The 72,089-nt window shown below is 36.2% G+C and overlaps 1 protein-coding gene and 2 pseudogenes across 3 annotated transcripts in view; all 3 read right to left on the bottom strand.

The window, feature by feature from the left end:
• Nucleotides 1-9,987: 9,987 nt before the first annotated feature.
• On the bottom strand, nucleotides 9,988-26,791 carry LOC110302674 (uncharacterized; annotated as a pseudogene).
• Nucleotides 26,792-49,003: 22,212 nt separating this feature from the next.
• Nucleotides 49,004-49,724, bottom strand: LOC110302675 (proteasome subunit alpha type-6 pseudogene; annotated as a pseudogene).
• Nucleotides 49,725-54,630: 4,906 nt separating this feature from the next.
• Nucleotides 54,631-72,089, bottom strand: part of Grik2 (glutamate ionotropic receptor kainate type subunit 2) — a 700,738-nt gene continuing 683,279 nt past the window's right edge. For 2 of the 3 annotated variants that reach the window (XM_021173658.3, XM_029482440.2), the window contains exons 16-17: nucleotides 68,249-68,499; nucleotides 54,631-56,402 (exon numbers count right to left, since the gene is read on the bottom strand). In XM_021173658.3, the coding sequence (XP_021029317.1) occupies nucleotides 56,238-56,402; nucleotides 68,249-68,499 (416 nt within the window). In that variant the 3' untranslated portion in view covers nucleotides 54,631-56,237. Of the gene's footprint in view, nucleotides 56,403-60,110; nucleotides 60,198-68,248; nucleotides 68,500-72,089 lie in introns of all 3 variants that reach the window. The other variant, XM_021173659.3, reaches the window with a different exon arrangement.

Raw genomic sequence — 72,089 nt, forward strand, 5'->3', positions numbered from 1 at the left:
GAATATGATGTCTTTAATGGTAACTAGACTTTTGTAGACTAATATTTTACTTCACATTTATTGCATTTTACATATTTATGCAATCTCTACTATGTAGTATTGCATTAACTTTGATCAGGATTCTGAGAAGGCTCATTAGGGAAAGCTATTTCTATGGCCCAAATGAAGAGCTAATAGTCCAAGCTACCAAAGACATAAAAAGAATTAGTCTTGGTAGGCCAGCTGGGCTGGTCATTAACCCAGCTAAGCAAGCAATCACACTTCAAAAAAGTTGACTCACCCCAGATGCTAAAGAATTGAGAAAATAATTATTTCTCTAATAAGATAAATATTTTTCTTTTGCCATAACTCCTCCCAACCACCATCACACATATATAATACCCTTTACAGTTGCTACAAGGTTTGTGGGGGTTCTATTGGGTCTTTCTTTTTTTAATGGTTATTTTATTTTATATTTTTTACATTTCAAATGCTATCCCCCTTTCCAGTTTCTCCTCTACATCCCCCCCAAAAGACAAATTTTTCTGTTTTCCCCCTTTTTTCTCTTCCCTTTGAATGCTTGCCAGAGCTTAAGTACAAATTTTTGCTATTTCAAGCTTTCTTATTTTTTTTTTTAATTACCTGAAGCCCCTTTTCAGTCATGTATTTGCTTGTCCACCTTGTTGGATCTCCATGATAACTCAAGTGGCATGGTTCCATATCACTATCTTAAACTCGCTCCTACAAATATATACTGAAACTATCTTAAAAAGTCCTTCTGGGGTCCATAGATTTTATTTGACTCGTGAGGAAAAGAGTTCAAGCTTTTGGCTTAGGATAGCCTTGATGGCTTTCATGTTTTCTCAGACTCCAACTTATCAAGTGAAGAAAGACATTGCAATATTATTCTCTCAGTTTAAGACCAGGTTTTAAGTATTAAACAGAGCTTTGATCCTTCATTTGGTCTTCATGTAGTCTACATTTTCTCTTTCCTAAACTAGTTAATTTTACATCTTATAGAAAATCATCTCAGCTCTCCATTTTGTGTTTGTTAAGGCTACTTCTCAGTAATAAAAGTATTTTCTATGGTCTCAGCATACTTCTGTGTGCTCACTTTAGAACCAACGTAAGATGAGAGCCTTCCAGAGACCAATGACCAATCAAGTATTGATGGAAATTGTGAAGCTATGGCCACTGTTATAGTTAGAGCTTGTTCCTCAGGTGATTATGTTAGCCTCTTTCAGCAGACCTAGGAGACTAGCTCTCTCCTTAGTTTCAGTGGTCAGAGTACTCTCTGCAGGCAAGCTCTCCTCTTGCAGGGAAGGTGCCCAGATATCCGGTGTTCGAACCTGCCTCCTGGCAGAAGTTTTGTTCCACTCACCAGAGGTCTAAAGATCCCGTGGAGGCTCCTGTGGGGACCTGGCAGGTGTCCGGAGACGTTGCGCCCAAGGTACCCCAGTGCTGATGTGGACTGGAAGGGGCTTTGATGTGGTTTTTGTCTTATCATCTTATATTCTATTTTGTTATGCTTTGCTGTTAACTCTCAACTATTCTTTTCTAATGAGATACAAAAGTGTATGGATCTGGAAGTGAGGGCAGGTGGCAAGGAACTGGGAATAGTAGAGGGAGGGGAAACCCTAGTAAGGATACAATGTGTGATAAAATAAGTTATATTCCATAATGTGGTGGGAGCAGATAATGCACTAAAGTGTTTATACATATATATATTATATATACATATATATATAATATATATATATATATATATATATATATATATATATATATATATATATAATGTGCAACAAAGAAGCTAATGAAAAATACAATGTCAAACATGGTTATGTAAAATCAAAGTAATTATATCTCTTTAATTTAAAAAATATGGAAATACCTTATGCTAGGACAAATATATAATTATTTTAAATTGGAAAAGAATAAAGAAATCATTTCATTACTGCGTTGAGGTATATTTTTTCCCTACTCACCAATCAGAGGGTTGAAATATACATTCTTTTTAGTTTTCTTTCTATTTTCTAATGTTTAACCTCAAAACATAAATTGTCCCTACAGAAAACATCAAAAGATAAATTCCCTCAAGGGCATTTTAAAATTAATTTCAAAATCTGTGAACTAAACACATAAATTTTTCTACTTATAATATATGCAAATGAATTTTTGTATATCTTTGAAGTTGCTGTTATTAAATTTAAATGCAGATAAGATTTCTGCTTGGAGCTGAGCTTTAAAACTCTTTTTGCAAAATAACAAAAGATGCTATATGTTATTTTCTGGTTGGTTTGTTTTATTTATTAAGCTTCCTCAGACAGGAAATGCAAAAAGCACTATAACAAATGTCATAAATTATATCCACAAAATGTAAGTCTCTGTATGAACAAAGGTAAAGTCAATATCTTTAAACTACAAAGAAAAAAGGAATATAATTAATCCTGGACATAATCCATCTTTAATCAAAAGATCTACTCAGGAAGTTTGAATTAGTCATATGATAAAATAAATTACCCCAAATGATGAAATGTATGCAATTTTTGTTCAACAGGGTAGTATTTTTAGTCATGTTCCTAAGACATGAAAAAATGAACATTCTTATCTACATAATATCCAATGGAAAATTATAAATTATTCTCTCATAATAAAATGTGCTTCCAAATAAAATGAAATGGTTAAACATTGAGCTTACCCTTTCTATTAAATAAGCAATCAATAAAAGTCACCTAGTCTATCTTGAAAGCAAAATCTCAATTAAAACTGAAAATGTCTTACCAAATTTAATATATAGCTCAAACTATGTGATATTTAGTCTAAATCATTCTTTTTAAAATGAAAAATGGATGCCAATTTGTATATGTTTTGAGGTTACAGATATTCATGATATTGAATCCTGGAGAATTAAGTTGAATAAGTTGAATGCATGCTTGTGTGTGTATGCGTAGCAATGAACATTAAAAAGATAAGTATTTTTATAAGAAAATATATAAAATTCTTGAGGATGAAAGTATTCAAAAATTACAAAACATGATTGTGCATCAACACTTTCAAAATTCTAGAGATATTCAGACTAAGTCAGACATGCTGAAAGCATTTATCCTTTGGGTTCTTCCTGTTAAGAAGAATTAATGTATTGGAGCATCAAACAAATTACACTGCTAAATAAACTTTTCCCAAGGACATGAGGCCAACATCTGAGGCAATTGCTAGTCTAGCAGAACATTATAATTATTAATTATTTGTTATTTTTTTTGAAAACTTTAGGCCTTTTCTACTTCTGTTCACTTTAATTATATTCTGCTGAAAAAAAAAAAAAAAAAAAACTAGATATAGGCCGGGCAGTGGCAGTGCATGCCTTTAATTCCAGCACTTGGGAGGCAGAGACAGGTGAGTCTCTGAGTTTGAAGCCAGCCTGATCTACAGAGTGAGTTCCAGGACAACCAGGGCTGCACAGAAAAACCCTGTCTAAAAAAACCAAAAAAAAAAAGAAAAGAAAAAAATATATAGAAGAAATATTTCACACAGAGCTTAGTTCAAAACAGAAAGATCATTTAATGAGTTCCCATATTGTTTTTTCAATAAAAGCACTAACCATTGATTTTTAAACTTCACTAATGAATTTTAATTATGAAGCAGTAAACTTATTTTTCAAAAGTTCAGCATGATGGAAAATAAAAATATTATTGACCTAAGGCTGAGATAAAAATCTACACATATTTGGACTATATTTTTTTAAGATTATTTAAGATTTTTTTAATCTGTGTGATAAAAATTCCACCACCATCAAGAAAATGAGTAAATTTATCTTCTAAAGTATTTTTTTTTTAGCATCTTCTCTTGAATTTCCTTCCCATACTCTCTTCGGTAGTCAAGAACGGCCTTATTCTTCCATTACCATTTACATTTTTTAAAATTTTGTGCACATGAAACACACAATCTATATTTTTGTGTGTGATATTTTCACTAAGCATAATTATATTGACATACAAAATATCAAATTGTATTTCAGTACTTCATTTTTATATTGATAAGTAATATGCTTTTATAAGCATTTCTTTCAATTCATAATTAATTCAAAAGTTGACCAGGTAATAAACATTTCATTTATTACTAGAGTGTGGTCATTACAATTAAAAGTGCAACAAACATTTATGGAAGAATTTTTGCTTGAATGTGTACTTTGCTATTTCTTAATGTGTGTTTAGGAACAGAAATGCTGTGTTATGTGCCAAGAGTGTATTGGTCGTCAGGAAAATGCTGGTTGTTTTCTAGAGTGGCTATGAAATTTCACATTCCAATTGCAGGGAATCAAACTTAGCTCTTCTACAATCTTGCCAATACTTTCGTAGCTATTCCTTTTGATTTTAGCTATTTTGATACTTGTATACTGGTATTTCATTTTGATTTTAATGATATGTTTTCTAATCACTAATGATATTGAGCATCTTTGCATTTACATATTTGCCATATGTATATCATTTTTTATGAAAGTTATGTCTCAGAAAATTGTTAAATCTAATATGAAGGTCACTTTTCTTGGGTTGCTACATATTCTATACTAACTTTTAGAGATTTACTACACACACACACACACACACAGAGGATGTATATAATTTTATATACAATTATATATATACATATATATGTATATATAATGTGTACATTTTTATTTGCATAAGATGTGACCTATGTGAAGAGAAAAAAATAATTAACAGGATATATTAAAAATGACAGTTTAAATGAGTGACTTTTCTTTCTATCTTCTTTCTTCTTTTTTTTTCTGATTTTTATGCAATCGGTAAATTTTGATTTGAGGTAAACATTGTGACTTTAATTTTATGGTATGGATATTTCTGCACATTTCAATAGTATTTCATTCATTCTCATGATTCACTTAAGTTACTTGGAATCATATTATCGTCTCAAATATTGCTTTTCAAATTTCTAAGTGGTGCTATGTCTGACAACATTTATTCACCAGCATGGAAAATACAGAAATAATCCTGACTCAGTGACTCAGTGCAGGGGAATAATTTTCAAACTGAGCACTTCTTAGAAAAATTTTGAAGGCTAGAATACTACTTTCATTTATTATGTACTAAAGGGACTTACAATTTCTAAAATTTAAAACAGGTTTTTTTTTATTTCAAATATATGCATGTTTATATATATGAGAGAAGAATTTCATTTTCATTAGCAAATATTAATTCCAGAGACTTAAATTTTAATTGTGACAATTCCGTATGAACACATAATACATTTTAATTTTGTTATTACATTTTATACCCCCAATGGCATGCAGGAAAAAAGTATATTATTTATAATTAAAAAGTGTTAAAATGTGTTCTACAATACATTCTAAATAAAAGTGATTTTCCACCTAATAAAACTAAGCAAAACAAGAAAAGACTTTAATGTGAATTAGAATTTGAGTTGACGATTTAAACATAGTGCTTAAAACATTTCAAAATAATGAAGAAACTATATTTATAACTATGAAGACAAAAATACCTTATTTTAATGTACAAAGAACACAAATTATTCTAAAATAAATTTTATATTAAATGATATTCAACATAAAATTTATTTATTTATTTATTTACTTTAAAACACTTCTAGCAAAGCAAACAGATAGAATCCCAGCATAACAGCAAGGATAAAAGTTTTTATCAGATATACCACTAACCCTTCGACGTAGAGAACATGTACAGCATTTTGTAAAAACATAGACAATGTTAATCTAGTTTAAGAGAATACTGAAAAATTAAAAAATTATATAAAACTGCATTTTTATCAAAATAAGAAATAAATTAATAATAAGTATAAATAATGGTATCGCCACATAAGGAAATGCATGCTGGAGCTAAAAACAGAGATCCTAAATAGCTTAAGAATTTTATAAAATAAACAATATATTGTTAAGTGTTCAGAATTAGAAGAACTAATTGACTTATCTTGTAAGTATGAAAATTGCCTGTGGGAGTGGGCATGGTTGGAACAGCCCCAGTGGGAGTCTTCTTTCTTGTTGGTTCTTCTCGAGGCAGTGCAGACGGGAGAGCACCAACAGATATGATGACTTTGTCCTATGAGATGTTTATGGGTTTTGTATAATAATAAAAATGTTTACTTATCTAAGTATAAGTTATTCTACTATTGTAGCTGATTTACTTATCTAAGTCACTATACTACTGTAGGTGACCTGCCTTCTGGTTCCTCTTATGCCAGAAACTACAGTCTCTGGAACTTAGCACCTCATCCTAAAACAGCAGGAGATTAAGTAAAGGATTAATTGCTACAGCCTTTTCCCTTTTGTCCAGATGCCTCTTGCTTGTCAGGCTAGAGGGAAGTTTGGAGCAATAAACTTCTATTGAACCAGGAGAAGAGAATAACACTCTAGGAAGGAAAAACTTTTACAGAAGCAAATATGCATAAACGCACATAAGTTCATAAACAAATTCAAACATGTGTATTTATACATTTTCATTCAAACCAGTTGTCTCCTACTTGCCTGCATTCTCACAATTACATACTTATGCACACACATTCATACATACTCACAGTTACATACTTACACACACACATCCATACTTACATATGCATATGGAGCAAAAGACAAAGCACCAATGCAGAAAGAACTTGCTCATTCTGAATGAAAAATGAGCTCCAATATTTATTGCATAGAGAAAAAATATTCTACCCTTTTAATGCTAAATGATATTTATAAGAAAAAGGTCTTGTTTCTAAGCCCGCCTTGCTGTTAAGAAAGGACCTGTTCTGTACCATGGTAAGAAGCCTGGCTGCTCCATCTGCTCATCTTCCTTTTTAAATCTTTCCCTTTGTATTGTACACATTGCTCTTAGTTGTTTTTTAATGTTACCTATAGTTTCTATGCTATTCTCCTCTGAATTCTCCTTCTAATCTTGCTCTCTACTCCTGATGTCACAATAAAGAAAATGTTGCCTATAGAGAGCCAATATTTCTAAGGCTGATAAACACATTTATTAAAGCATGGGTATACAAAATCAACTCGCAAAATCAGTATCCCTCCTCAGTCCCATATACAAATGAAAAAAGGAGAAGGAAATCATGGAGATGACACCTTTCATAATTGCCTCAAATAATATAAATTATCTTTCAGTAACTCTAACCAAGCAAGCAAAAGACTAGGATAATAAAAATCTGAAGTGCTTAAAGAAAGAAATTGAAGAACATATGAGAAGATAGATCTTCTAGGCTCATGAATTAGGAGGATTACCATAAGTAAAAAATGGCCAGCCTAACAAAAGCAATCTAAAGATTCAATGCAGTTCCATCAAAATGTCAAGAAAATTGTTTATAGGCCTTGTTTATAGGACAATTTTCAAATTCATATGGAAAAATAACAAAGAAAAAACTATAAGACAGACATTCCAGGATAACTAAAACAACCTTGAACAATGAAAGAAAATGCAGGAGGTTTCACCATATATATAATAGCTTTCAGATTAGTAATTTTATGGGATTCCTGATTGTGAAAACAAGTGGGCCTCTGACTCTTGTGTCAGCTCTTGTGATTTTTCCTCCTGTTGCCTTGCATTGCCTTGTCTAACTTCAATTGATAACTTTGTTTCATCTTGTTACATTTTTGTCATGTTTGGTTGTAATTTCAAACACACACACACACACACATATATATGGAGAGAGAGAGAAGAGGTTAGAGAACAGAATCTATTTTCAATTAAAAATTGAAAGAAAAGAAAACAACACTATAGAGAAAGAAACAGTGAGTTTCCCTGAAGGAAATGTCAGTTTAAAAAGTCTCTGGATACTGCATTTTAGGACATAAATGATCCAAAACAAAGGACTTAAATTAGTTGTGGAGAGGTCAAGGTTGATTTTAGAAATGTTTAGATAGAACTTATGAAAATTGATGAATAAAAGGGGCTCTGTGGCTGGGCATTGGTAGCACAGGCCTTTAATCCCAGCACTTGGGAGGCAAAGGCAGGCAGATTTCTGAGTTCGAGGCAAGCCTGGTCTACAAATTGAGTTCCAGGACTGCCGGGGCTATACAAAGAAACCCTGTTTTGAAAAAAACAAAAATAAGGGTGGGCTCTGTGGTGGAAAAAATCAACAGTGGAAACTTCTACTTCCAAATTTATAGAAGAATAGAAACACTTTTTAACATAAACATGCATGCTTAAACTTTTATTGGAAGTTTCTTTGGAATTCTGGACAGGAAAGACAATAGTTATATAGTAAATGTGAAAGAACCTAGTGGGGAAACCCCCACTCAATTCCCAATTCGCTGTGCACCCAAGAATCACCAACAAACAGACTGTCTTGATGTACAAACATGAGGTAGTTTAATGGCGGAGCTCTGTGTCTAAACGTATCTCACACAGGAGACAGTGGATTCGACCACAAAGCTTGGAAGCTAAGGGTTTTTATAGAAAAGGAGCTGGTGCTGCGGGAGGAATTGGCACAGTTTCACATGATTGGTCCATTTAAACATCAGCAGACTGTACATGAAGATAACATTTAACTTAGGTCAGAAGGGTGGGAGATACGGAGGCACCAGGCCAGTCCGGACATGTCATTATCTTTATCTTTATGGCCAAGCAACCTCAGGAATGTCTTAAAGACAGGCCTGCCCAGGCGTGTCCTGGCCTGTACTTCTATGTTCTCAGCCCCAGGTTTCAAAGCTCACAAACAACTCTTTGGGCTATTTGACATAAATTACATGAATCACAGGTCTCAAGTTTTATTTTCTTTCAAATGGAGCTAGTAAGTTCATGAAACTAAATGATGGGGGGGGAGGGAGAGGGGGAGAGGGAGAGGGAGAGGGAGGGGGAAGAGAGAGAGGAGGAGAGAGAGGAGGAGGGAGAGGGAGAGGGAGAGGGAGAGGGAGAGGGAGAGGGAGAGGGAGGGGGAGGGGGAGGGGGAGGGGAGGGGGAGGGGGAGGGGAGGGGGAGGGGGACGGGGACGGGGACGGGGACGGGGACGGGGACAGGGACAGGGACAGGGACAGGGACAGGGACAGGGACAGGGACAGGGACAGGGAGAGGGAGAGGGAGAGGGACAGGGACAGGGAGAGGGAGAGGGAGAGGGAGAGGGAGAGGGAGGGGGAGGGGGAGGGGGAGGGGGAGGGGGAGGGGGAGAGGGAGAGGGAAACATAGTGTATGTGGGATGTTTATATATACACACAATGAAAGCTCAAAAGCAATCTGCCAGAGTTCAGCCTCAATATGAGTTGGGAATCCTCAAGGACTAGGGATACCTGGTAGGTGAATAAGAAAACGAATAATTTAGATAAAATGCTGGCAGACTGTTCTTGCAGTGAAATCTCCTGAACTCAGGGGTCAGAGTCCTTTACAGACTTGACTCAGCCCCAGTCTGTTATTGAAATCATACTAGGAAGTGAGTTACAGAGTTTATGCTGGGGAGGGGCAGTAAATACTTCTCTATTTTCCTGTGCCAACATTTTCTTGTGATTCAGAGTGGTATAGATTTAGAACAGAAAAGAAAGTAACTGTTGAAAGAACCTAGTGGGGGAACCCCCACTCAATTCCTGATTTGACGTGCACCCAAGAATCAAGAACAGACGACCAACTTGATGTAAGAACACAAGGTAGTTTAATGGTGGAGCTCCAGGTTGAAAAGTATCTCACGGAGGAGACAGTGGATTCGACCATGAGGCTTGGAAGCTAGAGGTTTTTAAAGAAAAGGGGTGGAGCTTGGGGAGGAATTGGTGCAGTTTCACATGATTGGTCCATTTAAACATCAACAGACTGCCAGAAGGGCGGGAGATAGGGAGGCACCAGGCCAGTCAGGACATGTAACGATGGGCCTACCCGGGCATGTCTCTGCCTGTTTTGCTATTTTCTCAGCCTCAGGTTTCAAAGCTCACAAACAACTCTTTGGGCTATTTGACATACATTACATGAATCACAGATCTCAATTTTTTTTTTAATGTTCTTTCATTCCCCTCTTCTTCTACTAAGTAATTCTAATCTTAGAATTTTAAAAGCCTGTATCTCCTAATTCTTTGATCTGAATTATAGGCTGGCACTGTTGTTGTAAAACCATGAGCTTGACTTCATCTACTCTACTCTGGATAAAAGCAATTCCCTTATTTATTAGGCAGGGGCCAAAAATTAAAACTAAGCATATAATAAGAATCGGTCCAGTGAGGGCAGAAAATAGAGTGGTCATCAACAGAGACCGAGAATACCAAGACTCGAACCATCCCTGTTGAGCTTCTCGATCTCGTCTTGTCTGATCCAACCTTTCTCTCAGTTTCTGCATAGAATCTCTGACTATTCCTGTGTGGTCTGCATAAAAACATTCTTTTTTTAAGGCTACACAAAGTCCTCCTTCTTTTAAAAACAGTAAATCTAGACCTCTCCTCTTTTGTAAAACTACTTCTGGCAGAGAGGTTAAAGATTTTTCTAAGGCATCCATAGATTTTTCTAACATCCTTAGGTCTTCATTTACAACATCTCTTAAAGACTGGATTCCTTGTCTTCCCTCAATTAAGGCTGCTGCCCCTGTTCCTACCCCTGCTGTAAGTCCTACCTCCACTAACATAGCTAGGGTAAGGGAGACTGGCTCTCTTTTAAATCTCCCCTGTGTATACTCATCCTCTAGGTGGGAAGCAGGATGATAATACACTCAAGGCAATAACTGAACCATGACACAAAAATCATGAGAGGGGTCAAAAACACTAGTTGATATGCATGGGGTGAGTCCTGTACTACAAGCCCACCATCCAGCTGGAGATGGCACAAAGTAATAATTGGTATCTGTCCTAGACATGGAACTATTTCAGCCACATAGGTGCCAGTGGGAAGGAGGGGGTGTTCCTATACAGAGATCAGGGATCCTTCAGGACACCTCAGTCAAGGTTAATTTTTGTCCTGTTCCCCATGAGCAGGAAGCATGGTTACTGGTTTTGTTAAAGTTTCCATTAAAAGTGATCCCCTCATAGTATGGGGTCCTGTGGATAGGCATAACCAACAGTCAGTAGTTGCATTGGGATCTGTTTCATTGAAGGCAAAGTAAGCCCCTTGGACCAAATCAAACAGTGTCTGTCCCGTTGGGGGATATGTGGGGGCGATGGTCGAGGACTCTTGGGGAGTCTTTTGGGTGGGGTTCTGCTTAGGGAGCACCTTATTAGGGCAGACTGGTAGGGCTGGAGGACTTTCAATATTTAGATGGACATGGAGCAACGATCCAGGTCTGCTACCATAATTGTAGAACACGATTCTACAACTGTATGTCACCAGCAACATAGGTTTCTTTTAATTGTTCCCAGATCTCCTTTCTCACAATTTCAAGAGCCTTGAGTTGGGCTAAAAGGTGAGAGGAGGGGATGAAGGATACATTGGGCAAGTTCTAATCTCTACTGTCCCATAGATGGGCGGAGGCAACCCATACATTAATTTAAAGGGTGTTAGGCCAGAGGTTCCGGGGGTATTCTGGGCCCTGAATAAAGCATAAGGGAGAAGGGCTGTCCAATCGTTCCCACTGGTCTCTAAGGTCAATTTAGTCAAGGTCTCTTTTAGAGTTCTATTCATTCTTTCTACCTGTTCTGAACTCTGGGGTCTGTAAGCACAATGTAACTTACAATTTGTCCCCAGTTGTCTGGCCAAACCCTGACTTACCTGAGAGACAAATGCAGGCCCATTGTCTGACCCGATTACCTTGGGTACCCTGAAATGAGGGAGAATTTCTTCAAGTATCTTCTTGGCTACTACGGTGGCTGTCTCCTTCTTGGTGGGAAATGCTTCAACCCACCCAGAGAAGGTATCTATAAAGACTAACAGATTTTATTTCTGAACTGGGCTGGTTTTACCTCAGTAAAAAAATTTCCCAGTAGGTACCAGGTCTGTCTCCCCGCAGCCGCCTTCCACCAGGGAGCCTGCTGGATCCAGCATTGGTGAGTGCGCAGGTTTGGCAGTTTACTAGGTCTTCTGCCGCCATTTGTAGGACAGGAATGTGATATGGGGACCTACTGACTAACTTTATCATCTTTTTAGATCCTAAATGAGTGAAACGGTGTATGTCAGCTAGGTACTTTAGCCCCTCTTCTTCTGTGAGAACCTTTTTTTCTATCTCCTCTTGAGCTAGTTGGGGCATAGTTTTAACTACCAGAGTCATTGGCCCCTGGGCCACTTCTTTAGGCACTTGGTCTGCCATTTGATTTCCCTTTTCTACTGGTCCGGTTCCTTTTTGATACCCTGGGCAGTGGATGATCGCTACCTCGAGAGGCAGATGAACAGCCTCCAACCGACCAAGGATCTCTTCTTTGTTCTTAATGTCTTTTCCAGCAGAGGTCAATAAGCCACGCTGCCTATAGATCGCTCCATGGACATGAGCTGTAGCGAAAGCATATCCGCTGTCAGTGTAAATATTGATAGCCTTAGCCTCCGCCAGCCTCAAAGCCTGGGTTAGAGCGATGAGCTCTGCTTTTTGAGCTGAGGTTCCCTCAGGTAGACTGCTAGACCATGTGACAGATTTTCCATCTACTACCGCTGCCCCCGCCCTTCGCTTACCTTCTACCACAAAGCTGCTTCCGTTGGTGAACCAAGTTGCTGCTCCTGGCCACGGCTGGTCAGAGAGGTCCGGACGAGTTCCAGTTTCTTCTGCTAATATCTCTCCACAGTTGTTCATGGGGGTTTTGTTAGTTTTGGGTAGTAAGGTAGCGGGATTGAGGACTGCAGGGGAAGCAAAAGTCACTCTCTCAGTCAGCAGCAAACTTTGATAGTGAGTCATTTGAGCGTTGGTCATCCAGCGATCTGGCGGTTGCCTGGTAATGCTCTTGAGAGTGTGGGGCCACCACAGTAACATTCTGGCCCATAGTCAGCTTATCAGCATCTTTTACCAGCACCGTGGAGGCTGCTATTGCTCATAGGCATGAAGGCCATCCGCTAGCCACAGAGTCCAGTTTCTTTGATAGATAAGCTACTGGGCGCTTCCAGGACCCTAGGGTTTGAGTGAGGACTCCACGGGCTATCCCATTTCTCTCATCGATATACAAGGTGAACAGCTTATTTACATCTGGCAGTGCTAGGGCAGGGGCTTATAGCAAGGCCTTTTTCAGAGTCTCAAAAGCCGACTGATGTTCTTGGGTCCAAATGAATTCCCCTCTTTCCTTTGTTAGGGAATACAGTGGGGCTGCCAGGGTGGCAAACCCTGGGATCCATAGTCTACAGAATCCTGCTGTCCCCAGGAACTCTCTTACCCGGCGAGGGGTGGTTGGGGTTGGGATTCACATCACTGTCTGTTTTCTGGCATTGGTGAGCCATCGTTGTCCATTCCTCAGGACGTATCCCAAGTAGGTCACCTCTGTTTGGCATAACTGCACCTTTTTAGCAGAGACTGGATATCCCAACTCACCCAATTCAACCAGGATGTTCTGGGTCCCAAGTTCGCACTCTTCACGCATTCCTGCAGCTATCAGAAGGTCATCAACATACTGTACAAGGGTCACCTGGGGATTGTTGGCTCGAAAAGATGCAAGGTCTCGGTGCAAGGTCTCATCAAAGTGGGTGAATTTTTGAATCCCTGCGTTAGCCTCGTCCATGTGAGCTGTCCAGTCTTTCCACTTTCTGAATCTCACCATTCAAAGGTGAACAGGGGTTGACTATTGGGGTGTAACCTCAGACAGAAGAAGGCATCTTTAAGATCTAGAACCGTGTACCAGGTTCGCTCAGGTGGTAGTGTGCTGAGCAGGTTATAAGGATTGGGCCCTGTGGGGTGGATGTCCTGGACTCTTTTGTTTCCTCTCTGAGGTCCTGTACAGGACGGTAGTCATTCGTCCCCGGTTTCTTTACTGGGAGTAGGGGGATATTCCAAGGAGACTTGCAAGGGACTAGGATCCCTTGTTGGAGCAGTCTGGTGATGTGGGGGTGTATACTCTCCTGAGCTTCTCTTCCCATGGGGTATTGTCGGACCCCAATGGGTGTAGCCCCGGACTTGAGCTCAATCAGCACCGGGGGGACCTGCCTCGCCATTCCCATACCCCCTGTTTCAGCCCATGCTTGAGGAAATCGAGTAAGCCAGTCCTGTAGTCCCTCAGAGGATTTTACTTCATCCTGATATATCCGATATTCCTCTCCTAATTGTAAAGACAGTGCTAAGGTCTGAGGTGTCTCTATTCCCCAAGATACCTTTGGTCTGGGAGAGGTGAAGGTTATTTGTGCTTTCAATTTGGTTAACAAGTCTCTTCCCAATAGGGGCATGGGACACTCCGGAATGACCAGGAATGAATGAATCAGTTGGTTCCGTCCTAGGTCCACTGTCCGGGACGTGGTCCACGGGTATAATTTCTGTCCTGTGGCCCCAATGACTAATGTTTTTTTTCATTTTTTCTTACTCGGCCTAGTGGTGTCTTAAGTACTGAAAATTCTGCACCTGTATCAAACAGGAAATTGACAGGGGTCCCCTCCACTTCTAATGTTACCCTAGGCTCAGGGAGGGGGGCTGAGCCCCATCTCCCCTAGTCTTCATCTTCTCCAAGGGACAGTACCTGTGTTCCCTGTTTCTTCTTAGGGCATTCACGAGCCCAATGACCTGTATTCTTGTAGTATGCACATTAGCCTTTTACTAGGTGTGGTTTATCTCTTCCAGGTCTCCTTGGCCCCTGCCATTTTTCGTCTCTCAGGTACTCTGACTGTCTAGCTCTACTTCTTCCTCTGTCTGCTCTGGTGGCCAGAATCTGAGTCAAAACTTTCTCCTGCCTTTTGTCTCTCCTATCCTCATCTTCTCTCCTCTCTCTCTTTTCCCTTTCTTGCTTTTCAACTTCCGTCTCTCTCTTGTGATACACTTTCTCAGATTCTCTAACTACATCCATCCCGTATAGTGTAATCCTGCAACCCCTCAATCCTTTGTAACTTTTTCCTAATATCAGAAGCTGATTGACTGATGAAGGCCATAATCACTGAGGCCCACTGCCCTTCAGAAGTAGGATCAAATGGGGTATATCTCCTATAAGCTTCCATGAGTCTTTCTAAAAAGACTGAGGGAGGCTCAGTTGCCCCCTGCATAATTTCCCTTACCTTAGCCAAATTGGTGGGCCTGTGAGCAGCGCCCCTGAGACCTGCCACTAGAGCCCGACAATAATTGGACAGCTGTTCCCTACCTTGTGCTGTGTTATAATCCCACTGGGAGCTGGTCAGGGGGAATCCTTCATCTATCTTGACCAGGGTCTGGTCCGGTCTTCTGGTCTCATCTCGGACTTTCTTCCAAGCCTCGAGGAGAATCCTCTCCCTCTCCTCGGTGGTAAACAGTGTCTGCAGGAGCTGCTGGCAATCATCCCAGGTAGGCTGGTAGGAGTACATCAGAGACTCTATCAGCCCTTTGAGTCCTGCAGGATTTTCTGAGAAAAGGGGGGTGATTGACTTTCCAGTTATAGAGCTCAGAGGAGGAAAAGGGTCAATACTGCAGAAGTTGTAGCCCGTTCTGGTCGGCCGGAGGAGCCCCAACAGCCCTGAGGGGAAGCGCCACAGTTGAATAGGCTGGCCCCTCAGGGGTGGCTCCCCACCGGCTCCTTGTTCCTGCTGAGGGAACCTCCTCCCCCGGTCCCTGAGGCTGGGGCCTGGAGTGGGGCTGAGGGAGCTGGCGGTTGGGGAACTCTAAGGTAGGGTGGAGGCTGGGAATCAGGCCACTCAGGGGGTTCTTCTATCTCTGGGTAGATCTTAGGGGTGAGTGCTGGTGGAGTGTACTCGCCGTCTTCTTTAGGCTGTGACTTCTGTGTCCCATTCACAGCACTCTCTCGGACAGCCAGAATCCTAGTGCCCGGGCATAAGGGTGGGAGAAACGGCCGAACCCATGGAGGTGGATACTGTGCCAAATCCTCCCACACCGTGATGTATGGTTGCTGGTCCGAGTGCGATCCTGGTCCTTCTTGAAAGACAATGGCCTTTATGGCCCTAATGGTGGGAAAGTCGAACGTCCCCTCAGCCGGCCAGCCTACTCCAAAGGCAGGCCATTCCGAGGAACAGAAAGTCAACCAAGGTTTCTTTTTAACTATCACTGATAGATTCTGTCCTCTTGCCCTAACGTCAGTCCAATGGTCCTTAGTCAAAGATAAAGGGGTAGACACAGTCTGTCCCATAACGAAAACCACAAACAAAAACAAGACAGCAACACAAAAACAAGACAGCAACAGAGAATAAAAGACACCAGTATCTAAGCACACTCATTCCTCACTCTGCCAGATGTAAACCCAAGGCATGAGGTGGGACTCGAACCCACGATCTCGGAACCCTAAAACCAAGGCACAAGGTGGGACTCTAACCCAATATCTCGGAACCCTAAAACCAAGGCACGAGGTGGGACTCAAACCCACGATCTCAGAACCCTAAAACCAAGGCATGAGGTGGGACTCGAACCCACAATCTCGTAACCCCGAAACCAAGACACAAATTCACAAACTAAGATGCAAATTCACAAACCAAGACACAAATTCACAAACCAAGACACAAATTCAGTGGTAAAACGCACACAAACAAACGTACCTCCAAGGGGTCTTTTGGGGTTCCTGGGTGTCATGCAGATCTTGGTGGGACCTCCAAATGAAAGAACATAGTAGGGGAAACCCCACTCAATTCCCGATTCGACGTGTACCCAAGAACCACGAACAGATGACCAACTTGATGTAAGAACACAATGTAGTTTAATGGCGGAGCTCAGGGTGGAAACGTATCTCATGCAGGAGACAGTGGATTCGACCACGAGGCTTGGAAGCTAGGGGTTTTTAAAGAAAAGGGGTGGAGCTGGGGGAGGAATTGGTGCAGTTTCACATGATTGGTTCATTTAAACATCAGCAGGGAGGAATTGGCGTGGTTTCACATGATTGGTTCATTTAAACATCAACAGACTGTCAGAAGGGTTGGAGATAGGGAGGCACCAGGCCAGTCAGGACATGTAACAATGGGCCTACCTGGGCATGTCTCAGCCTGTTCTGCTATTTTCTCAGCCCCAGGTTTCAAAGTTCACAAACAACTCTTTGGGCTATTTGACATACATTACATGGATCACAGATCTCAATTTTTTTAAATTTCCTTTCACTGTAAAATCTCAAACATAAAAGTTTTGTAGCAAGCACAGGTTTGTTTGTTTGTTTGTTTGTTTGTTTGTTTGTTTGTTTGTTTATCTTCCAGACACCAGTCTCTGGTGAGGTTGAGGGCATTGTGGTTACAAAGTCAATATCATTCAGATATGTGAGAAAGAGTATGGTTTCATAATAGGGCAAACATGAGGTCATACTGCTAACCCTGCACTCTTTGCAATTCTTCCTGGGTCTAACCTGCACACCATGTATTTAATTCTCCTGGCTGTCCTAATTTTCTACATTTCAGTTTTTCTTGTAGACACTTAATTCTCTTTTCTTTGAGAATACAGTCCCATGGCTATGTGCACCAAGGTAATCTTAAAAATATAGTAAAGGGCACATTCTTTCGCCAATATCCCTTTCTAGTACTGAGTCCTATACCCTAATTCCACAACATCTCCAGTCCATGTAAAACAGGGATCCTATCTGTCTGTTTATAAAAACATGCTCATGTAATCTGTATGGAGAGTTCCTGGGGGGCTGCCATTATTGTTACTGAACCCAATGAACCCATTGCTGACTTTCTGGAAAATATCTGTATGTTATTCCATCCTCAGTTTTGTAATTAAAATACCCTATTTTCATTATACAGAATTGAGACTAAGACTGAGGGGAATAGCTGCAGATTTACTCATCTCTGCCCATGACTCTAGGTTACTTTCATTTTCACCTCGAGAAAGTGATTGTAACATACCAAATTTCCCCAAGATGATGTAACTATCACCATATCTAATTTTATATTGTGTGCAATTTTACAAATTTGTAGAGTTTCCTCTATAGTTACATTTCTCTTGAGCTCATGAATAGCTTTCATTTTAATATTATAGGTAACATCTAGTTCTTGGATATCAAGCAGACTCCTACTAGGTAGTGCCAGATCACCAAATACCACTTTAATCAAGGAAGAAGGAAAGAGAAATATTGTGTAAAATATTAATTGGTACTCCAAGTTCCTGCACTTCACCCAGCTACTCTCAGCCTCTGCAATCTTGCCAGCCAGTTCTTATCTTTTGGAAACTACCTGACTCAGAGCTCCAAAATCTCTCCAACTCCCTCCCTAAGTTCCCACTGATGGGTCATAACCACACAGCCACATATTTCAAAAACCCCATGACCTTTTGTGGTACACATCTGGAAAACCTACACTTTGCCACCTTACCTTTCTCTCTTGAACTCAGACAAGCCGCCTTGTGAAGGAAAAACAACACACAAACTTAGTTCAGAAATGACAGTAACTCAATCGCTGGTTGCAGCAACTAAAATTCTAATCTTGTAAGCATTATTAAATCTGAATAATCTGGTGGTGGATTCTGAAGGATCTGCTACTGAATCCAGGAGACACTAGTAGCTACATCTTGTTCTCACTCTATCCTTGTCCAAAATGCTCCTCATTCTCTCCTGCTTCCTCTTTCCCTTTGTCCAATCTGGAATTCCCACCTACTAGCCCAGTAATTATTTTCTTTATTCATTAGAGGATGGTTCACAAGAAATCCCCTGAGTACATGACTCATTCCTCATTTCAGACAACCTATCCTGGAAATGCAGAATTAACATCAAAATACAACAGCACCAGGATTATCCACAACAGTAAATAGAACAGGAGAATAATAAGTTTTAAGAATAGTTGCAGAAATGACATCATGAGGTGCTTCTGCCAAAGAAGAAAGCCTTGGGGCCTCTCAGTACTCATACTGGGGCCCACAAGAACCCATAGCCTCACTTTCTGAAACACAGTACCCCCAGCAAGTAGTTTTTCCTTGTCACCAGGGGTCCACGCATTGCAAGCTTAATGTGGGTTGTCTCCAATAGCTATCCAAACACAACCCATATAAATAGTGTGAGTGTGTGTGTGTGTGTGTGTGTGTGTGTGTGTGTGTGTGTATTGTGGTAGTTATCATTCTTTTTTTTCTTCCGTGGTATAGAAACATCAATGGAAAAGGTAGAAGTAGAGATTAACTAGATGGTATTAAGAAACTGCTATTTGACTTCATGCAGAATGAAGAGGAAAAATGTCCCTCACAATCACAAATATATTGTATGGATGAGCATACATATCTCTGATTAGACACCAACATTGAACTTTGATAATCACAAATAAAACAGATTGGAGCTCTCACCACTATGAAGATAATTTTTAATTTTATTGAGATATCTAATTAAATTCAAAGGAGAGGTCATATTTTCTGTAGTTATTTATGACAGCAATTGTCCTAGGTGTGTGTGTGTGTGTGTGTGTGTGTGTGTGTGTGTGTGTGTGTATCTTCACTACTTAATAATGTGGTTAAGTATTTAGCTTTATTTGAAAATTAGTATACAGTATACGGTTTTCTGATTTCTAAAATGTTTTAAAGCCAGGTGAATAAGTTCCGTCTATCTATGAGGCAATTTCTACTTAACCACACAACCCAATTTCAACCCCAAGACTAACATGGGGAAAGGAGAGAACTGACTCTGACAATTATACACATGATTTGGCTTCTGAATACCTCCACACATACTCTCATTTAAATTATAAATAAATCTGAAAAGCAATGTAGCAAAAATGAAAGAGTTTTCTGCCACCAGCTTCTATAATTATGTGATCATAATGTTTTGAAAGTTAAACTCCCCTTTTCAACAAGAAAATTATAATATATATGCATATATGCATATATATTCACACACATAACTATATTTATAAATCAATTTAAACTGCCTTTGTGCAGTGTACTAGGCAGAAATAATGTATGTATCTATCTCTGTGAATGCCCTCTAATTCTGGAAATAAATAATGGGACATCTCAGTATTTTCAAGAAGTCTGTAAGCCACAAATAAGCTTATGCCTATTGTTCTGTCATAATTATTAATGGTATAGCACTTGCTCTCAAGCATGTCTGGTATGGATGATAAAACTAAGAGTCCAAAAATAGGTCCCCTGTGATCACTATCAGGAAACTCAAAAGCACAGAATTCATGGACTATTTCAAAGCAGAAACACAAACACTACACACACTCATACACATATGTGGATATCTGTTATATAAGATGTAACTTTATATAAATGCCCTAATCTGGTAATGTTATTAACCTTATCTGGTGACGTTACAGGACACAAAATTAACATGTAACATTTGTGTTTCTATGTATTAACAATTAACTATCAAATATTAAGTAATCAATCCCACAACAATTGCTGGTAATAAATTAGGAATAAACTAAGGACAAGTTTACTTATGCTAAAAACTACAAAACACTGAGAGGAAAAACTCAGACATCTATATTCATGAACTAAATTACTTAATTTTGCTAATATGTCCATATAAAGTACTCTGTATTTCTAATGCATTTCTATAGAAGATTCAATAACATTTTATAAAAAATTACAAAAGCTTACTGCATATAATTAAAAGGGATTACAAAAAATTTGGAGTTGTCAAATCAATATTGAGAAAGAACAGAGATTTAGATACCATACTTCATCATTTAAAACCATGCAACACAGAACACAGTCATAGTATTATACTGACAATGGAAGTACATAGACCAACTGGACAGAAAAACAATCCCAAGAGTATACACACACACACACACACACACACACACATAGTCATAATAATATCTTTCACAGTGATGCCAGTAATGAAGAAGGAAACTCCTCTTCTACAACTACAAACACAATGAAACTGTGGCATTTTCTTTCTCTATACTAATTAATTTTTTGTTGTTATGTTTGTAAGAATATGCGGCACAATCCCGGACAAATCACACCATGTGCAGGTCTCACGTAGGAGATTTTACTGGAAGAGGCAGCATCTGAGAGGGTGTGAGAGGGAAGAAGAGAGGGTCTTTGCAGGCTGGATAATGAGTCTTTTTATTCAAGCGATGACATATGTGATGCATCCATAAAGTGATGTATAGTGGGTCCCATGATAATGTATGCAGGAGTAGTGCTTATGCCTAGAGATGATGAGTCTCATTGCTGGGTCTAAGAGCTGGTTGCAAAGATGTTCCTAGCTGTCCAGGGATGCACCTGATGCTACCAATGTTAATATAACAAGCAAAAACAACTTATGACAGAATGGATTTACTTTGATTTGTGGTTTCAGAAACAGAGCTTGTCAAGGGATGGACATAAAAACATCTTGGCGTCTGACCACCAGAGCAGGTGAGAGAGCCATTGTGCATCCTGGGTCTCTCAGAGACCAGTCTGCTCAGGAGAGCACGTGGACAGCAGAAGCAACAGAGCTTCTGGGACAGGCACAGTTTCAGGCCTTCATTTTTAGACAGGAAGCAGATCTGAGCACCAAGCCTCTGTGTACCTTCCCTGCAAGAGGAGAGCTTACCTGCAGAGAGTACTCTGACTACTGAACTCAGGAGAGAGCTGGACTCCCAGGAGTGCTGACAGAGGATAACAGAATCACAGGAGGAGCAAGATCCAGCCAGAGACAGCTATAACAACTAACACCACAGATTACCAGATGGTGAAAGGCAAACGTAAGAATCTTACTAACATAAACCAAGACTGCTCACCATCATCAGAACCCAGCACTCCCACCTCAGCGAGTCCTTGATAACCCAATACACCCAAAAAGCAGGATTTGGATTTAAAATAATATCTCACAATGCTGGTAGAGGATTTTAAGAAGGAAATTAATAGAAATAAAGGAGAACACGGATTAAACAGGTAGAAGGCCTTAAAGACAAAGCACAAAAATCCCTTAGAGAATTACAGGAAAACACTGCTAAACATGTAGAAGCCCTTAAGGAAGACACACAAAAAATCCCTTAAAGAACTATAGGAAAATACAACCAAACAGGTGATGGAATTGAAAAAAAACTATCCAAGATCTAAAAAGGGATGTAGAAACAATAAAGAAATCCCAAAGGGTGACAACTCTGGAGATAAAAACCCTAGGAAAGAAATCAGGAACCATAGATACGAGCATCAGCAACAGAATACAAGAGATGGAAGAGAGAATCTCAGGTGCAGAAGATTTCATAGAAAACATGGACACAACAATCAAAGAAAATTCAGGACACATTGAGAACACCAAACCTTAGGATAATAGGTATAGATGAGAATGAAGACATTCAAGTTAAAGGGCCAGTAAATATCTTTAACAAAATTATAGAAGAAAACTTCCTTAACCTAAAGAAAGAGATGCCCATGAACATACAAGAAGCCTACAGAATTCTAAATAGACTGAATCAGAAAAGAAATTCCTCCCTATATGTAATAATCAGAACAACAAATGCACTAAACAAAGACAGAATATTAAAAGCAGTAATGGAAAAAGATCAAATAACATACAAAGGCAGAGCTATTAGAATTACACTAGACTTCTCACCAGAGACTATGAAAACCAGAAGATGCAAAATCATCTGGAATAACAAAAAATTTAGGATAGCAAAAACTATTATCAATCATAAAGAACCTCTGGTGGAATCACCATGTCTAATCTCAAGCTGTACTACAGAGCAATTTTGATAAAAATTGCATGGTACAGGTACAGGGACACACAAGTAGATCAATGGAATAGAATTGAAGACCCAGAAATGAACCCTATGGTCACTTGATCTTTTACAAGGGAGCTAAAACCAATCAGTGGAAAAAAGACAGCATTTTCAACAAATGGTTCTGGCACAACTGGCAATTTCATGTAGAGAAAAGTGTGAATTGATCCATTCTTATCTCCTATTAGAAAGCTCAATTCTAAGTGGATCAAAGAACTCCATATAAAATCAGAGACACTGAAATTCATAGAGGAGAAAGTGGGGAAAAGCCTCGAAGATATGGGCACAGGGGAAAAATCCTAAACAGAACAGCAATGGCTTGTGCTGTAAGACCAAGAATCAACAAATGGGACTTCATAAAATTGCAAAGCTTCTGTAAGGCAAAGGAAACTGTCAATAAGAACAAAAGGCCACCAACAGATTGCGAAATGATTTTTACCAATCCTAAATCTGATTGGGGTCTAATATCCAATATATACAAAGAGCTCAAGAAGCTGGCTTCCAGAAATTCAAATAACCCCATAAAATGGGGTTCAGAGCTAAACAAACAATTCTCAACTGAGGAATACCAAAGGGCTGAGACACACCTGTAAAAAATATTCAACAGCCTTAATCATCAGGGAAATACCAATCAAAACAACCCCGAGATTCCACCTCACAGCACTCAGAATGGCTAAGATCAAAAATTCAGATGACAGAACATGCTGGTGAGGATGTGGAGAAAGGAACACTCCTCCATTGCTGGTGGGATTGAAAACTTGTACAACCACTCTTTAAATCAGTCTGTTGGTTCCTCAGAAAATTGGACATAGTACTACTGGAAGATCTAGCAATACCTTTCCTGGTCATATACCCAGAAGATGTTCCAACTGGTAATAAGGACACATGCTCCACTAAGTTCATAGCAGCCTTATTTATAATATCCAGAAGCTGGAAAGAACCCAGATGTCCCTCAACAGAGGAATGGATACAGAAAATGTGGTACATTTACACAATGGAGTATTACTCAGCTATGAAAACCAATGAATTTATGAAATTCTTAGGTAAATGGATGGATCTGGAGGATATCATCCTGAGTGAGGTAACCCAATCACAAAAGAACTAACTTGATATGCATTCACTGATAAGTGGACATTAGCCCAGAATCTTAGAATACCTAAGATACAATTTGCAAAACACAAGAATATCAAGAAGGAAGGCCAACATGTGGATACTTCATTACTCCTTAGAATAGGTAACAAAATACCCACGGAAGGAGTTATAGAGACAAAGTTTGGAGCTTAGATGAAAGGATGGACCATCCAGAGACTGCCCCACCCAGGGATCCATCCCATAATCAGCCACCAAACTCAGACACTATTTCATATGCCAGCATTATTTTGATTAAAGGACCCTGATATAGCTGTCTCATGTCAGGCTTTGCCAGTGCCTGGCAAATACAGAAGTGGATGCTCATTGTCATCTATTGGATGGAACACAGGGCCCCAAATGGAGGAGCTAGAGGGGTCTGCAACCCTATAGGTGGAACTATAATATGAACTACCCAGAATCCCCAATGCTCATGTCTCTAGTTCCATAAGTAGCAGAAGATGGCCTAGTCGGCCATCATTGGGAAGAGAGGCCCCCTTGGTCTTGAAAACTTTATATGCTCCAGTACAGGGGAACACCAGGGCCAAGAAGTTGGAGTGTGCGGGTAGGGCAGCAGGGCGGGGGCAGGGGGGGGGGGCGTATAGGGGACTTTTGGGATAGCATTTGAAATGTAAACGAAGAAAATATCTAATAAAAATTTGAAAAAAAATGTTGGCAAGAGATCATATATCATCTATAAACTGGAATCTAAGTTGGAGAGAAATTGGATTAAAGTGAGGATGGAGTGGACCAGAAACAAAAGGATGCTGTACCCTCCCAAAACCTGCTCCTAGAGATGTACTTACATAAACAATTCACTGTCTCTTAAAAGTTCTATAACATACAAAAAAGCAATGCCTCTACCTGTAGACTAAGTGTTCAACTACAGTAGCCGATTGGAGACATTTCTCATTTAAACCACTTGGCCCCCATTGACTCATGGTAATTTCATAATGCAATATTTATTATAATTTGAAAGGTCCCACAGTCTTTTACCAGTTTCAATATTGTTCAAATGTCAAAAGAGAAAGGCTCCCTGAGAATTAGGGCAATTTTTAAACTCTGACCCAATATTACATTTAAACAACTGCATATTTCCAACATATGATGGCAAAAACATGCATTATTATTCCAATAAGAAAAAAAATAGGACCACAGGGAGGAAAGATTGGACCAAAGCAAGACTAAAACCAGTAGAACAACATTAAACTCTAAAGCACCATGTCCAGTATCTTTGGCTCTACTTTCAAATTGCTTAGATGCCCCTGACTTCACAGATTTGGTTCTTTTAACATATCTCTCTCTCTCTCTCTCCTCTCTCTCTCTCTCTCTCTCTCTCTGGCTGATTTTACCCCAAATATGTAGCTCTCCTTGGCATATGTGTCTTGGCTGTGACATCTCCAATATCTAGGTGTGGTTGCACCTCAACTAAGGCTTCAGAAATTATTCCTTGGCATTATTGAGTTTCCTTGAAAGACCTCCAATTTTCCACATATTGCCTACTATCAACAGCTCTGTAAAACTATGGAGGAAGAATCCACAAACCACCCAGTCATGATTTTTTTTTCTCTTCTCTTCTCTAAAACCAAGACCTCCAAACATAGCTGTCTGTTTGGGATAAACTTTCCCTCCCTTAGACCACAAGTCCATTAGCATGTCCATGCTTTCCAGGGCATAAATCATTTTAGATTCTTTCCTTTTACAAATTGGAGCTAAATCTGGGTGTTGGCCTGAGGTCACTCTTCCTCAGAGTGCAGAGCAAAATGCTTCTTTGTAATGTTACAAATCTACTTAACAATTACTGCCTCATTCTCAGCATATGACTCTGCAGTCTTAAGCTTTCTAGGCCACTTTTCATATACAATCTGTAATTTTTACTTAATTCTTCCATACATGCTGCTCTTTTTCTTTATAAATCTAATATAAACATACTCAATAATAATAAAGCCACAGATCTCATGATATTCTTCCTTGATATTTCTGCCACTGAAATATTCAGTCCTTTACTTTGAAATTTAGCTTCAGGTAAGTTCTCTGGATAAGCGAAGAATGCAGCCAATTTTTTTGCCTACAGAATAGCTAAATAGTAAAAAATCTGATGTAAAATGAAAGAAAAAAAGACAAGAATTGGTGGAATATAGACAGATAAAAATCCTTATGTGCTATTGAAGGAGATGTAAAGAAGTCTATACATTCTGAAAATGATATGGAAGTTCATCAAAAAATGTAAATAGCATCACTATGTGTTCCCACAGTTCCAAATTTATGCATTCATTAAAAGAACTAAAATCCTTCTCAAAGAGACTAGTAGCCCTATGTTTACTGAAAGATATGGTGGCAATGATATAGAAACTGGATAAATGGTTAATAACTGATAAAAGCATGTAAAAATGTGATATGAGAATGTAATGTAACTATAGTCAGTATTAGTACCAGGGCATTCCAAACCCAGGCGCTAACAATGTGACTCATGACCTACGTTGCTAAGCCAACAACCACCATATCCCAGAACCCAGACCCAGAACTCACTTGGCTCACCTCCCACGCTTATTTGTGTGACACCATTTTCCATATAAATAAGGAGAGCACCCCTCCTCTCTATCTCTTTTTCTTCTCTTTCTTCTCTCCCCCTCTGCTCGCCTTGCTGCCCCCTGTCTTTCCCCACAATAAACCTCTCTCACGTGGAACCTCTTTGGCCTGGTGTGCTGTTTGGTATATCTGATATATATATATAAAGTATATATTATCATTATTATTATTATTACTATTATTATTATTATTATTATTATTATTATTATTATTATTATTATTGCATCATTTTGGTGCCAAACCCCGGGGATAGCAGAGACAACCAAGAGCCGCCAACAGCCATTAGTGTCCAGCATGGGGGCGGGGCATCCAGCGGACACAGGAGTGGGCATAGAACACAGCAGCTATGGTAAGAACCCTGCTGCCTTGCGGCTGCACCAACTGATCTTGGTGCAACTGCATTTCCCTTTCCCCTTCCTTTTCCCAAGCCGCAGCTGTAGCCGAGATCTGAGTCAGGACTCGCTGCCCACCATTTTTACCACATGACCTGCTGCCATTGCGGAACATACAAAGTTCAAACCATGTGAGCTGTGCCACTCTGACACAACTTACAGGCTGGGCTTCCACACTCTCATTTACTGGTTCACTAGAATTCCCACACAGACACTGGCATATTATTCGTAGGGCCGATCAGCCATGAGGGCCTCCAGTTCCTGGAACAGAGCCTGACCAGTTATGTCTGGGGACTAAGGGGTTGGTGTTTTACAGCCACACGTCCAGCTGACATAGGAGTTAAGACATTGTCCATCTGAGTACTCCCGTTCTCTGAACGTCGCTCTTTCCCCACAGGCTCTAGCAGCTGGCTGAAATCCCTGGATCCAGGTAGAGCACTTTCCACAGTAAGCCCGGGCTTATTGGGTAGCCCCGGGACTAGAGGTCCTTTTGATGACTTGGGTGTTCTAGCCTGGCTAACTCCTTTTTGGTTTCTGGATTGTTCTTGGGACGCCAGTAAGAACACCAGCAACCTCCAAATGGGCAATAACATGTCTTCAAACGTATCCCTGGATACACCACTGGGATGTCTCCTAAAAAATCTCAAGTCTTTGAAGCTGACGCCTCCTTTGAAGGTATCAAAATTAATACACCTTTGCAATAAGATCTGGACTCAGTACTTGATAGGCAATGGTTCTAAATGGCCACTTAATGGCAATTAGATCCAAATGTTTTAAAGGATCTAAATACATACTGCCAGCAGACCAGTAAGTGGAAAGGTTATCTATGTTAATTACTTCATCTATCTTCTCTCTAATCCTATGTGCTCTCCCTGTTCTCCAACTCTAGTCGTTAGCCATGAGTTCTGCACAATTCCCGCTAGATGATACCACAATGTTAGACCCAGTGAATGTGCCACCCCTTTTCTGCCATAGGCTTGTTTCTGCGCTGTTGAAAACACAAACTGCTGCCCTAGTTTTTCCTCACTGAGATACTCCAGAGCCTGCTACCCCCCAGCTCTCCTTTTTCTGTGCAACCACAGGTCCTTCCAAATGTTCTACCTTGGCACCTACTTTCACACTACCTATCACCCATTCTAAAGCCATGACCAAGCCCCAAGCTCTACTCCCCTAGAAGAATCTGACGCAACAACTGTCCTTCCCCCAAGGGAAGTTGTGGGGGTAGATGATCTTGTCAGGGCACATGTTCCCTTCTCAATGAGTAAACTTTCTCAAACAGAAAAGAGGTTGGGCTCTTATACTTCCAATTCCTCTGCCTTCATTAAAGAATTTCTGTATATTACTCAATCTTAAAGCTTGACTTTCTATGATATACATATGATACTTACTAACAATTTGCTTCCCGAGGAATGTGGGCAAGTTTGGGAACAATCAAGAGCGCTTGCAGATGAGTATCATCAAACAGAGCATATCCAATTGAAATGGAGACAGTACCTGACCTGGATCCTCAATGGAATTACAATTCCGCAAGTGGTATTCTAGCCAGGGACATGTTTGTTATATGTCTTTTGTCGGGCCTAAGAAAGGCAGCTTTAAAGCTGGTAAATTTTGAAAAACTTCAAGAGGTTGTCCAAGATAAATAGGAAAATTCATCTCATTTTTTTAAAATGTCTTAAATGGCTTTATTACAGTATACCAAACTGGACCCTGAAAACCCAAAAGGTAAACAACTTTTAATGACCTACTTTGTTTTCCCCAGAGCTACCCCGACAAAAGAACTAAACTTAAAAAGCTGGAGAGGGGACCCCTGACTCCCCAGGCAGAAGTCTTAGCTCTGGCCTTCAAGGTGTACCATGGGAGAGATGAGAGCGTCTCCAAATAAAAGTACAATATGCTGGCAAAGGTTGTCCGACCAGCTCCAGCTGTGACCCTGATCACATGATCTTCTAAGACCTAGAGACCATCAGGCACCTGCTACATGCGCGGTCAACAAGGTCATTAGGCAAAAGCCTGCCCTAATTCCAGCAAGCCAAGAGGGCCATGCCCTAAGTGCCATCAAGAGGAACTTTGGACTGTCGATTGGCTTCATGTTATGCAAAACACGAGGACATCATTCCCAGATAACCCTCCAATTGATCTCCTAGGCTTGGCTATGGCCAACTGATGAGGCCCGGGCTCCTCTGACCTGACCAATGCCATCACTAACAGGGAGATTAGGGTAGATATTGTGGTATGTGGGCAGCCCATCTCTTCTCTCTTGGACACTGGAGCCACTTACTCAGTCCTAACGGAGCTTTGGAGGGGCACACTTCTTCTAGTTTTCCTATTGTTGAGGTAGGAGGACAGCCCTTACTTCCCTTACCAGACCCTACCAATTAGTTGCATTTTTAGGGGTGTATCTCTCACCTATTCCTTTTTGGTAGTACCAACATGTCCTGTCCCCTTATTGGGAAGGGATCTCCTAGCTAGGCTAGGAGCCTCTATTTCTTTTGCTCCCCACATTCACCTAAACTCAAGCTTGCATCATTTCCTCTCCTTCTCCTCTTAGCAAGCCAACCTACTAACAATACGATGCTATTCCCTTTACCAGCCTCACAGGTAGATCCCCAAGTCTGGGATGTCCAGAACCCCTCTGTTGCTCAATACCATTCTCCTGTTGTCATCCAATTGTTGGACCCTACCAGGTATATCACCCAGGTTCAATACACACTCTCCAGAGTCTCAGTGGACTTAAGCCAATTATTTCTGACCTCTTGAGGAAAAAAATTCTTCACCCTACTATCCCGAGCTTTTGTCCCCGCCGGCAAGAACACACTTAGGACAACCAGAATCTTCTGCGGCAAAGCTTAATTGCTTACTTCTCAGGAAGACCCAGACCGCAGAAAATGGAGTCGCTTATATAGCCCTCAGCCATGACGTTTCAGCACCTGATATGGCGTGACAGCTCCTGATTCATTGCTCGACCATCACCCCACTATTACACCCCGAGAATGGGCAGTGACTAGGAGTGAATTCACTCTCGCACTTGAGCACAAGGATTGTTTACTAGTTAGGCACAGCAGAGGCCAGCGCCATCTTATTTTTGGTTTTTTTTTTTTTTTTTTTGGAGGAGATTTTTTAAGATATTTGTGAAATGAACACATAGGGTAATGTCCTATAGTGTTTTTTTTAATTTTTAATATTTTTTATTACGTATTTTCTTCAATTACATTTCCAATGCTATCCCAAAAGTCCCCCATCGCCCCCCCCCACTTCCCTACCCACCCATTCCCATTCTTTTGGCCCTGGCATTCCCCTGTATTGGGGCATATAAAGTTTGCAAGTCCAATGGGCCTCTCTTTCCAGTGATGGCCGACTAGGCCATCTTTCGATACATATGCAGCTAGAGACAAGAGCTCCGGGGTACTGGTTAGTTCATCATGTTGTTCCCCCTATAGGGTTGCAGATCCCTTTAACTCCAGAAAATCAAATAACCCCACTAAAAAATGGGGCTCAGAACTGAACAAAGAATTGTCACCTGAGGAATACTGAATGGCAGAGAAGCACCTGAAAAAATGATCAACATCCTTAATCATCAGGGAAATGCAAATCAAAACAACCCTGAGATTCCACCTCACACCAGTCAGAATGGCTAAGATCAAAAATTCAGGTGATAGCAGATGCTGGCGAGGGTGTGGAGAAAGAGGAATACTCTTCCATTGTTGGTGGGATTGCAAGCTTGTACAACCACTCTAGAAATCAGTCTGGCCGTTCCTCAGAAAATTGGACATAGTACTACCGGAGGATCCAGCAATACCTCTCCTGGGCATATATCCAGAAGATGTGCCAACTGGTAATAAGGACACATGCTCCACTATGTTCATAGCAGCCTTATTTATAATAGCCAGAAGCTGGAAAGAACCCAGATGCCCCTCAACAGAGGAATGGATACAGAAATTATGGTACATTTACACAATGGAGTACTACTCAGCTATTAAAAAGAATGAATTTATGAAATTCCTAGCCAAATGGATGGACCTGGAGGGCATCATCTTGAGTCAGGTAACACAATCACAAAGGAACTCACACAATATGTATTCACTGATAAGTGGATATTAGCCCAAAACTTAGGATACCCAAGATATAAGATACAATTTGCTAAATGCATGAAACTCAGCGCCATCTTATAATGGTGATTGCTCGCGGCATGCATGGCTCTCCACAGCGATTGCTCCCAGCACGGCTCTCCACACCCTACTTCTTCTTTAACACCCCTTTATTAGGAGTCAAGAAACCTAATGGTACCTATCACTTAGTCCAAGACGTCAGGCCTATTTATTCCACAGTGGTACCTCTCCATCCTATTGGGGCTAACCCTCACACACTTCTTTACACTATCCCCCCAGTAACTTCCCATTTCTCAGTTCTAGATCTCAAGGATGCATTCTTCTCTATCCCTCTAGATGCCCAGTCACAGAACATATTTGCCTTTACTTGGATAGATCCTGATACCCACTTTTCTACCCTACTTACCTGGACTGTTTTACCTCAGGGATTCCGGGATAGTCCACACCTTTTTGGGCAAACCTTGGCTTCTGATTTATTATTTCTATCTCTCCCTAAGTCAAAGATCATACTCTATGTGGATGATGTCCTTCTCTGTAGTACCTATTTAGAAATTAGCCAAACTGACACCTCTGCTCTTCTGAAATTCTTCTCCAATCAAGGCTACAGGGTTTCACCTTCCAAAGTCCACCTGTTCACCCCTCAGGTCGCTTATTTGGGACCTAAAATTATCACAACACATAAGACTATTACATTAGATAGAAAAATCTGATCCAATCTCTGTCCCTTCTGTGAAAGAAGAGATTTTATCATTCCTAAGAATAGCCAGTTTTTTATGTTTGTGGGTTCCTTCCTTTCCCCTTCTTTCTTGTCCTCTATATGAAGCAGCATCAGGCTCCACCCAAGAACCTCTTTTAAAGCCTATTACCAAGCCTTTTCAAAGGCTCCAACAGGCTCTCCTCAAGGCCACAGCCTTACATCTCCCTGACCTACTTTTCCTTTTTCCCTCTATGTAACAGAAAAGGAGGGATTTTCCCTTGGAGTCTTGGGTCACCAGATGGGACCTTCTTTTGCACCTGTGGCATACTTGTCAAAAAAACAAAAAAACTAGATCTAACCATCCAGGGATGGGCACCCTGAATTCATACCCTAGCATCCCCTGAATTCCTTATTCGAGAGTCAAAAAACCTAATATTTGGATTATCTATAACTGTCTTCTCCTCTCATAGCCTGTCACAGCTCCTAATGTATAATGGATTACAGACTCTACCTCCCTCCAAGGTTCTCTCCAGGTAGCTCTAATAGAAGACCCCACACTCCCTTTCTAATCATGTCTGCCTCTTATTATTTCCAATCTTCTTCCTAGACCAAACACTAACCACTCTCTATCTCACTCTTGCACTGAAACTTTAGAAGAAGTATTACCTCATCCATCACACATACAGGAGGGCATATTGCCTCAAGTCATTATACTCAGTACACAGATGGTAGCTCCTTTCTACATTAAGGACCCAGAAGAGCCAGCTATGCCATAGTGTCGGACACTGAGGTGGTAGAGGCACAGGCCCTTCCTGCCCATACTACTTCCTGGAACTGACTGGCAACTTGATTTCACCCACATGCCCAACCTCAGATGTGACAGATACCTCCTGGTTTTGGTGGAAACCTTCTCAGGGTAGGTAGAGGCATTTCCCACAATTAACAAAAGGGCTCAGACAGTCTCTGACCTCCTCCTCCAAAAGATCATCCCTCTATTTGGTGTCCAGGTCTCTCTCTAATCAGACAATAGTCCTGAATTTACCTCTCAAGTTTCTCAAATCCTATCTAAGGCCCTAGACATCCCCTGGCACTTTCACATTCCCTACCACTGTCAATCTTCAGACAAGGTAGACAGAACTAATTGCTCCTTAAAAACCACTCTTGCTAAGCTGTCACAAGAACTTCACCTTGATTGGGTGAAACTCCTACCTCTGGCTCTTTTCAGACTGCAAGCTCTCTGCACGCCTGCACGCGACCTCTCCTCATCTCGCCTTTCAAACTCATGTATGGGTATCCAGTCCTAACTCCAGGCCTTTTACCCAAGTGCTCTCCCCTCCCAGATCATTTGCTTATCCTATTAATTTCTCATCTCCGTTCTCTCCTATGTGACTTTGATGACCACCACCTACCTCGACCACACTCTGTTTCCTGCCCACTACCTGTTAACACTGGGGACCAAGTCCTTTTATCTCCTCCAGATCATTGGCCCTCACCCCTTTCTCCCAAATGGCAGGGCCCTTATAAGGTAATCCTTGTGACCCCTACAGCTGCTAAGCTCGAGGGACTCTCTCATTGTGTCCAACTATCTCACCTGAAACCTTTCATTCCGCCGCCTAAAGATTATACCTCTTCATACACATCGACCCTAACAGGACGGTGCTCCGTTAAGCTCTGATATCAAGACCACCCATCTTTTCTCTACATTCCTTCAACAACAGATACAAAAAATTCCTAACTAAACTATTAATCAGCTCCTTTTACAGGATTACCAGCTGCTGCCCATGGAAGATTTGCTGTCCATAGAAAAACCTGATTCAGATGATTTCCAAACGGATTCTGATGGTAAAGGCCAGATATACCTCCAAATTGATGATGCCCTTAGACAGCAGGAAGTAGTTTGAGAGACACGACACCCCTTTTCTCTCTTCAACATCGGCTTCCCCCTCCCTTTTCCTTCCCTTATTTTTATAATAAAAAGAAGGGGGTTATGTTAGTACAAGGACATTCCAAACCCAGGCACTAACAATGTGACCCATAACCTGTGTTGCCAAGCTAACAACCACCATATCCTAGAACCCACTTGGCTCACCTCCTACCCTCACTTGTGTGACATCATTTTCCACGTAAATAAGGAGAACACCCCTCCTCTCTCTCTCTTTCTTCTCTTTCTTCTCTCCCCCTCTACTCGCCTTGATGCCCCCTTTGTCTCTCCCCACAACAAACCTCTCTCATGTGAAACTGCCTTGGCCTGGTGTACTATTTGATATATCTGCTAAATATATATATTATTAGTCAGCCTTTAAAAAAATTAATTCTGTAGTATATACAAACACGACTGACAGTTGAGAACTTATTATTAGGTAAAATATCCTCAACACAAAAAAGATAGGTGCTGGGGCTGGAGAGATGGCTCACTGGTTAAGGACACTGACTGCTCTTCCAGAAGTCTTGAGTTTAATTCCCAGCAACGACATGGTGGCTCACAACCATCTGTAAAGATATCTGATGCCCTCTTCTGGTGTGTCTGAAGACAGCAACAGTGTACTCATATATCATAAATAAATAAATCTTTTTTTAAAAAGGTGCTTTGTTAATATACTTACATTAAATATTTAAAATAATCACACAAAGATTCATAACCTGGAGTTGCCAGAGACATTTTGATGACAATTTAGTATAATGATGGTAATAATAATAATAATAAATAATAATCAATAATTTTGAATTTAAATTATGCCTAGATTAAATGGCTCTGTATACTATAAGCCATCTTTACCACAGTAAAGTAAAACAAACAAGAATATGATTTTTATAATATCTATAGAAATACTCACATATTTTAAACCTAAAGAAGCATAGTGAATAATAATATCCTAGAAGTTTGAGTTACACATATTTCTGATAGAAAAATGGTAATCCTAGATCTATGTCTTTATCTAACAATGAAGTTTCACGGTGTTTCTTTTGGATTATTTTAAACTACAAATATGTTGATTTTGCTTCATTATGTTGAATGTAGCAATCTGGATTAGCCTAGCTACTGGAATCAACATGCCAGAATGGAGAGCAATAAGAGAATTTCACAAGACAAGGCATAGAGAGCCCCTGAGTCTAAGGCTGAAATAGGCACAGAAATCTATGATAAATTTATTAGTCTAATCTAAAAAACAGCAAGTTAAGAGTCAATAGAAGTCAGGCTAACTGATAATGTGAAACCTCCAAGTGAATCAAGTAATTGTTTACTATAGTCTGTCAAGGTTAAATAGATAAGCAAATAAGGCTGAGATAATTATTCCTTAGTTAAGAGCTGTATTATATAACAAGCAAGGCATTTTTAGACACTCTAGACCATTCACTCCTAAATTTAAAGCAGTTAGAATTAAATAACAATATCTGTTCATCATTTACACCAGTCGTGATCTATTACTTAAAGGTATGTGTGTCTAGTGGCTTCTTTATGGCATAACCCAGGCTGAGCTTTTGTATCAGCATGAAGCTGAAACAATCACTCTGCAAGTAGTGCTGTCTCAGCAGGATAATATCAAAACATGAAGAGAAAAGTTAATGGTGTTTGCATGAAAATAGTACCAAGTTAAAAGGCACAGCTTCCAAAGTCTTAGTTCTAAGGATACCACTGACAAGGATTCATAACACAGGTGAAGTGAAATTTCTGTGACTTCAGAACTTGTGAAAAATTTTCATTTTGATAACAACATCCAGGTCTTTTGGTAACAGGAAATTCAATAAGCATTCATTGTGGAATATGGTAGGAGTTGAATATACAAAAATAACTGTGATGCGTATCACTGATGCAAGAACCCCATAGCCTATTTGTATAAAACAAAACTCCTGGTGTGTCTCTCCATTATTATTATACATCATATGGGTAATTATTTTGTTTGTTTGCAGTATTTTTTGAGACAGGCTGTAATCTATCACAGGCTGGCTTAGAACATGTAATCCTTCAACAACTTCCTGAGTGCTAACATTACAGAGAAAAGAACTAGGTTTATCATTCCTAAACTAGAGCAGTGTGTAGTTAATGGAAAAAAAGATTGTGTGTATGCTTTCTGTATGTGTGTGTCCACAAATGTGTGTCCATATATGTCATATATGTGTTTTTGCATGTGTACATGAGTGTACCTTGAAGGAAAATGAGCACAATTTAATGAGAATAAGGCCAAGTAGAAAGAGTATAAATTAAAAACCTCATAAATCTGTTACAGTTTTTCTTTTCCATTGTAAAACATAAACCCTTACACTGTCAAATACCTGAAGCTGTCTTTAATGCTTCCTTATGTTCATGTCACAATCATATTTTCTTCTCTAACCCTGTTAATTAGAAGTGTTCATTTTTCAATTTTGCCAAATTTCTTCATAATCATTTCCTTTGATTTAACATTTTATTTTGTCTTGATGTTACTTGCAGGCATCTTGTTTCTCTTTTAGATATTTTGTTTCTTGATATCAATGTTCCCAAACCTTTCTTAGCCCACATACTGACTTGATATTTTTCTAAATTGCAAGTATAGTCAAATGATTACCACTGACTGTTTCAATGATCTGTTACATTATCCAAGGTTAAATGAATCTCCTGCAGGATCTTGCCTTCCTTGTTACACTGAGATGTGCAACCTTGCTCTAACTTTTGGGCCATATTTCAGCTTTCAGTGTTCTATGACTAGGCTTATCCTTGTTCTTCATATTATCTTTGAAGGGATGCTTACGTGGACATGTTACTACAACAGTCACCACTTGTCTGGATATTTACTTGGTCTCATCGGGCATTGTATGACTCCTCAAGAGGCTTCCACACTCCTGCTTTCAAGCTTTTCTTCTGAGAGACACCTTCTCTATAAAAACACAGACTACTGCCCAAGCCGACAAGAGCACTTTCCAGAATGCATGATCATCTGCTTGGTGTATTGCAATTTATTTCTGTTCCTTTGCAAACTGGATTTCTTACTGGTTACTTTACCCAGTATGTGGACAGTTAATGCAAGTATGTGGAAATCAGAAGTATTGTGATTTTCATATATAAATGTTGAAAAACTACTTAATGATATATTGTATAAAATAATCATGGAAAAGTGTCTTCTTGAGAAAGACAGTGATGAGGCAGAATTGTGGCATGCTTTCTGTCTTGTACCATTATAAAATTTAAGATAAAAGGTAACTTAACCTAGTCTTTCGTTTATCTTTCCACGTGATCATCATACTGGTTTAGTGATATTAATGGCATTTTAATATTATATTTTTTAATATTTTAAATTATTTTTTCTTGAAGTTTATACATGCATCTAACACTTTAGCACTTGTGAATCACCTATAGACTTTTGCACAACTGTGAGCATTCCTTCTATGCTCCACCTCACAGTTACCTGGCGATAGCCAGTAAGGACTGGCTTACTAAAGGGACTATTTGTCCCCTCCTTGCTTTCTTACTCCCCTACTCCCTTACTTTCTTACTCTCTGCTCCATCTCTCCCTGCCCATTCTCCCTTTATCCCCTCCTACTCCTCTCTCTTCACATGTTCCTGGCTGGCCTTCCCTCTTCTCTTTCTCTCATCTTTCTCCCCTCCCCTCCCCTCCCCTCCCCTCCCCTCCCCTCCCCTCCCCTCCCCTCCCCTCCCCTCTCCTCCCCTCCCCTCCCCTCTCTTCTCTCTCTTCTCTTCTCTATTCTCCTCTCTTCACTTCTCTCTGTCTCTTCTCTGTCTCTGTCTCTCCCTCTCCCTCTTCCTCTGTCCCTCCCTCTCTGTCTGTACTCCCTCCTCAACTCCCATTCCCATACCCTAAATACTTTTTTTTTTTTTTTTTTTTTGGTTTTTTGAGACAGGGTTTTTCTGTATAGCCCTGGATGTCCTGGAACTCACTTTGTAGACCAGGCTGGCCTCAAACTCAGAAATCTGCCTGCCTCTGCCTCTGCCTCTGCCTCCTGAGTGCTGGGATTAAAGGCGTGCACCACCACGCCCGGCCAATAAATTTTATTCTATAATATACCCTTTGTGTGGCAGCTAACTCAGAGAAGGGATGCCTTAGCATGGGCCCAACACACTTCTCCTACCTCACCATACCTCTTTCTATCAAACATATTCTTGGCTCTTTTCTCCTTTAAAAGATGCTACAACAACCACACAACATTTTTTTTTACAAATTGAAATGATGAGTTCCTTTTGTTTTTCTGAGATGCCATAGTTTATATACTTTTAAAATATATATACTACTTAAACGTCTAAGTTTATATCCACAGACAAGCACTTCTTTCAGGATTTATCAAAGAATCTTCTATTTATATTGACTGTTATGAATTCAGAGACCTTGGCCTATCCAGTGGTCTTACAAGTAACAACTGAATATCCATACCTAAACAGAATACATAGCACTCATACATTATGAAAGAATAAGGGCAAATGGAATATAAGAGCAAGAAGTACTGAGGAGGGTTCTGATATGCATCTCTCAGCCATGACACAATCATAACACACAATACTTTATATTGCCTGCACCAAACTGGAACTGCCAATAAGTAATTGATAGAAGGTAAAACTTAAGGGGACCTATCAAACTATTGACTGATGGGTTTGGAAGCAGTAATCATTTTCTTCACATATGAATCCACTTTGAACCTTTCAGGATCCATTGAATAGCTAAATACTCATGGATACCCTGACAGTACTGTTTATACTTAGTAGCTAATGAAACAAGGCAAAAATGCATTAACATAGGAAAATGTTGCAGAATATTTAATTACAACATGTTATTTACCAAGAAAATGGTGTATATCAAAATTATTAACAAGTAATCCATCTACTAGTTAACAATTTTTAAATTCTATCACATTTTACTTCATCATTTTGTTCTAGATATATAACCATAGCCTACCAAACTCTCTCAACTCCTACTGCGGGTACTTTCAATTCTTTACCTTTTTCTCTGTAAGTTTTAGTCTAATTATTAAACTTAAACTTAAGTCATGAAACTTAATGTAGGGTCACATAAGTGTTAGCAAAAATAGAATGTTACTGAATGAACAAAGAATAATAATTACTCAAAAGCCATTGCTGAGCCCATGCTATTTCTGGCAAGTTCACTTGTACTGTGTTGTGTGAACTCACTAGACTTCATTCTGAATGTGACCTGGCCACACTGTGCTTTCCACATGCTGTCATAATTACAATGCCAACAAATTGTTCGTGATCACTTTGGCTATGAGATTATTGTAAAGGGAGGTGACTTTTTCATCGATAGATAGATAGATAAATAGATAGATAGATAGATAGATAGATAGATAGATAGATAGATAGATAGATAGATATCTGCTCTTACAGAAAAAGAGGAGTTTGTGCAAAACACATTAAGGTTTTCTAACCATTACTAACTATGGAAATATTGCCTTAGTATAAATTTAGTCTGTTTCATATTGAAATATTTACATTAAATATAACCGTTTACAGTTGTTCAACTTAATTTATGAAACATTATTAAATTAATTTTGGCTTGAGATTAGGGCAGAATTTCTAACAATTTCTGAAATGACCCTAAACATATTTCTGTATTTAGTAGTATATATTTACATGAAATCATATTTTAGTATTGATGATTTGAGGACAAATATAGCAAACAATTCTGAAACTATAGTATTTAGGAAAAACTAATTCAATAAGGAAAATAAATGAACACAAGATAACTAAGTCATTAGTATGCAAAGTTTTTTTTTATTATAAACTGTGCAATGCAATTGTATATATATTAAATTACTGTTTTAATGTATGTTTTCTGTAACTTAATATGAGAAAAATATATATCAAGATGTACAAAAATTTGGGGATAGACAAAAAGTTTTTAAGAAACCCTGTATCAGTTCAATTTCAGCTTTCTTATAGTGAACTAACCCTGAAATTTCATTCATTGCACTAAAATAAAAACTATTTACATTTTTAAAATTATCATTATATTTTGTAAATAGGTCTGTTGTAAGCATGAAGAGCCAATTGAAAAAGACAAGTGACAAGATGGAAGAAACTTAAAAAAAGGAGTTATAATAAAAAAAAACTGTATAGAATTAGGATCATAACATAAGTGGTATTTTAAGGTCTTTACTTATTTTCCTCTTTGCTCCTTTGTAATATTGGTCTTTGGGAAAAGGCCCTGATATATATATATATATATATATATATATATATATATATATATATATATATATATATATTTATAACTTGATAGATACTCATTGAAATGTAGATGAGCCTAGTAAACATTTGCCAAGTACATAAGTACATAATAACAAATAATATAGTAGTCTCTGCAGTTAACTATGGGAGTTACTAGAAGAAGATATAAAAGTCTTCTGGAAGCAAGCTTGGAAAATATGTGGCATTTAATATGAATCTTAACAATGGGCTATAAAACTTATATATGAATGTACATATAGCAGTAATAATTAAGGAAAAGTTTATGAATTTGAGGGGAAATATGGGAAAAGTTGAAGGTAGAGAGGGAGGGTTGGGAGTGACATATTGCTTATCTATAAAGTTCTCAAAGAAAATTGTTAAAAATGAATTTAAATGTTGTATGGCAAGGCTCACAAAATATTGTGGAAAAGACAGCAGAAGCAATTTAGGAGGCAGACCAAGGGGCTGTATAATGCTATTCTCAAGGCATGACAGACAGAACTATCCCCACCATGAATTCATAAAAGTACAAGTTCATGCACTAGGCCTCCACAAAAATATCCCTGTAAACTGTGAGCCATGAATCATGCAAGGGAGAGAACATATGGGCCCTGAAAATTCTGGGTGATCTACTGGGTTCTGAAAGTTTCTAGGCAAGTAGGAATTACTGTACAGTTTCAAAAGCAATGGTGAGCTCTGTAGGCTAAAAGGTAGTTCTGTTCCCATGGTCACACAACCATGCAACCCTGGTTAAATTCAGATTATAAAACAAATACAAAGATATGAACTTCTAGAGGGAATTTTTAGAGTGAGGGGTTGGTAAGGATAGAGGTAGATAAGGGAAAGTGGAAAAATGATAGTAGCTAGAATGCATAGTCTACATAATTTAATTTAATAAAGAGTAACTAACTGAAAAAAGCATTTTAAAATAGCAAAATGATGCTAACAGCAAATCAATGTAATGATAATTTGAACATTAAAATTAGCAAACTTTTGTTCATCAGAATACACTTTAAAGAAAGTAAACTATAAATGACACAAGGTTAAAATGCATTTACATAAAATATAATAAAGTCTTGGGTAATAAAATATCAATCATATTTAAGCTCTTTGGAACCTTTAAAACATTAATTAAAAATTTAAAAGAATGAAATATTTGAATAGACATTTCCTAGAATTGAAACACATGAAAGTATTAGATATCCCATCACAGAGTTCAGACTACAGCAAAAAGAAAACAAAGCATATATTTTTATGTAATATACAAATTAAAATTAAAAAATAAATCTGAGAAAATCAAGAGATAAAGGAGCATAATGACATATTCATTTTTCTTATTAATAAGATCAATTATTCACTTATATAACTTTACAGAAATAGAGTCACTCCACTTTTATACAGGGTATATGTTTGTTTTTAACTACTTATAACTAGTATACCATATAAATTTTAAATGAGTTATATTAGTATGAAGATGACAGACCACATAGATGTATTGAAACTGCTCATATTGGGAATAATGTTAGGTGTACTAGAAAATTAGTGAACAGTAAGAAATGTTCACATATTGGGTAAGAACCTAGCAATCTCTTCTGCCTAAAACAATGTATTCTCTGTTCATCCATATCTGGGCCATTGTATGCTTAAGGTTTTGATGGGTGGAATGGTTTGCAGTTGTTATAAAACAGAGCAATGGCCAGGAAATGTTTACCCAATAAAATGGTAAGCCAGAAATATCAGAAGACATCTGTAAAAGCATATTTGAATATGATTTATAAATACAAACCTCCTAATAGCTATTGAATCAAAAACAGTCTATAAGTTATAGTTGTTTCAGTCATCAAATTGTATGTACTAGGGGAAAATAAATGCTATTAGGAAAAAAACCTTAGAAATTTTGAGGAGTCTAAATTTAAGTTGGAAAAAAGGGGGGTGTTTCATAGATAGCTTGTAGTGAGTACCATATTCTCTGTTCTCAATTCATTCTACCTTATTTGTTCTCTTTTGCCTCTAAAATTTTTTTCAACTCCTTTTTTCTCTTTATTTTGCTGCTTTCCTTTCTTGAAAATCTTTCTACTGTGTAATACATGGAAGAAGTTGGGGGTGAGGTACCCATAATGCAATTACAAGACAGTGAAGATGTGTATTGAGAGTAAGAGTTTAAAAGTTACCAAGGAAATGAGCGAGTTTATCAGAAGATATCTCAACATTAAGAACTGAAGTTAATGTTTTCCCTCTTGGTTTAAAAAGAAAAGATATAAATAGATCTGAGGATGATAAAGCAACCCTGTGTGTAGAGCACCTTAGGATAGTTACTCACATTGTGAATCACAGTAGTTCATGCTGACCGTGGCAGTAGTTTACTTACTATATTTGTTTTATTTTCTATTATTTATATTTTATACCTAGCAAGTGCACTGAAAATGTGTAAGAGTATACTGTAGCTGTGTCAAACAATACAATGCCCTTAGAAATAGAAATTTATTTAGTGTATTCTCTCACACAGCTAAGAATTAGCCTGTAATAGGAAGTTCACTCAAAAAAATATAAGTATCTTTGTAGTAGGATGCAACATCTTTTGGGTTTATTCCCAGGAGTGATATAACTGGGTCTTTAGGTTGATTGATTTCTAATTTTGTAAGAAACCACTACATTTATTTCTGAAGTGGCTATACAAGTTAGACTTTCCACCAGCAATGCTGCTTCACATCCTCACCAGCCTGAGCCTTCACTTATCATAGGCATTCTGACAGGTGTAAGATAGAATCTCAGATTCATTTTAATTTGCATTTCCCTGATGAGTAAGGAGGCTGAATTTCTTCATATGCTTATTGGCCTTTTGAGATTCCTCTGTTGGGAATTCTCTGTTTAGTTCTGTACTTAATTTGTAAATTGTATTATTTGTCTTGCTGATGTCTAGTTTATTGGGTTCTTGTATATTTTGGGAATAGCTCTCCTTCAGATACTGAATTGGTGAAGATCTTTTCCCATCCGTAGGCTTCCGTTTTGTCTTATCGACAGTGTCCTGTGCTTTGCAGAAACTTTAAGTTCCATGAGATCCCATTTATTAATTGTTGATCATTAATGACTGCTCTATTGTTGTTAAGCTCATGAAGTTGTCTCCAGTGTGAATGAGTTCAAGAATATTATCCACCTTTTCTTCTATCAAGTTCATTGTATCTGGTTTTATGTTGTGGTCATTAATTGACTTTGATTTTAATTCTGAGCTGGGTGATAGATATGAACCTATTTGCCTTCTACTACATGCAGACATTCAATTGGAGCAGCACCATTTGTTGAAACACTTTCTTTTGTTCATTGTACAATTTTGTCTTCTTCATCAAAAAACAGGTATCCATATGTGGATCTTCTACTCAATACCATTGAACAACTTGGTTATGTCAATGCTATGTGATTTTTATTACTATAGTTCTGTAGGAGAGCTTAAAATCATGGATAGTGACACTTCTGGAAATTCTTTTATTATACAGGATTGTTTTAGCTATCCTGGGACTCTAATTTACCACAAAGACAGTTGATCAACTATGTTCATAACAGCTTTATTAATAATAACCAGAAATTAGAAACAACCTAAATGTCCCTCAACTGAAAAATAGATAAAGAAAATGTGGTATATTTACCAATAGAGTGTTATTCCACTGTTAAAAACAAGAACATCTTAAAATTTTCTAGCAAATGGATGGAGCTGGCAAAAATAATCCTGAGTAAAGTAGCTCTACCCCAAAAGAACAAACATGGTATGTACTCCTTTGTAAGTGACATTAATTACAAAGTAAAGGATACTCATGCTACAGTCCACAGACCAGAGAGGCTAAGTAACAAGGATGCTTGTTATCCCTTGATGGTCTCTACTTTTTTTAAGGCAAAAAGAGGACAAGTGGATTGGAAGGAAGGTGGTAGGTGGCATGGAAGATGTGGGGGGCTGAGGAAGAAAGGGAAAACTGTGGTCAGGATGTAATAAATGAAAGAATAAACTAATTTTAAAAAGAAATATAAAAATTGTGATCTTTTCACCCCAGTATGCAGGAATCGGAGGGATATGATCATGTAATCAAGTCTTAGATGCAGTCTGCTCAGCAGAGGATTTGTGGTTCTTTTAAATATTAATAAACTCTAAAAAATAATTTCTGTGTAAGTATGATCAACATGACTTCCTTAAAAGTCTTTGGAAACGATGCTGTACATTGCACCCCCCCTTTTTTTTTTGAGGCTAGCACCAAGTCTGCGAGACCAGTGAGTAGATTATCCAGTTTATGCACTACAGAAAGATTCAAGTTTCTTTAAGTGCTGTGCTACATAGAGCAGTGATGGAAAAGATAAGCCCATAATTGTCTTTTTCCTACATTAGGTTAAAGTTTGAAGAGTAAAACTATAAACCAACTTTAATATAAGTGCCAGATGGATTTTGCAGAAAGATAGGTTACTGATGTGAACTGGATTTTTATGTCAGCTATAGGCATTATTTCATTTCATTATATCATTATTTCCTCTTTCAGGTTCTTTTTATATTTATACCATAAATGGAATTAATAGGTATGGAAGTCTTCTGGTAGTCAGACGTAGGGACTATTTAAGTTTCTGTACCAAATAACTACATCCTCAACTGCTAGTATGTAGGACATTATGAGCTGTTCATGGATTCATCTTTGTATAGTATAGAAAATATTAATTCTGAACTATCATTGTTCCACTTACTATGTACATTCTCCCTTTATCTGTCTTACAAGATCATCTTTCCTGCCCATATCAAAGTATGGAATAGTAAAGTTTTTGTTTGTTTGTTTCCTTGTTTGGTTTGGTTTTAGACCTGCAATCTCTTTTCATTGGTAGTCTTTACAAAACACATTTATGAATCCAGTCACTAATAGTATGTATGAGACTAACTTTAATATTTTTATTTGCTTTAGATTTGAACTCTGACTCTCTATATGTAATCAATGAACTACAAAACAATTCTGCTGCATTTCAACTGTTTCAAAATATAAATGCATCTCATTCTTATAAGTATAACTTTTATCCTGACTCCATTTAGTTTCCCTTTTTAACAGATGAGAAGATCAACCAGGAAAGCCTTGAAACTGAAGTTTTCAAAGCCCAGCTGGCACTGTTAGTTCTGAGTTTTCATTTCCTTCAAAAGTTATGAGGTCCTAATCTTACATAACTAAAGTTATCTAAAACCAAAATTTCAGCTCTGAAAACATACATTAGTTACATTATATACTCTAATCCAGTTATATATGCATGTAAAACACTTAACAAACAATGAGATCATAAATTTGAAAGAGAGAAAGAAGGTGTATGTGAGAGAGCTGAGAAGAAAGAAAAAGAGGAAGAAACACGTAGGAAAGAAGGAAAGGAGGAAGGAAGGAAGGAAAGAAGGAAGGAAGGAAGGAAGGAAGGAAGGAAGGAAGGAAGGAAGGAAGGAAGGAAGGAAGGAAGGAAGGAAGGAAGGGAATAAATACAATTATATCACAGTAAAAAGGAAAGAAGAAGAGTGTCACAACTTAATGGGCCAGGTAAAGTGCTCAGGATCAAGTCACCACATGATAAAGACAATCACCTTATGTGGAGCCTATGGAACTGAGGGTTTGAAGCAACTTGAATTGTACAAAATTACAGAGAAAGCAATAGTTTTAGAAAATACATTTAAAATCATAAAGCAGAATTCCTAAAGAAAAATACATATTAGTTTTTAAATACATTATTCATTATTGTGATCAATTACAGAGGTTGATAGGTTAATATAAACTGTTTATATTAACAGTTTAAAAAATATTATATGTGTGTGTGTGTGTGTGTGTGTGTGTGTGTATCATCCTGCTAGCAGTTTTCCTAATTTTCAAATAATGATTATCTTGCCTTTTAGTGTTGATTAGAGAATTGGAGGAAGTCAGTCATAAAAAACTATAGTATTATAGTTACCAAGGCACACTAGCTTTCAGTTATTCAAGTATATGTCATACCTATTGATATTACCTAGCTTTTCTATACAGCCTTCATGAAAAGTTATGACATAACAATTTTTAAAATAATCTATATTTATTTAATAATTTCCCATATATCTCTGTTGTTACATACTTAAATTTACCTCTTTCTCATAGTTTTCAATGCTATTCTATCATAATATAGACACCCCAATGACTAATACAGCACCATAATAAATCTAAATCTTATATCCACTCTGTTACCTATTTTAAGCATTTCTTCAAGATTGTAAATTCAATTTTCTTTATGAAATGAAAACCTTATCCAAAATTTTTTTAAAGAAATTTCAAGTTTTCCACAGCTCTGTGACTAATGGACAAGCCCCAGATATCACTTTAGGACTGCATTGAGGCCTGGCTTTTAGCTCTCTTTTAAAGAACCCCAGTGCCCTGCCAATGCCCTCATATCCTTAAGCACATACCAAGCTTTCTCAGAATACATGACAAGTTGTGATTTTCAGGGGACTGGAATGCTTTCTGCTTTGCTTCACACATGCATCTTACTGTTTTGTACCAGCACAATCTGACTTACAGGGAGTCATCCACATGCATGCAGTCTAAACTTTTCAGGGACAATTACATAGGCCTGTTTATTCTCCATCACTGTGTGAAATTTCAAGTGCATTTTCCTGGGACAGGATAAACAAAAGCTGGGTTTGACCCAAATGTGTTTTATACTCTTTCAGTAAAAATCTTTTCAGTATCTAAAGTATAATCCTACTCACAACAGGGGAGATGAGAAGGAGGACAGTCTACACTTTCCTTTACCTATGTGAGGTTAAAAGAAAATGTACCAGAGTGTAAATACTCGATGTCATAAAAAAAGAGGTCAACTGGGAAGTCTTACTTTAAAGATAATGAGAAATTCCCAAAATGGGTAATGAAATTTCGTCAACTAACCATATAATCTATATCTGTATACCCAAGAACATATAATTAGCAATAAAGACAACAGAAATTAGGTATTCCAGTCAGTATGTCATTTTTATGTTTTAAATTATTCAATTGACCAATTTAATTATTTAGTGAGAGGCATATCATCAAACAGTAGAGTTTGACTTAAGGGAGTTTCGCTTGTAAAAGCACTTGCCAGTTTGTATTTATTCATTTAGTGTCATATTTTGCTAAAGTCTGTCTCCTCTGAAACCATGATTGGCAGCATCAAAACTCATTTTAATCATCACTGGGACTAGAGGATCTGGTTTTTAATTTATGTTAACTCTTATAATCTATGTTATGAATTTTAACCCTTTGAGAATAGTTTACAAATTCATACAATGTAATCTGACACATCTATCCCCTTCTTCCTTTTCTCCAACTCCTCTCAGTGTGGAGCCATCCACTGGTACACTGACAAGTTACAAGTGACTACAGAACTATAGAAAAATAACTCTTCCTCCTTCAGTAACCATCAACCGTCAGTGGCTCGTCAGCTTGTGGTGGGGCCGTGGGAGCTCCTTCTGCCTCCATTCTGGGATTATTAACATAAATTAACAAGTTTATAATTGGTTCATAATTTTGGTAAATGTCAACTTCCATCATATTGATGACATAAAAGATTGGAAAGGACTTTTTAGAAGCACAAGTGAGTGATACCTACATAAAGTAGATATATATATATAACTAAACAAAAGATACTCAGTAGCTCAGACAAACTACCAGGTGTCTCCTGTCTTGATAGATTTCAAAAGAGTCATATTAGTAAACACAACTTTCTTTTATAGAAAGAGATATATGTAAATAAGAACATTTAAAATTACAAGGAGCTGATTAATTAAAGAAGAAGCTAGAGTAAGTAAGCAAAGAAAGTGACGAGCAGAACAAGCAGAGTATACAAATAGAAATGAGATCTTAGAAATACCAGGGCAACCAAAATCACAACAACTTTTCTCTATTTTCAAAATTTTATCAATGACAAAGCCTTTGATTTTAAGCATATTTCTACTTGAATTAATGTCTACATTTCCCAACTTCCCATATAAGAAGGTGGCATATAACTAATTTCAATATTGTATAATGTGTTTCTCTAAGAGAAAAAGACATGTTTTTCCTTTAGTACTTCCTTCTACATACACACACACACACACACACACACACACACACAAACACTCACATACATATACACCCTGTCTTGAGTCATAACATCTAACTTAAACTGTATAAAAACTTAAATGCTGAAACACACTGTAAACAACAAAACTAGTTTTAAAATGTATAGATAAAATATGAGCAAGATGGATCTTATATTTAATAACTTAATTTATAAATTATATCTAAGATGAAATGACTTAATTTTTTTCAGTGACTTAATAATGTTTAATTATATAGTAAATGATAAAATTAATCTTAAGTCTAAATATTAGCAACTGCCAATGTTGTAATTTTAGAATAACGTGAAAAATCTCCATTAAAATATTCAAAAGCAGTGATTAGTTTTGAAATGAGTCAGATATGTATGTTTAAAGTCTCTTTTAAACTAGGATTATAATAAGTATGAATGAAAGATAGTGTGAGGAGATATATTAACTCAGATTCTTAAAACCTTACAGTCTTGGGTAGTTCCCAAAGAAAGCTTACTAATGTACACTATAACACTTTTCTTAAGCTTTATTACATCAAACTTATAGTGGTCTTAGTGTTTTGAATTGGAAATATATCCTCAAAATATATATTACAGTGGATTTTAAACATCGTTATATGACAGATACTGAAATAGAAATTTTTTCAAAAATGTTCTTACATTCCATTTTTTCATTATTTTTATTAAAGTAAAATTCAGTTGAATTGTAAAAATATTTTTCTTACACATAGAGTTGGAATATGTTTGATAAGAACTATGTAGTAACAGGTATGTACTCTTTTTTTTTCATTTTAAGAACTAATCCTATTCTGTATGAATGTAACTTGAACACAGTACATACACATTTTATTTGGTTTAAAACTAGATTTCTGAATAATGGTTTTTAAAGAAAGAGTTCTAGCTGCAGAAAAGAGTGAATTCAGACAAGAGTACATTATGCATATAAAATTTTGTTCTATATAAAAATTATATTAATGAGGAAGTTTAAATATAAATATGTCAAGAACAATGAGGAGAAAATGAAACAAAATGTTGGAAGCCAAAGATCATCCCAGAAAATGATACATACATACATACACAGATGCAGGACTCATCAAAGAGAGCTGTGTAAAAATCAGGGATCACACAGTTATGTCAGAAAACCACCAAAGAAACAGGAAATAGCAATAGTGGATCAATTTAATAGTGGTAAAAAAGAGAACATAAAATAACAAGGAGTCTTTTAATGGAAGTGGACAATTGTAGCTTTTCTTTAAATTTTTGAGTTAGGTTTTAATGTATCACATAAAAATTCCATGTGTTTATTTTTAAGTACAGTGTACATATTTATTTTTCCAAAAGCACTGTTTTTATTTACACAGAGTCCTAAGCAGCTCAGTGGCAGGAGTGGAAGAGGTTCCCTTTTCAACCATGGAGCCTCTATGATGTTGGTTTTTATCAAACACACAGGCAAGTGGCATCATAGATTTGGTAAACTGAAGACAATGTTCAGTCTCTTTGCTAGAACAACAAGATGAGTGCCAATCTCTGCTTCTGTAAGAATCCTGAATCGAGTATTTTCAACTCTAACTCTTCCAATTTCTATTTGTGAAAGTTTGAAATCAATCAACAGAATAGTAGGCAGACATGCAATTACATTACCTAAATGTTTATTCAAATATCCAATCAAATTTCTTCCTCACTTATTGTTTTCAAGGAAGCTGGCTGGTTATATTCATTTAACTTCTGCTGTCATGGCTTAACATGTATGGGATTCCACTTGTACACTTGAGGGCCTTGTTTCTTTCATTTATACCAGTAAAAAATCACACAACAACAAAGCAGCCTCATTTCATTATTCTGTGTGTTCACTTGAGTAATATCAGCAATTATTTTACATAGCATGTCCACAGGAAACTCATAGTTAACTTTGTCTTTCCAATTAGCTACCTCATAGTGTGCCATTAGTACCTGGAGTCTGTCAGTTTTTACTCCCATCATTATACAACCATTGCTTTCAGTTATCTTGAACAAGTGTGTTACTATTTTGGAATCTAGTAATTTGTCATGTACCTTCTTCTATATGACAAAACCTAAGCAGTCTTTTCCTCTGACAGCTACAAGTATAAGACCAGCCTGGTTAATAGCCTTAAATGCATATTCCACTTGGTAGAGTTGGCCCTTGGGAGAGAAGATAGTAATGTGATGGTCAAAACAGACACTGGAACCATAGAGTATGGTGTTCCCACTATTTCAAACACAGTCTGTCAGGTGTGCATATTTTTAAAAGAGGAAAATGTATATTCTAATATGGAGAATGTGAGATATAATTAAATGCAAATTTTCAGAAAAAATGGGACAAAAATTGCTTTATTCACTCACACACAGGGCAGAATTTGCAGTGATAAGCTCTTGACTCTGGTTGCTGAAATATAGTGGTCAGGATTTCAAGGCATTAGGAATGGAGTTAAAAGACACCTCTCAGCAAATCTAATATACCCATGAAGTAAAAACCAAACGGAGGTATTTGGACAGATTATTCAACAAGTAGCCCACATATATTCACCTACAGGATTACTCAAGTTAGATGAACATTCTGTCACAACTTAACATAAACAAAAATTTGCCAGTGTGATGTTTATTCTACTTTACATCATCATAAAGAGAATAGTAAGAGTTGACTGATGACATTTAACAAAGAGATGTATTTGCAACACAGCTTTCAGTGGGATGTCTCCACTAAATCCCACCAGAAGAGGAGGTGAGAAATGTGAAAGATTCAAAAGGGTAGAGGACACCAGGAGACAAGGCCCTTTATAATTCAGTGGTTTTCAACCTTCCTAAGGCTAGAACCTTCAAATATGGTTCTTAATGTTGTAATGACCCCCAACCAGGAATTATTTTTGCCTCTACTTCATAACTATAATTTTGCTAGTTATAAATCATAATGTAAACATCTATATTGTCTCTGGAAAACTTTAAGAAAGGGTCATTCTACCTCTAAATGGGTCACTACCCACAGGATAAGAACCAATTCTAATTCAACTGAGGTAAGTGAATAAGAGGATCTCTGATTCTTCTGCCTTCTTGAGGCTCTTTTGGTTTTGTTGATTTATCTTGTTCAATGTTGATGTGGTAGTTTTTGCTTGTGTGTTTTATGTTATTATATTTCATGTAGTTACATTTTGCTGTTATCTCTTAGAGGCCTGTCCTTTTTGAATGAGAGACAAAGTGGAAGTAGATACATGTGGGAGAGAAAGTGGGAAAGAACTGGGAGGAGTAATTGGAGGGTAAAAGAGTCAACTGTTATCTCAATAATACCTTCAACCCAGGTGAAAAAATAGAAAAGAACAGGGATATACAATGTCTTTTCCTAATGATGGGAATATAGAACAATTATGATCAACTACTATGATACAAGAGAAGATGTCATAGGAATTAAACAGTAACTTACAGAAATTAAAACAATATCTAAGATGGGAGAAACAAAAAAAAGTATTTTAGATTACAGACTTAAAATAACAGTATAGAGAAATAGAAAAGTAAATAGACTGAAGATTCAAAGTTAAGTAATTACAAGTCATAAGAACAGATTTAGAGAGAACAAAAGAAATATGAAGGAAGATGATGAAGTATTATTTCAAGGTCTTTTCTTAAAATTAAAAAAATAGTAGCTTTATTAAGGAGTCTAGTAAGGGTTAGTACAATTGATACAGATCAATCTACATCTGAGACAGAGAGAAAGACAGACAGACTGACAGAGACAGACAGACAGAGACACAGAGAGAGACAGAGACAAAGAAACAGAAACACAGAGATAGAGACAAAGAGAGAAGTTAGAGAAACAAAAAGAGGAGGCACAAGAGAAGGTGAAAGAAGAGGGAAAGAAGAAGAAAGGAAGAGGTGGAGGAAGAGAAGGAAAAGAAGGAGGAGAAGGAGAAGATGAAGAAGAAGAAGAAGAAGAAGAAGAAGAAGAAGAAGAAGAAGAAGAAGAAGAAGAAGAAGAAGAAGAAGAAGAAGAAGAAGAAGAAGAAGAAGAAGTCCTCATGACTTTAGGTTTTCCACAGCAATCTGAACATTAGAGAAGATAATACAAAAACAAGTATACACACACACAGATACACACACACACAAATACAAAAGGATGAGGAAAGGGGGAAAGAGATGGAAATGGAGGAGAAAATGGGAAATAGATGAGGGAGAAAGAGAGGAAATAGTGGAAAGTCTTCAAATTTTCCAAGGAACTAATTTTGAGTTAGGATTCAATGCATATCAAATAATTACAGACTAGAGTAGAATAATAGACATAAAATATCTAAAACCCATTGAGCCTACTCAGCATTTCTATAAACCACCAAAATTGAGGAAAAAAATCAAATAAGTAAATGACATATTTTAAGAGAAATTAAAAAAAATTTATGACATTTGAACTTGCATTGAGGCAAATACCTAAAGACAAGGGGAAAACTTCACAATTCTACACGTTTGCAGATCTGGTCACCTATCAGCTCACAGTGGAGGAGAATGGTTCAAATTTTGTATACATTTAGGTAGGATAGGCATAACCAAAGTTCTCATTGCTATGATTCTACCTTTAAAAGCTGCCACAAAATCCCAAGACTGTTTCTCTACAGTGCTGTACACACTCTATTGGCATAATCAAACACAGATGAGTTAATTATACATTTCATGATCAAAGATCACTGTAACTTCTTCCCTGAAAATGTTATCAGCAAGTCAGAGGACTTTCATTGAGCCTGGGTTAAATGGCATAATAACTATGGCTAAAACTATAACAACTAGCAGCAATTCTGTGTATATATGCCTTGTATATGCACTTTTCTGCAGTTACAATATATTTCAAAGTAAACAGACATCAAAAGTTGACACAATCTTTAAACATTTTGAAACCAGTAATGTTTCATATCTATACCACCCAAGAATGGTGCCATGTGATTTGTATTTTTATTACATATGCACTTATATGTAGATATAACTGAGCAACAAAATATCTGAAACATTCCCATCAATAAACTATTCTTCATTTTACACATTTATAAACTAGACTATATTTCTCTTGTGCTCCCATGGGAGTTAGGGTTGTTCAGTGGTAATTATGTGTGTTTCTTTGGTGTGACCAGGGAGATACTGATAATTTAGTTGTAGTAAACGTGGGTATAAAACCTCTGGTGCCTCCATCCTTGTTGGTTTCTATAGCTGAAGTCCATGAGTCTCCATTCATCCTCTCAATTCATAGGTTCTGATTTTGCCTAGAAAAGGTGTTAGCTTCTCTTTGCTTTTGATTGTTCCTCTAGAAAATGTTGAGAACTCTTATATGCTTCCAACCTAGAGATTTTTCATTGTTTGAAATTATGTATGAAAGTAATTAGCATTTTTACTATAATTAAAATTAATATATATATTATGGCCAGATGTTTTAGAAATTCTAAGTACTTATACATGTATGAAGTATTAATTAGAATTAGAATGTAAAAGTATATATTATAAACATCTAATATCATTTATAAAGTTAATATCTAGTAAGGTTGTTACATATTTAAGAACTTAATTCGATTTTTCAATAAAATCATTATCAAATTTTTCCAGAATTCATTCTCTTCTGGCTGCTTAACAATAAAGTTGTAATTTTATACCCAATGTTTATGATTATTAAATTCAGTAATAAATTGAAGTTAAAACTTTTTTAAGTAAATTAAGATATGAATATTTAATGGGTTTTTATATTCACATATATAAGATTACCAAATGTTTAAAATTATATCTTTAAAACATGTTAAAGCATTGCTTAGTGAGAGTTCTTTTTTATTAAATGAGTTGCTTCAATTGATCAATTTTGACACAGTTTCTCATCAAATGTGCAAATTCTACATGCGTCAGATTCTATATATTCACAAAATTTCCCCATAATATTAATACTGAAATTTGTTTCCATTACAAATTCATATTTTCAAAAAATTTAAAATTTGTTTGTTAAAAACAGTATATTAATAATGTGAATACTTTGTATTATTTTCCTTATTTTAACTTGGTTGCCACTAATACACCAGTACTGCTAATTTAGCAGTGATTTGTATAGCTACTTTTGTAGCTTAAACAAAATAATCATTGAAATCTGATAGTAATCATTGCATAAAATATTTATAGTACTCACATATATAAATCTTAATTAATTTGAGACAATTTGATTATGCAATTTTTACTATTTTAAGAAATACATTATGGAAACTTTTTCAGTGGTTTTTTTGTCAGAGATTCTAATTATAATTACACACTTAGAATTAATTAATCAGGAAAATCAATTGAATCTTACAGATTTGATTTTCAAAACATGAAACTGTTATAGTTTGTTTCTATTAATATGTTAGGATCTAAAATTAATTATTAATTCTGAACTTTTCTCATTTTGTTCCTCTGCTGATGATTATTGAATTATCAATGCACAGAAAATTCTGAAATTGGATATGAGTTGAACCAAAATAGATAATTACCATTCCACAACATAATGCAGTACAGGGAACTTAGTCAATTTTCAGTTACAAATGAGATAAGAAAGTTGCCATCTCTACAATCATATTTTTTTATTCCAGCTACCCTAATTCTAAAACCAATGTATATGTCTTTATTCGTGTGTGTGTGTGTGTATGTGTGTGTTTGTGTGTGTGTGTTTGTGTGTGTGTGTAAATGAGACAGAGAGTGATAGAGCCAGAGGTAGAGAGGGACAGAGAGAAACTGATATAGAGAAAGGGCAGAAACAAAAAGAGACAGAGTCAAAGAGAGAGACAGAGAGGCAGGGAGAGAGAGAGAGAGAGAAGCACCTCCAGGTTGTCTTTTTCCTTTTTGCTGTAAGTTGGGAAGATTCTAACTTTGAGATCCTAAGACCTCTTGATGTATATTTTCTATACAAAACCACCACGTTACATTCATTTACACATGCAAGAGAAAAATCAAAGCCAAAGCTGAAAGTAAAATGGACATAATTTTAATGGAGTTTTGTAAAATTTTTGTGCATTGGATTCAAACAGCAAACTGTGTGCACTCAACTGTTTTCACAATGTTGTCAAGAGGTCTGTGTCTTTTACCATTTTACACACAACTGTTCATTACAATATGTTATCTGCCTTGTGGGACTCAGGGGTGTGGCGTGACAAGCCGTGGTGGTAGTGCTCCTAGCTTTTATAGTATCTAACTTGAAAATATTTCTCTTCTATGATTCCTTTTTCTTGATAAAAATAGTTTTCACCAAACGTTGGTGGTGCACACGCACTACCGTTCATGCTTGACATCACACCCCTGACAGGAACACATGTTCTTATTTTGTTGATAAAAAGTATTACAAAAATTTCCATACAAAATCTATTTTCATAGAAATCTTGCATTTCCACAAATAAACCTGAACATTTTTTGAAAACAAAACAGAAAAAAAAAACTGCTCAAGAATTTTGTTCTTTTAACATTGTGACTACTGTTAAATGCAGTCCACCTCAAAGTTCTGTCACGTAGTTTTGTATTGGTGACAAGTCCCCAGTCTTATCAATGTAATCTGCCCAGGCTCCATCAAGGTCCTTTCCAGGAGGAAGGAAAGTTTCAGCTGACATATCAGAATGTCAGAATGAAAGCTTCAGTCTTTCATATAACCAGTAATACTGAGCCCTGTTTTACAATTCATGACAAGGATTGCAAAACATATCTTTTACATCAGAATCTTTATACCAGTGGTTGCTTTTTTATTTCTAGTGTAGGTTAGGGTAGGGGTTCCTGGGAGCAAGTTACATTTTAATATATTTGCCATGGGTATTTTAAGAAAACAATTAGATAGATAATTGCCATCTATATCACAATCGATGACACAGACTATTGAGAAAGAAAAATAACTGATGGTGGTCTGCTTTCTGTTCCATTTCTATTGAATACTGATGTGTTTTGCCTTACATTTTTTCACATTCTATGAACACATTATCTATTCAGATGATGATTTTACTGAGTATTGGGGGCTAGTAACATTATCACCTCATTTTGTTGGTGACCATGGGACTGCACTGTTTCTTGTGACACTACAATTTTTGCTGATTTCACACATGTTTTTGTTTTGTTTTTTTTTTTAAATTATGGCATTTTTATTGGTTATCCTTTTGGGCACCAACATTCCATCTCCTGACAACAGTTGAGCTTCAGAAGGAACCAGCAGTTTCTCTCTGGACTGCATTTGAAACCAGCCACAACATTTTCATGTAACATTCACTCAAAGGAAGGGAGGAACCCATGATAAACAGTGTAACCCCGTGTAACTTGGTTGATCCATGGTGCTTGTAAATCAAGTCTGATCACTGAAACTGCTTAGATCACAAGAGTCTCTAGTTCATAGACACAGCGGCATGAGGTAACTCATTTTATTTTGCACAGGTTGCATATTTCCACAGGAAACATTCTCGCTAAATTGTTTGGAAAAAAAAAAAAAAGACGACAGTTTGTGCTTGGGTGATTGGCCTCCCAGCTTCATGCCATGGTTTCTTTACCTGGCAACCTTCTGTCGTTAAATGTGTGCATGTTGATAACTTCTTCTGTTTTCACAATAACTGGGGCCTGTGGCTTATGTTTGAGCCGACGCTGGCACTTCAGGGACATTCTCAGTTCTTCCACCATGGCGCTACAGAAGGACCTCTACAGAAGAACACAGAGAGATAGGCATTACAAAAGTTATAGGCAGACAGAATGTAACAATCATTTTCACAGACTGGCCAGCATGCCAGCCTAGAACATTTAGTTTCATGATGATTATAACAAAGTATTATATTTTAATACATGAAACACAATAATGAGAATATTACAACATATGTGCTAATTTAAAGAAATCTGCCACCTGATAATGAAATAAACTCTCCATTAAAATTTTTATTATTCAAATAGATCAAATTGGATTTTACTATGATACTATGTAAAGTTTATTATCATTATATAGATGTCTACTTTAAAATTTAAACACAAACAAATCTCTACCAGGTACTCAATCATGTCTTATAAGTAATCATAATATAAGATGTATTTTTCAGGTCAGAAGATGAGATACACAAGTCTTCTCTAAACATTGTTTCTCTGCTGTATATCTCAAAACAACAAAAATGGCACTCAGACAAACAAAATATAAACATAAAGTGTGAAATTTATTTACAAGTTTTGTTATTATTATACCTATACAACATTGACAGTGACTAGAAACATATATAATACAATCATGAAATGGGAACTGGTCAGATTTTAAACACCTAAACACGCATTATTTATAATTCATCATCAATGTCTTCATAATGGAAAGACAAAAGTTGTTTATCCCAGGTGGATAGGATAACTCTATGACTTTCATCTTATTGGCAAAAGATTTTCTACCAATTCTGCATACATATCAGTCTCATTAGTTCAGTGTTTCTCATCCATATGACTCATTTATGCAAAATATTTCTGTTAATCTATTTCCTTACTTGATTAAGACACAGAGAGCGGATGTGAGATCCAACTACATACTATAGATGAAAGTTCAGATGGGATGAGGCTATAATTAGCATCTTCTATACAAAAAACTAAAAATTTACACAATATATAAAGTTAGACATTTATGAATATTTACTACTCTAAAAATGGTATGAAACATGATGAGATAAAAATAGATATTTTGAGACATACTATTGAGTTAACCATTGTTGCTTTGTAGTTTATCATATTAGGATACAGGATAAAAAATAATAAGTGAGTGTTTCTATTGTTTTAAAAACATTTTGAATGTATAATCATTTGTGACACTAAAACTGTTATTACAAATTATTTAGGCCTCAGTGTGTTTGTGTTAAAATAACTCAAGAGAGAATGCAAATTGTAACTGCTAATACACAGTAAACCATCCTGTCTATAGTTTTGTGATTTAAACATTGTTCTAAAACCTGTTTTATTACTTCATGGCCATATCCTTACTTTCTAGTAAGTTCTTTAACCTTTTTCTCTTCTGTTGAAAGATTACAGGTAGTCAGTAGAAAAACTGAGGTCTTTCATATCAATGTCTTTCATCACATAAGAAACAGTTCAAATCTTTTTCTCCTGTTTCATAAAGAATTCTCTGATATCAATGTTTTTCATTACATAAGATGCAGTTCAAATCATTTTCTCCTCTTTCTCTTATGAGATATTCTCTAAATCAGTCCCCTTGTCATGACCTATGTTCCTGTTGTTTTTCTGCAGTCTTTTTCTTTTCTTCACACATCACTCTCTGCTTGGGTGTCCAAGCCCATCCTCTCTGACTTCTCCTTGTTCTTGGACATGCTGTGCTGAGTACTTTAAACCTTAATGTGAATCTAACTTATTTATTGCCTCACTATAAAATACAAGTTTCATTCAGAAAATTCCTTCCACAGCCTACATTTTCTTTATTCAATTTTGTTTTATTCGCTAAGTGAGTTTCCTCTTTTTGATTCTGTTCTCTCTAGACTCTGGGTTTTCAGTGTTCCACTCTCAGTGAAGTGAAAAAATACTGAGCTCTTGCTGCTGTGCATGTGTATGCTGTTCAAACAGCAGCATAGTTAACCATAGCTCCATATGACTCCAGTGCCTTTTTATTTAACACTGCTTCTGAATGAATTGTGTAAGGTTTGCTTGCCCTTTAGAAGCTTCATAAAATACAATAGAAAACACCAAGACTTTAGTAACTTTGAATAAGTAAAACAATTACTGTATTAGCACTTGTAATAGGTGAAGATTAAATGGTAGTAATGGTCTCACCTCATACTACAGAACTATTGCTTGGCATTATTTATCATGTGTTATATTATGGCTTTTGAAATTTATGACATATTTTAATTCAAAACTCTATATGCCACTGTCATCTGGTACATTGGAATGGTTTTGCTTATTGCTTAATACCTTCTATTAGATGTATTTATTAACAACATGATGATAATGATGATGAAGATGGTGATGATGACAACACGGTAGAAATGGAAAAATCTGATTCCAAAAGGGGAAGGAATACATTGTCTTGAGGTAAGATAGTCTTGACTTTCTGTTGAAACATTTAATAGAAGAATCAATTAATAAAATACAGTTATTATGACAAGGTTAGAAGTTGATCCCATTGACATTTAAAAATGGTTTAAAGTGTGAATGAATTTAAATTGTTTGAAAGATGGCTTTATTTAATACAGAGTTCCTAAATATCAACTAATGTTTAACACGGTTTGCCATCTTATCCTCAACTTTTTTGATCATATAAGTTTTATAACAAAGTGGAAACATTAATTTTATATTAAAAGAATAGGCTAAGTAGCTTGTTCTCATGGAAAAAATCAATGTGCATATAACTTCTACTAGAAAAGATTGTATCTCATTTATAATAAGATATTTAATCCTTAGTAGTTAGTGCTTGCTTCAGACCACACATTAATATATATGAAAAATTTTGAAGTAATGCCACATAGTGTCAAATTTATGATACTAATATAAAGGATAATTAAAATATTACTTCAATTAAATATTCAATCTTTTATTTTTATCTCTTATTATATAATCTTAATTAATTAATCTTAATTAAACTGTAAACCCCATTTCCAATGCAAGTCACGTATGAAATAGACAAAATTTGTAACAAAAACTTTTAATCAATCTGTGGTCTTTATTATATAATTTTAAAATACTAATTGTGTTAATTTTCTCTCTGAATGAGCTGAAATTTGCTAGTACTTTCTTTACCTATCAGTATACCTTTACCAGAAAGATAGTTTTGTTTATGAATAAATTTTCTGTGAGATAAAAGTTTTCTTCTCTTTTTTCTCATTCCAATGTCTGCTAACCATAAATTTTGAACTATATTTCTGATTTTTTTATATTCATTTCTTGACATTTTGACCTGCCATTATCTACCCCAGTTCCAAATTACAAATTCTCCAAATAGATCTCTGCCTCCAGTAAAATCCATAGAGTTTATATAAGCCTTTATTCTTTTAGTCTGTGCTGGTTAAAAATTATAAGGATGTTTAAATATAGCTTTAATTTCATATCATTCAAGAGAAGCAGATCATTCTAAATATGGATTGAGGTATTTTTTTTCTTATTTTAATTTGAAATGTCTCTAAAATACTCATGTGTCACTACAGAGCAAGAGAAAGAATGACAGGAAAGAGAAGGATGAGTGGAGGTAGAGAGGGAAAAAAAGGAGTAAGGCAGAGGGACAGAAGGGTACCTTGCCTTTAAACCCTTATGTTGGGGAAGAACCCTTGTGGCTTGTTCTTCAGTGTGGGAAGTTCCTTCGAGTGAAAACAACAGTAAAATGTTTCTCCACATTAAGGTAACAGACTACAAAAAGGAAAAGTAAGGCACAAGGATACTAACCATCATTAAAAACCTCTTTTAGAAAGTTTCAAAAGTTTACTAAACAGTGTCTGGATGGTATGGTGGCACTAACCAAATAGAAGATTCCTGAAAATGAAAATTTAAATCTTTGAGCTGTTAGCATGTATAATTGCATTAGAATAAGTAAAACTCTTCATAAAATTCACTACATTGAATGAAGCAACCTGTTATTTACACATCCCTGGAAATGAAGAAGGCTGTGATCTACCTGTAAAAATGTTCTACATAGCACATAGACATACTTGAAGTTTACTCTATGCTAAAACCAGAAACTGATACAATGGAATTAGTTTTTTATTTTCAATTAACATTTACTAATCCTCATTAAAAATATATTTGCCCTCTGAGCAAGAATACTCATATATATTTTACTAAGAAACTATATTTTATTTGACCTGCTGTCCTATTCCTTAAAAGTAATAATGTAACTAAACAGTATTCTACTTTTCATTGAAAAGTTTTTACAGTCATTTTGCCTAAAAGAATTGAACATCTATAGAAAGATTGTTGAACATCTATGAGGCACTGAAGAACAATCAAAATGTTTTGTTTGTGTTTGTCACTTAAACTAATTAATGGCAAATTAAATATACATAGACAACTAATACATTGATATTTTCCAGTTATTTTGCTGGTTTTATTAGGCATTTACTCAAGAATGAAGAGTTATATACAGTCAAAATGGTCACTGGGATTATTCACAGAAAATTATATCACATTAAGTAATAACTGAATAAATACAGATAAAGTGTAATAAATACATAAATGTTATATAATACTTTCAGAAATCTCGGTGTTATGAGAAAAATAAATGTTATTTAATGTGACCAAAATTATCTCCTAATTTATCTGACTATAATTGGCAGCGCTTAAAGATATATAAAACACCTAATATCTTATATATCACAAGTGAGTTGACCTAAAGTATAACATAACAGAGAAGCCACTAAGAGTATAAATTACTAGCTAAAATACTGAATTTCAAACCATATATCAATTTTGATCCTAATATTTAGTACTATTCCAACTTTTTAAAAATGTTCAAATATTTTAAAAAGTGTTTTTATTTTTAGAGGAAAGTTTACACAACAGTTTTTGGAGAGATACTTTTGCATAACTGCTATAATTTTAGAGAAAATAAAACTAAGCCTTGAAAATAAGTTGTAGATCTCAGGTTGCTATATCAATAGTATTAGAGATCTGCAAATCCTGAAATATTCAAGTAACCTCCTTCTTCATGAGTTCATGGCTAACTGAACATTTACCTAAATTCTCTTCTTAGTAATCTTTAGTTTTTATGCACTGTAGTTATAAATCAAACAAAAAAATATACAAAAGTGAAAAATAACTGTCAGGACATTAAACAATATAGCATACTACACTCAGCCTGGGTTGTTCATTAATACTACACATATTGATAATTACTATAATAAATATAAAGTATTCTCAGAAATTTTACATCAAACAAAATTTACCCATTTTTATATTAAATTTTTCAAATATAATCAGATTGATAAAAGTAAACCACTACTTCATATTGTTACATTTTCTTTACTTAAACCTGTACAACCAATAAATAAAGGCATAAAGCTACAGAAGCCTTTTAGTCAATGCAGCAATGGATGCTTTTTGAGAAGAAAAGTGTTGCTCATCACATTCCTGCTAATCATCCCATTCACACAACCAGGAGCCAGGCTCTGGAGGCTTCTGTTATTAAGCAGAAGAAGATAAGATGCACCAACTTCATAATTGTTAACAATGATATTAATATACAAGTGACTTTCACATTACAGCTAAATGAAAAAAAGCTTGATTCTTATTAAGTATAATTTTTTAACTTTAAAACCCTTAACCTTTAACATCATCAACAATTGTACACAAAAAAAGGGAGACACCAGAATTCTTTATAGTTATTTAAGCATAACCTGACAGCCACTGTTCAAACATCCCCTACCTGCCCCTAGCCTCTAACTGCTCAGCTTCTGAAAACTGCCTTTCTATCTTTAGTTTTTGTTTACTCAATAATTTTAGCTTCTAGGAGTGAGTGAGATCTTTTTTTGTTTGTTTGTTTTGTTTTGTTTTGTTTTGTTTGTTTTGTTTTGTTTTTCGAGACAGGGTTTTTCTGTGTAACCCTGGCTCTCCTGGAACTCACTCTGTAGACCAGGCTGGCCTCAAACTCAGAAATCCACCTGCCTCTGCCTCCCAAGTGCTGGGATTAAAGTTGTGTGCCACCACTACCCAGCTAGAGTGAGATCATTCTTAAAATAAAAGTCTTTCTTTGAATATATGTAAGAAATGACAGGTTCTCAGACCACACCCTTTAAAGCATTTTTTATAAGTTCATATGTCTGCATATTGCTTCATTTTTTGCAATAAAGACAGTCAAACCCAATTATGAATGTGATTTGTGCTTGTACATTTTTAAATTAAAAAAAACAGACCTTAAAACATTGGTAACAGAAATAATTAAAAAGGGAGTGTGATCAAAGGCTCCAATGTGTTTTTCCAGCTTAACAATCTAACTTATACATGTTCTAAATGCAACTTCAGGGGGAAAAAAACAATCAAGAAACAGGTCAACAAGACCTATAGAGTGTGTCCTGATCTTGCATAGGACCTGAATTCAGTTCCCAGGACCTACATAAGGTGGTCCAATGTCTGACCTTCATGAATACCTGTATTCACATTTATGGGTCCATGCATACACAGACATAAATGAATTAAAGGAAAATATTTTGAAACAGAAATCATTAAACACATATATTTATATAATATCAATTAATGAAAAAAAATGCCATGAATTTGACAGAGAGTAACAGGAATGTGGAACAATTTGGAGCAGGGAAGGGAAAGGAAGTGATGCAATTGTCTTATAATTTCATATATCTTTCTAAATGCGTTTTCTAGAGGAGATCATTGTTTAAACAGTGTCAGGCCAGTGCCTCTGGTTATGGAAAGCATTACTAACCCTGAAGATGCACATTTCCTTTCTGCCAATGATAAGTTCAAAGGTTTTGACATTGGGATTTTTTTTTTTAATCTAAAGGAGGAACCATGTCTTAAAACCTCACAAGTCACTTATTAAAATGGGATAGCATAATTATTTATCAAGGCCCAGCCTTAATTTTAGAATATACCTTATAGTGATTAAGAAAATGGGTTATTATTTTCAACCAACAGGAATGGATTAGCTGATTTGGGCGATTAGACAGGAACATGAAGTCAGGAGTCCTGTTTTGATATAAATGGTGTTTACATAAAAGACAGTTTTAAAAATCATGCATTAGTTCTTATGCATATCATTTTGGAAACAAAAGAACATCCTACTTCTAGAGAGTGACATAAAAATGACTCCAAGTGGACCATTTATTCAGTTTTACTCACAATTTGAGCTTGAGTTCTAAAGATCTGTACCCTTAACTGCTAAACTTCTTCTATTGCATCATCCTAGAAATTCTCACTTTTGAAATTTTTAATTCAGTTGAATATCTTTCACCAAATGTAGCTGTTTAGTCTGTGTGTGGATCCCTTTTCCCTAACTGGATTGCCTTGCCTATCTATCCACAATAGAAGATGAGCCTAGTCCTACTGCAGCGTGGTTTGCCAAGACAAATCTTTCTCTGAGCCTTTTCTGAGGAGAAAGGGAGGAAGGGATGATGGACAGGGAAAGACTGAGAGAGGTCTGTGATAAAGATGTCCAGTAAATTAATTAATAAAATTATTTAAAAGTGTAGATATTTGTATTTTATTTAGGCATAACTTGTAAAATGTAAATGTAGGAATAAAATCTTTGTGAACAATTTCTGTACTGCTAGATTTTTATTAATACGGAAATTCTTTGAAAAGCATTACTTCTGTTACATCAGTCCTTCGAAATTTTGAGAATAACTCATTTAAGAAGATATGAGAACAGCTTGTTCATAGATTTGATTATGATAAAATGTAAGTCACTCAGTTTGAGATGTTCTTTTCTGTTAAAAACATTTTCTGTTATAAAGATCTTTTGTCCTGAAATTTTAAACTAAATTTCCTCTTAACAGATATCAAACTGAGCCACTGACTTTTCTTGGACCTCTACCCCTTATATTTACAGCCATCTTATATATTTATATATATATATATATATATATATATATATATATATATATATACATATATATATATTTTAAAAACTATACATGAAAACTTTCTACATATGCACAAACATTTTGTTTTTATTTACTGGAAAAATATAGCAGAATTTCTTGTTTGAGACAGCCCAGTGTTCCCTCAGCAACAATTACATTGACTTAGGTGGAGTATGACTAGAACAACCTTCTGTCATAGTTCTGAGATAATATACACTTCAAACATGTTGGAAAATTTAACACATACATGTATTCAAATCAGAATACATATAGTATAATTTCAAAAGAACTATTTATTTATTTTATGTATATGAGTACACTGTAGCTGTCTTCAGACACACCAGAAGAGGGCATCAGACCCCATTACAGATGATTGTGAACCACCATGTGGGGACTGAGAATTAAACTCAGGACCTCCAGAAGAGCAGTCAGTGCTCCTAAACACTGAGCCATCTCTCTAGCCCCATGTACTACAATTTTAAGATGGGAGCATGCACTTTTAATTTTTAGTTGTTAGACATATTAACTATATTCATTTCATCTTAAAAATCATAAAATTATTTCAGCACCATCGTATATTTTTATTTCAAGAAACTCAGTAATTTATATACAGGGTATACAATAAAACAATGTGAACAGGCATTCTTTAAACTTCATAATGAAATGTGTTTTCCTTATGTAAACCAAATAAATGGCAAACATTTGTTTGTTTGTTTGTTTATTTATTTATTTATTTATTTATTTCAGCTCATTCAGATAAGTATATTTCACTTATCCTTTGTGACATACTAAAGTATTATAGTGTGAATGAAGATGAAGAGAGAGTAGACAATGAAGCATTTAGTGGCTGATTATGGAACTACAGGTTCTTGTCTGTTTTAATATGTAAAACAACTCATTGCAGGTATGCTTTCTTAAAAATATTAATTAGGAAACTTCACAGGTATTTACTTTGATTTTAATGTTATTAATAAAATCTAAGCTAAAGAACTGACAAATGTATAACAAATGAATGAAAGAATATAAATATATATAGGTGTATATATATATATCGATATAGATAGAGTTCACAGTAAAATCTAGAAGTATGCTGAATTATAATATCAAACTTCTGAATGATCTAGCCAGAGAATTTTTCCAGAAGTATGAAGAAATAAAAAAATTAAAAATTATCACCATAAATGGGAAGAATCAATAAACCAATAATTGTTTAGTCTAATATACTGAATTACTTAAAACAATGATATTCTCTATTTTATAATTTTAAAATATGTTCCTATAATGAGCTACATTATTCATTTAAATGATATAGAGAGATAACTATGTTAGGCAGATCAGATTGAGAAAAGTATACAAATAATATATATATACACGATAATTAGAACAATCGATGATAAATAGATTAGATAGAGGACAGACAGACAGACAGACAGTTCATAGATAGATGGATAGATAAAATTTGGCATCAGGTACTGCTTAAAGTTTTGGAGATCTTAAAAGGGTGGTGTGAATTTAGAATTTTTAATTCTAAAGGGGAAAAATGTCTTATTGGGAGAAAGGTATTCCATTGAAATAAGAAATGTAAATGCAACAATGTATTAAGAAGTAAGAAAGATATGATTGGGGAGGTCCATAAATAAAAGATAGCCAGTCTTAATATTTGAGCATGTTTTAGTATGAGAGAAATAACTTTTAAACTATCATAATGTGAGGAGGAATATTTTAAATGATGCAACATACATCTACCTAAGCATAAAACAATGTACAATTCATGTTGTTTTCTGTTACAACAAATATCACCATACACCTATATCTTGCAGAAACAAGCTTATGTGAAGAGATCAGACATATTATTTTTTATCATGGGGAAACTGTGCTGGGCAGTATAATGACTAATCTAACTGTCTAGCCTGAAATGGTAGCTGGAAATATTCAATGAACAATGAAGTGCAGCGGTCATTCCAGTCAAAATAAGAAGTAAGACCTTGGCAACCTGAGCATATTTTAAAGTGATCTGAGGAACTGGAAGTGAGTAAACTGGAGAGAAGCTGAAACCCTGCAATTGTGGCTGGGGACAATTACTGCAGGTTCTTATGCAGAGTTAGAGAAACTTGGGCTCATTATAAAATTAATGTAGATTCTGTGAGAATCAATGATGATGGTCAAATGTTATTCACTTACTCTCAGCTCAGCACAGTCATCCTCCATCATTATATATATATATATATATATATATATATATATATATATATATATATAATATGTGTATATATAATATAGTATGTGGGTATAATTGTTTATTTAAACCTGCCAATAAATATGAATTTATTTCATTTTTTTAAAAGTTTTAGTAAGTTCACATATTTCTGAAGCTAGATATCTTGAAGAGTTGAACTGAATCAGTTAGAGGTGATAACAACCATGTAGGTTTGTTTACAGAATTAAATAACCACACTCCTTGAGTTTTAATGGAAAGGAATGATTTTTTTTTTAATTATCAAGAACACAGCTCAGGTAAATCAAAGAAACATCTTTAGATAATGACAATACAATTCAATAGCGTCTATATTCAATTTGCTTTATTTTAAAATTAAGATAGGCTTAAAAGAATCATTACATATAGAAGACTAGACATTCTCACTAGAAAACCCAATAATCCTTCATAAATATGGGGTTTATTTTAAAGTAACCAAAAACCAGTTTTGGCAAATCATTGAAAAATTTCTATTGATATATTGATGTTTTTTTAAACTTGGTTGCTCATTTTGATTTGCTTTCAAACCCATTTTTTACATCATAGAAAGACCAGAGTAGCCAAAGTGTACTTATACATAATTAACTTATTTTAACATAACAGAATTTGGTTTAGTCATGTTACCAAAAATATACAGTCTTAATATTGTGAGAACATAAGTTCTACAAGTGTCTGAAATATTCAAAAATTACACATGGTAACATCAGATCGAATAGGGTTATCAAAATATTCATTTGTAGAAGATTCCAAAAAATGTGTCAAGTACTATAATCATGTAAAATTTTAAGATATTCCATATTCAAATTTCAGGCTCAAGAGTGGGTCAACATTTATAACATTAAATCATCAAAAGAAAAGAAAGATATTTTTCAACTATGCTTTTACAAAAATAATTTCTGGTATGTACATTTCAAAGAATATTAGCAGAATGCATTTTACATGTTTTAACATTGCCTATCATACTTTACATTACAAAAGTATTTGTACAAGTGACTAAATATATTTAAGTACAAAGAAAAATTATTCTAACACCTATGTGATTTTACATATTTTCATAAAGATGTTTAATATAGTAAGTAAAACACTCATTAAGAAAGATATGTAGTGTCAAAACTACAATATTTTTATATATTTATTAATTTGGAAAATTATTAAGTTATTATAATGCAAGCAAAATTGTTCTAACAAAAGAATCTGAGAGAATTCTACTGAAGTTAAATTGTATTTATTATCTAGCTTCAAATTGCTGTTTTAAAACCTGGGATTATTTTGGACAGAACATTTCTATTTTTATAATATCATTTCTGCTTTTTCTGCCCTCAGTAACAATATCCTTCCATTAATTTTACAGTACTGAACTTCAAGTATATATACGTACATTCTTCCCCCCTCTCTCTATATATAAGTATATATATATATATATATATATATATATATATATATATATACACATACTTAGTCCTAAATAAGATAGAGATATCTATTTTTCCTGCAATTGACAATTAAACATTTAATCAATAAATTTAAAGATTATGAGGATGATCATGTGTCCTTGTGAAATATACTGATATATTTCACAAAATATATATTTTAGTGGTAGGTAGAATGAATGATATGAGACAATTAACAGCCACAGCTGAAAGCATTTCTCATGGTTGGAAATAGCAGAAAATAGATTACTTGTGTTTTATCAGAAGAAAAATCAGTGTTTTAAATTGCAAAAATGTGACATTTACCTTTTCCAATTGAGCGTTTTTTTTGGATTTGTATAAAAACTCTCCCACTGCCACAAAAACTGAGAGCACCAAGCCGGCTGCCAGGACAATGAAGATACCACCAATATTCTGCACCCCTAGAGCACTGGCCTCTTTGCTCTCCTCCTCTGGGCAGCCATTGCCTCGCCACCACTTCTCCTTCATCATGTGCAGCTTGCCTTCCTCCTGCAGCTGAAGAATTGCTATGGTGATTTTGTCTCGATATGGAGAACCTGAGAAAAGAGGATATTCATTAACTATTTCAAGGAAAACCGTTTTACAATTAAAGATAATGAGTATAAAACAGAGAATTTACAAATGCTTCCTAGTCAATACCACAAATCAGAATTTTAATAAGATAACTAAACCAGTAGGCTTTTTAGACTTTGTTTAGTGTATATATATATATATATATATATATATATATATATATATATATATATATAAAATGTACAGAATGAAGCTTTTTAGATTACAAAGACAAACTATTTGGATGACAGAAAATGACTCCATATAAAATAAAGACTTGGATTATTGGCTAATTAATAAAATATTAACCAGGAAGACACTAAAGGAAATGGATCATGTACAGAATTTTGTCAGAAAACACCTAGATAAGAAAAGAGGAATGCAGTTTTTAGCATTCTCCACTTCTAGGAAAGTCGTGGAAAATCTTACCTCTAGTTTAAACAGGTAAGTCTAGGTTGGCATAGTCACTAGTAGGCATGTTTCAATAGCATTTCATACTGTGTGGATAGTGGGTATTTGAATTTTCCTATTTGATGTCAATAAAGTGTCACTGGTTGCTAAAAGTTGGATTATAAAAATTATTATGGCAATGTCATTCATAGTTTTAGGGTCCTATGGCCCAATAATGTTAAGATTTCTTTTTTTATTATTAAATATTTTCTTTACTTACATTTCAAATGTTATTCCCTTTCTTGGTTTCCCCTCGGAAAATCCCTATCCCCTCCCCCTTCACACTGCTCACCAACTCACCCACTCCTGCTTCCTGGCATTCCCCTACACTGGGGTATCAAGCTTTCACAGGACCAAGGGCTCCAATTGATGCCCAACAAGGCCATCCTCTGATACGTATGAGGCTGGAACCATGAGTCCCTCCATGTGTACTCTTTGGTTGGTGGTTTAGTCCCTGGGAGCTCTGGAGGTACTGTTTGGTTCATATTTTTGTTCCTCCTATGGGATTACAAACCCCTTCAGCTCCCTGGGTCCTTTCTCTAGGTGTTCCACTGGGGACCCTGTGCTCAGTCCAATGGTTGGTTGAGAGCATCCACCTCTGTATTTGTCAGGCACTGACAGAGCCTAGCAGAAGACAGCTATATTAGGCTCCTTTCAACAAGCACTTGTTGGCATCCACAATAGTGTCTGTGTTTGGTGACTGTATATGGGATGAATCTCCAGGTGGGGCAGTCTCTGGATGGCCTTTCCTTCAGTCTCTGTCTCTCCTCCCATAGGTATTTTGCTCTGCCTTCTACGAAGGACCTAAGTATCCACACTTTGGTTTTCCTTCTTTTTGAGCTTCATGTGGTCTGTGAATTGTATATTGGGTATTCCCAGCATCTGAGCCAAAATTCACTTATCAGTCAGCGCATAACATGTATGTTCTTTTGTGATTGGGTTACCTCACTTAGGATGATATCCTCTAGATCCATCAATGTGTCTATAAATTTCATAAAATTCACTGTTTTTAATAGCTGAGTAGTAGTACTCTATTGTGTAAATGTACCACATTTTCTGTATCCATTCCTCTGTTGAGGGACATCTGGGTTCTTTCAAGCTTCTGGATATTATAAATAAGGCTGCTATGAATATAGTGGAGCATGTGTTCTTGTTATATGTTGGGACATCTTTTGGGTATGGGCGCAGGAGTGATGTGTCAATAATGTTGATTTCTTAGTTGTCATTAATAGTTTTAAGTTTTAGACTGTATTCCTTACAGTTGAGATAACAATAATAAAATTTAGTATTTGTGTTTATGAATACAGAGAAATATAAGCAACTACATGGTAAGTATGATCTTGCTACTAGGATGACTAGAGCATAGAAATATCAAACTACCTGTATCCTTCAACATTTGCCGCAAAGGACCTTGTTTATTCCACCCGAAAGAGTTTGTTTTTAAAGTTTCTTCTAATAACACTGTATTTTATGTTCTTTGGGTAGGGACACAAATCACCTTATATAGCTTTTCTGCTTACAGAAATATGTTAAATCTTTAAGGTTTAACTCAGTGCTGCAAATGATTTATGTAAATATGTTTCTACCTATAGACCACTTATCAAAATAAAGGAAAAGGAAAATCTTAAGCACCATCCTCTCATATCCTGTTAAAAATGATAAAGTTAGGCAGGGAGGTACACAACTGTTCTTCTAGCACTTAGGAAGCAGAGACAGGCAAATCAGAAATTTATGATCACCTCAGGCTATAGAGTAAATTCAAGGCTAGCCTGACCTTATGGAATCCTTGTATCAATATATTATTCTAGACTCAGAAAGATAAACATTTCATTTTTTTCTTGTGTGTGGATGTTAGCTTTTATGCTTTAGATATATATGTTTTAGTTAGAACACTGAGAGAGGTTATATAACCATTTAGGAGTGAGGTTGAGGGAAGGGATCTTCCAAGGAAAAGGAAAGAGGTGGGAGGGCAGGATAGAGAAGAAAATATGGGGAGTAACAACTAACACATAGGGTCTTTTTAAGCATACTACTTTAGAAGCTTCCTAAAACACACAAACACACAAACACACACACACACACAGAGGGAGAGAGAGAGAGAGAGAGAGAGAGAGAGAGAGAGAGAGAGAGAGAGAGAGAGAGAGACTTACATATATATATATATACATATATATATGTATAATTCCTTATTAATTTAAAAATGGGGGCACTCCGATTAAACATTGTATGTTACAAAATAAAAAAGTCAGTAACAGGAATTGGCTATATCTTCTCAAATTATTAGATAAAAGAGTCCCATAGTCCCTTACAAATATCACAGGCTAGGGGCTGCCTTCCACATTGTCAGTAAGGCATTATTCCTAAAAAGTACCACATGTTTATGTCATCAAATGCTCATCTGACAATTTCACTTTTATTATTTATTATTCATTGTGTCACAATGTGAGATAACCACTAGATAAGAAAATTAATGATAAATCTTACCTGATTATGAACCCTGAAAGATATAACAACAACCTGCTTTCCAGATTTGCCCACTGGTGAAATACTGCCACAAATGCTATGAACGATCCCCAAATAAAATTGGATATATACATTTTCAATGAGATACACCCCATACTTCATACTGGTTAATCAAACAAAAAAATCTGATTCTACATATATCATGGGACCTAGGAAAAAATGTACTATTATTATTATGTCTGATTTTTGTAGCAAAAAAATAACCACTGATGATATAGTGTTATATCCATAGAGTAGTTTATCATTCAGTACTTATCCTAGAAGCTTCTTTTGCAATAGATGGTAATTAAGTAAAAGATTCACAGCTAGAAAGTATGCAGAGAATGAGGAACTTTGGAGTATTCAGCTTCAAAAGCAGAATCTACATCGTAAGCCTTTCCTAAATGTACAGGGATGTATGGAAAGAGAAGGTGGAAAGGTTCTAAGAGCCAGAGACAGTGGACAACTTAAAAGAAACAAGCATTTTCCACATAGAACAGAACAGATATACATACAAACTCACAAAGACTTTTACATCGTGTATAAGACTTGCACATGCTCATGCCTGACAAAACACCAGCAAGGAGGAGAAATATGCAGGTGGGCACAAAGTCCCATCCTT

This window comes from Mus caroli, unplaced genomic scaffold (assembly GCF_978045245.1).
Source record: "Mus caroli unplaced genomic scaffold, Mus_caroli_1 scaffold_9, whole genome shotgun sequence".
Lineage (NCBI taxonomy): Eukaryota > Metazoa > Chordata > Mammalia > Rodentia > Muridae > Mus > Mus caroli.